This window comes from Struthio camelus, chromosome W (genome assembly GCF_040807025.1).
Source record: "Struthio camelus isolate bStrCam1 chromosome W, bStrCam1.hap1, whole genome shotgun sequence".
NCBI classification, from domain to species: domain Eukaryota; kingdom Metazoa; phylum Chordata; class Aves; order Struthioniformes; family Struthionidae; genus Struthio; species Struthio camelus.
The window spans coordinates 30,790,658-30,862,746 of NC_090981.1; the positions used below are offsets into that span (position 1 = coordinate 30,790,658).

General features: G+C 37.3%; 1 long non-coding RNA gene across 1 annotated transcript; it reads right to left on the reverse strand.

Annotated features, from left to right (window-relative positions):
* Nucleotides 1-8,939: 8,939 nt before the first annotated feature.
* LOC104140167 (uncharacterized) lies at nucleotides 8,940-26,898 on the reverse strand. The gene is made up of 4 exons (XR_693235.1): nucleotides 26,741-26,898; nucleotides 22,834-22,899; nucleotides 11,917-11,979; nucleotides 8,940-9,053 (listed from the first exon to the last, which is right to left on the reverse strand). It is a non-coding gene; the product is annotated as an uncharacterized lncRNA (long non-coding RNA).
* Between the last annotated feature and the right edge of the window lie 45,191 nt (nucleotides 26,899-72,089).

A 72,089-nucleotide genomic window follows, 5' to 3' on the forward strand; every position in this document is an offset into this window, starting at 1 on the left:
AGTGATTTCTTCTTCTTCTCTTATCTTTGTTTAATAATCTGAGGTCTGGATCCTCCTGATCTCACAATCTTGTTTCTGAGTTGTGCATGTTCTGCAACCATTCAACTACAGTCAAGCTTGTGGGTGTGATACACCTAAATAGCGCTGTGGTTCTTCATGTTTGCCTACATTTGGAGTTCCATCAGTGCAGGGGAATTTCAGAATCCTGCCCCTAAAGTCAGTATCTCACTGTGCTTTTACATGTAGCTGCAATTATATACAGCTGCTGAAGATCACCAAAGCATGTTGTAGCACCCTGGTCCCCAGGCTATCCAAATAAGGCATCTGGCCTGCCTGTCCAGGTTTTCCTAGTGGTAAAGGACATATCTTAGCCACACCAGGTGGACTTCTAGGTTTGTCTATATTAATGTTTTGGTTTGGATCAAGAGCCTGCTTTTGAAGATAATCTGATCTCCACGTACTGCATTTTGGTTCACATCACAGAGGAGTCTTGGAGCATGTGGGCTGGATTGCTTTTGAATGAAACTAGACTGAGAGACATGCCCTAAGATCACCCCTAACACACTCCAGCTGCAAATGGGCATTCAGTCCACTGGATCAGACTAAAGCTGAAGTAAAAGATTCAGAAATGCGTACGGTGTGGATGTCAGATCCTCAGCAACTCCCGTCTCTCTCTACAGATCCACTTCTACTAGTCACCACGGCTTGCAGATATCGGCATAGCATAAAAGCCTAGATGTAGCCATTGTGTTTAGGCTTTATGTAGGCATACACAGGCAAGGGACAAGGAAAGGACACACACCTTCTCCATTCTGCCTTCTTGCAGAAACTTATAAGGGCCTGTCAGAAAAGATTAAGATTTGACTGTTACTTTGCTCCATCAGGAGCAAATCAAAAGTAAAACCACTGAGATCAGTTGAGTCAAAATGATACAAAAATGATAAAACACTGGCAGTAAGACCGATAAGCAACCCTTTTCTTGAGAGGAAGTGGAGCTATCTCCCACCCAGTATATTCAGAAAGAAAGGCAAATACGTTTATGCAAGCATAGCAAGGAATGCTACTAAGATTTACCTTTGCTGGGATCTTACTATTGCCAGTTATAGTTCCACAGCTTATTTAACTGCAAAGGGAGATGGTAGTTCGTGAGTCTACTCTCAACTTTGATAAAAATGTCCTGCAAGAGCTAGTGTGAAGATATAGCTGGTCAGACACAAAAGCCCAAAATGGCATACTTCCTTTAATTCGTCAACAAATTGTGTCCAGAATTTTTCTGATATAGAGTCCCCGGACTGTGCACGTCCCACAGGCAATGTACTGAAATCCATTCCAGGTCACAAATGTAGAAGAGAACAGTAAGCCATGAACACTATTACTTGAGAATGAGCAGAGGTTAGGGTTTGGCTAGCTTAGAGAAAGGGTAACACTACAGGGTGTTTCATATTTTACTTTAACTAATTCATACTTAGCTAGTGAGAAGTTTGGCACATTAATATTACCCTACACTATGTTCAAAGTGTAAGACTGTCATTATCTCAGTGTAATAAAATCAGCCAGAGACAGAGTGAAATACATAAGAAGTATAATTGTTCTGCAGGGAATTTTGTTCATGTGATTCGGAATATGCAAGTGAAACATTTAAAGAGAAACTATGCTAATGAATAATGTGGTACATGTGATATTCTAGAGAGCAAACATTTTGGCTTCCTTTGAATCAGAATCTGCCAGACTAGTTGCAGGCCAAATCTGAGAGGTCCTGATTACCTACAATGCTCAATGTGAGTTTCAGATAATTGGCAGCTCTTAAGGATTTGGCCCATCATGAATAAGCAGATTAGGAAAAAAAAAGTCTAGATACTTTAAGATCTACAATACACTCATACCTGCCACACCTGACTAAGTTATAATCTGAGTACCCACCTCCTTAACCACATTGCAGAAAAATCACATTTCATTCCTCATACTTTTTACACATACTTTTACACATACATACTTTTTACTTTTTACATTTTAACATATGTAATAGATTACACATTTTAACCTATGTAATAGATCTGATTAGAATGTTTTCAGCAGTATGTAACACATTTTTTTAGGAAAGATTAAACACTCCACAGAGACATACCTGTTTTAAGAACATTTCCATCTACATAGTTTCTGAGAACTAGGATCCGCAGTGAGATAACCGGCAAATATTTGAACACAGTTTGAAGGAGGTGAAGAGAACTGCAAAAACCTTTACTATATTCCATTTTCATTTCCATTGTGAAATTTCAAAATCTAAAAAGTTCCAAAAAAATAGTATTTCCAACTTTTACATGTCCATAATGTTTAATACACATTTACTATGACCGTACGCAGAAGAAAAGCAGGCCTGTTAGCTAGCTAGGATACTACCACTGAGTTCTTGGGGAGCTCCATTACCACTTCTCACTTGACTTTGCAAAATACAGTTGCTTTTTAATCTGGAAGGGGTTCAAAACAAACTTCAAACTTACAAACTTCAAATCCATAAGTCTTTCCAAAATGAGATATAAATGTCTGTCCAAAAAGAAACTTCTTATTTGGCCAGTCTGTGACATTTAGGCCAAAAGCTGTCTCTCTAACCAACTTTTGTTAGCATAGGACTGCGGGTGGTTAGTTCTCAGGTGCTAATTTGCAATTATAACAAAACAGCACTTGATATTAAACAGGAACTAACTCGGTGTAAACGCAGAAGGTTTCTGTAGCTTACTTCAGTGTATCAGAAAGCAGAATTTCCTCTGTTAAATGTAACATCTGACCTATTTTTACTTACTTTGTTTAGCAGTATTAATTTTAAAATCCTTTATTTCTAACAATACAGTTCTGTATTATCTTTACCCTGAAGTATCTCTAAATAATTTTAAAAGCTTTACAGAAAAATCTCATAGGAATATTTTAATCAGAACTAAATTGCAGTCATGTCTAGTGTAGAAGATGACAGCTATTTAATCCTACAGAGCAAACAAGCAGGGATAAGCAGTGTGGAATAATGTACGATCTGAAAATTCAGATACGGTTTGGGTGGCTATACAAGCATTTATTTCTATGATACAATAAAGCTATAGTTAAACTTCAAGCAGCCAGAAAAGTTTTTGTCAGTAATGCCTCACAGCATTTTGTTACAAAAAGTATAATAGCAATACTAATAAAATAAGAAACAAAGTAGCGCTACATTAATTACTTTACCACTGTGGATTTATATTAAAATATGATGGATACTTTCATTATTAATTACGTTAGCATTATCATGTGTACACTTTCTAGCACAATGTGACCCCATCCAGACAAGCTGTTACTGTATTATGCGCGACTATTTCTATAATTTATAAGATAACTTCACACACTTTTCCATCACCAAAATCTCCTGAACGTAACCCTTACATGTGGTCGTGACCTCTTGGCACGTTCTATAGACCTTCTTCCTGAACTTATTCGAATTTTCTTTCATGACTCTTCCTATATGACGAGAAAGGCCATACAGTACATATTGCCTTATTACATGATTCGGCAGGATATCAGGGACTTCTGAGTGCAGAATCTGCTGAGGCCACACCTGTACTGCTCAACAAAACGACTATCAAGCCTCCCTGACAGGAAGTCCAGCCATGCCTCAGGAGATGGCACACATACACAAGGGACCATTCAGAAGGCAGCGTGGACAAGACTGCAGCAGCTCCAGCTCCTCCTTCCCACCGCACAGCTATCTGGCACTATATTGACAAACTTTACACTTTCCAATACCTCCATCTTCCTTCACACAATACCTCAAGGCATACAACACAAACCTTCAGTTATGCAAATAGGACGTCGATGGGCTGCCACAAAGACCCCATATTAATTTGGGCACTTTAAACTGAAAAAAATGCCCACTGGAAATAACCGTCGGAGGAGATACAGGGCAAGGGCTATGTAAAATGGCGTGACCATGCTATTATGCCTCAGGAGAAAATACTGTTTTATTTAGGAGTATAGGCACACCGTAAGCACACCTCCAGGATTCAGTACAGCAGCTGCAGCTCATCCGTGGGACACAGCTCAGTTCAGCTAGCTGAACACTAGCCACATAAGGTTGTGCAAGGGATGAAATGCTGCATCGCAGCACTGCAAATGAGTGATTTCAAAAAAGGGCTGGTGAGGAAGCTGCTGAAAACAAATCTCACACTCGGTGAGCAAGATCTGACAAAACTGATTAAATATATTTGCATCTAGTAAATTCTCAAATTCATGCATATTTCTTTAAGGAATTAAATCACAGGATATTAAAGCAGTGCAGAACACAGAAGAAGCATTAACATTTGCAATTTGATGTTTTATCATATCTTTCAGAAATATTTCAATACTTCTAAGCTTGAAAAGCTAATTAAAATAGCATCAATCAAAATAATCAGTGTATCTGTGCAACACTGATTGATAAGGATCAGCTCCTGATCTCAGATGCCAAAACCTTGGTACTCTTTAATATTTCTCCAAATTTAATTTTTTATACGAAACAACAACAAAGATGGACCCAGAGTGACAACTGGAGCACTCTTCATCTTCTGTTCCCTTTACTTTTTACCATTTATATTGCACTGGATAAAATAAGCACAAGTATCAAACCTAGACTTATCACTTCATGTGGCTGCTCAATTCTGCTGGGTGCAGAGTTCTGCTTAAAGAGAAGCGGGTAATCAGCAAACACCGACTTAGAGTAAATGGGCAACTGGGAGCAGAGCAGAGGAGCATGTTAGAGAGCTACTGAGCTGCTGAGACAAATTTGACCATAACAAGAATTTGAGCAGTGGCATTTCTTATTACTTAAAGCCTATGAAAGGCACATTTTCAGTGACTTACAAAGGCGAAATTACACTAGCTTAGACAGGACCAGAAGTGTCTATAAGGCAACCTGAGTAGACAGTCACAGCCATCCAGTCAAACCATTTAATTCTTCAAGAATAAAAAGAGGAAAGAGTTTTTTGCTCTGAAAACTGTAAGAAACAATACATGTCAGGAGAACTTACTGTAGCTGCCTTTCACAGAGAGACAAAGCACACAGCTTATTGCTGCCCCTTCAGCTGACTTTGCCTGGCCTAGCATATTAGTTCTAATATCCGTATTATTGTGCTAATCAGCAGTACATCTTTCTCATATGTGGGTGGATTTATAATGGCAGGCCCTACCATGCCATTTCAGCAGCCTGCAAAGGACTTCTGTCACAGAATGGAATTGCTGTCCTTCCACTATTACCATCTCCCAAATGGAATCAATAGACTGTCTCTTCAGTGACGGGATTCAGTGAATCAACTAATTTGTGGGTTCTAAATATTCCAGCGGGTAACACTGCTCCATGTGTATAGAGAATCATTAAGTGCTGTCTAGCCTACCTGAGCATTATTCATCGGCCCGTCTCCGTCGTCGTTCACATAAGCAGACAGTGCCGCTAACCAACAGTGGAAAGCCATTAGGGTTCAATCAATTTCCTGTAAGCCTCTTTCTATTGCACTCAGTGTTCATGTGTTTACATTTCTTTGTGCAGCATGGTACTGCACTGCTGAATACAGACTGTGTGTCACAGTTTCATAACCAATACCCTTTGTCAGTGGTGACCTAAACATTTCAGTCTTAATTCTCTGGAAATAGATTTTTGTCTCCAAACAAAATGATTATATCTGGGCCTAACCCATTTCTCCCATTTGATAAGAAGAATATCTCAAAGACTCCTCAGTCTATCTGGATTTCTCCTCAGACCCTACTCTCTCTCTCTTCTCTTGCTCTTCATTGACAGGTCCGCCCATTCCGTTTCTACACTACTTTCTTATTAATCAATACTCTGACTTATGGCATCTGTCACTGAGAATGATGCTACAGAGCGGTGCAAGTTGAGATTTCTCAGGATTAAAGTACTTGCCTGCATGTTCTTGCACTTTGCTTTTGTATTAATTGTTTATTTCATAGCGAGCATGTCTGCAGGACAGCTGGCTCCCTCACTAAGCCTCTTCATCTGGCACACACCGATTGACAATGGAAAATTCACTTAACTTTGTGAGCAGAAGTATGCCCTGAAATCTCAAACCGTCAATCGGGACCACAATTTGCAATTTTTTGCACTCCTTCATGCATCTAAACTTCTGATCAAAGAACTAGCGATAACAATGCTGACTTTTGAACTGCATATATGCTAGGTAATAAAATCTTGCCCTCTTGCCTTCTTTACAGTTATTTCTCATGCACTCAGTACGTTTCAAATGCAGTCAAACTGAATCTATTGTCACTCCTTTCACCACAGGGTTGACCCCTTTCACACAGGACCTTCACATGGGACATTGATTTCCTGGATAAAAAATATTGCTGTTAAGAAATTTGCTTCAAATCTGTGTTCATAATACTATTAACAATAAGACACAGTAGTTACAGAAGCAGTATTTATCAGTAGCTCTCACAGAACGCCTGTTGTAAACATCTTTATATTAACAGAATTTCAGATTTTTTTTCCTCTGCACACTCTGACATTAAGCTAGACGACCTTTAGCCCCCGGCAATGCTTCCACAATTTTGTCCATGGAGCGTCTGCTAGAAAGGCTAAAGGACCACTACTCGTCTGGTTTGTATGCTTGTTTTCCTATCTCCAAAACACAGAATGGGTTGTTTCATAGTGAAGATTCAGTCTTGTTCTGATTTTAGTAAAGACAAAATATAATGTTAATAATTTCAGTTTAGATCAGTGTAGAGCAATGCACAAGAAAACACCCCTCTCTGCCCCCCCAATTCTAACTTCACCTATAAAACAATGACTTGTAACTGACCATTACTGCCTAAGAATTAGAAGATAGGGGCATGAAAACATCAGCATACTGCCAGTAGCGATTTAAAAAACCTAAATTTTGGGAGAGAAATAAACAGAATTCCATTGTGTCATACAGGTCCAAACCTAGGAAAAGTTCAGTGAAGGACAACAGGGACAATCACGATTGAACAGAGCGAGCTCAATTGTTTATCACTTCTTCCACTGCAAAACCTCTAGTCATTAAATGAAGCCAGATGCAAAACCAGCGTATGGAGGTGATTTCCCATGCAACAAATAGTAGAAGAATGAAATTCATTGTCCTCAGGAACTTTTGATGCTAACTGCTCCAACTGCCTGGGTCCAAGTTTTTAAGAGCACAAAACTTTGAGAGAACATATTTTAGTAGTAAGCTCCAAATATCTGGCCCACCATTTGCTCCATTCCAAACACAATAAGGTAGCAATGATAGGAACTCATTTGACCTATTAGATATTGCTAAGCACTCACACTGCTGTGCTGATAAACACTCTGCCTATAAGAAAATTACCGAAATAATAAGGATAACTGCTGAAACAAATGTACCATGTACATCTGGTAGTGATTTGCATACAGAAACAAAAGTACCTGAAACATCAAATGCTTCAAGCCAAAACAAGTCCAGTGAACTGCTACAGAAGTTATAAATTGCATATATCCAACACTTAGCAGTGATAGGCTTATTCATAACATGTAACTAAAATAAGTCTTTTTAGTACTGCATGTTCCTTCACCAAAATTAGGTTTTGTGGCCTTTATAATAAAAAGCAGCTAGAAATTACACAAGGATTCTACTGCTGCTAAGCATCTTCCTTTTTAATGGAATCCTGTTTTGTCTTTAGATTTAAAATATAAAAATTAATCTACAGAAAAGATCCATAACAGTGATTTTTGAAAGGTAGTACTCTAGGTCCATCTACTGAAATAGTTCATGCTATGTATATATCTGAGCCAACATCCAGACAGCTGAATTTTGGGCACCTCAGCCATAGATCAGATATTTTCAGAATATGCCTGTATTTATTTTTAAGCAGGGGTCATGAGGTAGATGGAGAAGTTCAGACAATTTCAGTTCCCTGCAGAGAACATGCAGGGATGGAGCTGGTGTACAAGGCAAATACTAGCATAACAGTTAAAACAGAATGAACTAGGAAGGAAAGAAAGAAAAAGAAAAGGAGGAGAAAACTGGAGTCAGAAACGTGAGTCAGAATGTTGCATTTACATTTTCATTTACTTGCTTCTTGAAGGAGACCCACTACATGGATATTTGTCTGGTTAGGTGGAAAGAATGGGTATACATTTATTTTGAAATCAATAGAGGAGGTTTCCTCATGTTTCTTTTTCAGATTCAGGCCTAAACATATAACAAAGTAAAATGCTGTTGAAATTCTTGCATTTCATCTGTTCTGAAGACTATGCAAATTTTATTTCCATGTTTTTACCTAAAACTAAATATGTATGAACTGTCACATGTGCCTGTAGCCACTGCCATTCCATGAGCTTGGTGAAGACTAGAAATGCTCTCAATGAGGAAAGATCTGAATTTGAAGTCAGTAACGAAACTTAAAAAAAAGAAAATCTCTTGTAAATTATAACTAGATTGATAGTGCAGAGTGCCCATGACATTTTAATCTGGTGAAAGTGGATTTTATAACTGATTTAGATTTATTATGTCTAGACTAAATTTACACTTTATTTTTTTGTTAGAAAAAAAAAATCATTCAATCAAAGCAAGAATGATAGTTTAAACTTTTTTTAGACTCTCTAGGAGGCTAGAAGAGAAATTATATTCTCTTAACGTATATCGAGAGCAGGTTCACAGCTAGGAGAGCCTCAGACAGGCACAGGATGAAGCAGGAATACATCTCTGTGATTAAATTATATCAGGATACCATGATAGAGCCTCAGAAATTCTCTTTGCATCTGTAGTCATGATTACTTGTTCAAACATTGCTCTATATGCACATAACCGCTTGGTTTCACTTGCAGAATTGTGGTAAAACAACAGGAAAGAAATTCAGTTCGAAAACCGTATGTCAAATGCACTGAAATAAACGATGATTGAACATGATGGTTACACTGCTTACCTGACAAAAGTTTTATGTTGTTTGGATTTACTTCCTCAAATACCTGTTCCTCAAAGGGAATCCTGTACATAGATGCTGGCCTGAAGAGGGGTAGAATGTGTTTTCAAAGGAGGAAGTGACTGGGGCAATTACTGCAAGCTTACCTACAAAACAACAAAATGAATTTTAAATGATGTATACATTTTCTATTGTAGTTACTGCTGATGTAGTATAGCTACATTAATATACTGAGAAGTTTGGGTTTTTTAGCACTACCAAAAGACAATTTCTGTCATTGTTTAAGGACATTTGAGTTCAACTTTTACTTGGAAAATACAGCTATATGGAGGGGGAGGGAGTACATATATTCACAGAGAATCATCTAAGAGCTCTATATACAATAAAGTTAAAAAAAATAGTTAAAAGGAAAAAAAAGCCTTGTAATTCCAGTTAGGATGCATGACAAAATGTTCAGTAACCAGGAATTCAGATGTCAAAGTAATTTAATTTGATGCTTAAATATGTAGTTTAGAGTCTAACTTTAGCCTCCCAATTCCTCATAACCTTAGCCTCCAACTGCCTATTAAAATTTCTGCAAAGAATTTGCATAAGAAGCTGAGGCTGTCTCTTAAATTCAACATTTTCCTATTTTTCGTTTAGAACACATGGTCTCAGTGTGGACAGGCTGAACTTTTAAAAAAAAACAAAAAACCTAAGCTCAGCTACGTGGAGAGAGCACAAAGAGCCATCATGCCCACCTTTCCTACCCTCACTGATTTGTTACCTGGGATATGTTCTTGCAAAGGCAGAGAAAACAAATCCAAAACTTCCTGGTACCCTTTCATCTCTATTTTCATTTGTAGCCACTACTGACCTCCTTCTCCTCCCATCCCACTGTGCAGGCTTAAGTCCAAATGGCACTTTGGTCTTTGGTGTTTAGTCTTGCCGATTCACACGTACAGATTCCAAGAAGTGTTACTACCAGCACACGTCCTGCTAAAACTTGCAGCTTACATATCCAAATAGGTGTTGGTACCCAATCACATAAATCCTGATGATATTAGTTCATAAAAACAGGTTTTTTGAAGATGCAACTTACCAATTGGTTTAAGAGTCTCTAATGTCACACATAACATATAAACAGTCAGAATGCAATCTTATCTAGCGAACCCAGAAAAGTCAAATAGAATGAATTAAATTTTTTTACTTGAAAAGTTGGTTGTTACAATAAACGTGATGAAGTTGGAAAAGATATATTTGTAAAGGAAAAATAAAATACAGAATTAGAAAAATATCAGTATCATTGATCTTTAAAAAATCTTCAAGGAAAATCTTCTTTCAGATATTTGTGTCTCCTCTTCCTTATCCACTTAATTAAAACAACAAAAAAAAGAAATTAGAAATCCTTTTTTAAAATCGGTAGCACTTCAACTTTTAAAAAAAGATTTCATTTTTTTCATTTTCTTTTCCTAAGAGGCTGACCCTACTGCTATTGTGTAGTAATAAATAAAACGTATATGCAGTGTTTTGCAGTCTTTCTCATAAAAAAGTATTTTAAGAGAAAATGATTCCCCCTACACTTCATTCTTCCCCCCCCTCCTTTTTTCCTAAGTATCTGTTCAATTCCCATTGATTTTTTGGTGGGTTATTTAAGAAGTGGAAAATCAAAATAAAACATGCCACTTTCGTGAAAACAATTTCATAATATAATTCTACCTTGAAATTACTGAAAAGAAAAGAAGTCCAAAGAAGTTTCAGACAAGGACACAGTGGGAGTTCTGTTGCAAGAGAGGAAGATCAGTTTCAATGAGCTACATTAATCTGATGATCGTTCACTAAATGATGGGTTGGGTTTCAGCAAGAACTTGCCCTATGAGCATTTAGATATTTTTAAATATTTAGTATTTAAATATCTATTTTTGATTTTTAAATCAAATTCCAGAAAAACATATGGAAGGATGGAAGGAGAGCACTGGCCAACTGCTCTCTCTTCCTATGTGATATACAGCTCTTGCCAGAAATAATGACCTCTCTCTCACGCTCTGGAATTTCAAATATATATGTTGCCCTCTGGGACATAAGCATGAGAATGTTGTTCAGTGGCAAAAGATCGACTGCAGCAGGGCATAGGCAAGAGATTACTTGACTGTGTCGTCTACCTGTTGCCACAGAACACAGTCACTGAGGACATAATGCCTCCCCAGAAAAGTGCGAGATCCAAAGTTTGATGAGCAGACGGAATATGAAGTATTGAAGAAGGGGTAAGGAAAGTAGGAGGTCTGGTACAAAAGGCAGGCGGAGATTCAAGTTCATTTATGTCTCATTTTCTTACGCTAGGTTGCTCCCCTATCCTACTACTCTTTATCATGTGCAAAAGGTAGTTTTGTTTCTTCTGCAAATTCTGAATCTGAGGTTTGCAACCCTCACGCACTTTGGACATCTTACTATACAATAAAGCACTTCAGCTGAATTCTTCTTAGACTCTGTCTAGCCCTGAATAAAATCTTTTCTTGCATACATGTAACATCTTGCTCCCTTCTTTGCTTTAAAGATACTTTATATGACATCTTGCAGACTTGCTAGAACCAGTTCAAAATGATGTTTGAAGTGAACTCACTGCAGTTCTTATGCTGTCTGAATAATATAGTGTGCTTTATGGACCTGCCTGTGTGATATTTTTTCTTCTAATATGCTGGTTAGACATAGCTAGAAAATATAAACAACTCTTTCAAAACCTCTTGAATGGTATAGCATTTTCAGAGCATAATCATTCCAAAATTATTAAAGGATATGGACACTTAGCATATAAGGTTTTTTCATCCATTGGTATCTACAGGCAATTTAAAGCGAAATTCTGTTCCTTGCAGACTCAATGGGAGTTTATTCATTGATTTCAGTAGAGGCAGACTGTTCTCCCTCTGATTACTCAGTTTCCAAGAGGCAAGAGGGGAATACAGAAACACTCTGACTCGCCTGAGTTTTTCTAATCAGGTCAAGAAGATCATTAGGGAGTAATTATTCTTTTACCTGTGGAGCCTTCCTGTATCAAGCTCTTCAGTATTCAGCAGTCTCCCGCATGCTATGCCACACCTGCAAGGTAATAATTGTGGTGTAAACATGGGCTACAGTGCAATCAGAAAATGGATCATGTCCAGCCCCTATATGATTTACCAAAAATGCCAAATTCCTAAAATTCTTTCCAAAATCAGCACCGTAAAGAAGAGCAATGGCTTAAAGCTGAAACTCAGGGAATGCTGAGAAAAATGAAAACATTAACTGCCCAGATCACCTAGGAAGACCCACTGGGCACTTCTGTGTTTTGCATGTCAAAATAGCATTTGAGAAACTGTGTCATACATCCTTTTTCATGAAAATACTGTGGGGCATTTTGCATCAAAGATAAAAACAGTCAGATGACATGTCCAGAATTATATAACTTTTGCAATATTTGTTGCTTTTAAAAGTTAAACTCCCTGTCTTTAATGGAGCAGTGATTGTTGTGAAGAAGATGGCAGCCTTTATAAGAGTAGTAACTTTTCATACCTTCTTGGTACCATTTTCAGTCAAAATGGTGGTTTTCCTGGGATTGATCTTCAAATATCTTGGGGATAGTTTTTCTTTTATGTTTTTTCTTTGTATCACTTTATTAAGTAACAACAGTCTAATTCTTTCATTTGGCTCTTAAGTCAGAAGTACAAGAAACAGAGCCAGAATCAAAACACATTAGTCAGGTAGCAACCAGCTTTTCGTATTCACAGTTCACAGAATCACAGAAGCACAGTTCCCCTCCTAAGAGACAGGAACTCTTCTGAACACATCAGTAGAATCCCAAAACCTGCAGATGAGAATAATTCACCTCCTTGCATGTGTTGGGTACTATTTGAACAAGCTAGTGTTTTCTCCAGGCTGGCTTTAAAATGTATCTAAACTTCCATTTTTCTAATTTCCATTCCATTCTTTCCAGTATTTCAGATATTCTCTAAGTTCATAATTTACTTATCTATCAGCCCTAGTATGTTGTTATAACTACATTTCTGCTTCTTATGTTTGCAGTGATTTCTCCTATTTTGTTAAATTCTTCTTCTCTCTGAACAAACGCCACAATACTCTGAGCACAGTAGTTCCCCACTCAGCTGCTATTTAGCTATTATAATGGCAGGTATGGAAACAGATACCAAGATATCAGTTTGCTTAGACTGTTTAGCTCTCCTATTATTACAGTAATCAGACCCTAATCAAACTAATCAGACAATAATCCACATCCTAATCATCATGACCCAATAATGTGGTCCTTCCATAAGCCATTATGTAGACAACCAAAAGTGCATCTCAGTTCCCACTCCGTGTGCTCTTGTGCTTCAGAGTACACACCAGAGCGTCCTAATGTGGTGGAATTCTTAGACTACTTTTCTTATATTTTGGATTAATTTAAGAATGGAGGTGTCAGAGTATGTGCTTAAGAGTGCAAAGTGATCATTTTTTAACCACTGGTGGGAAAGTAGTTTGCCAGTGGGGAGAGAAGCGTTGCAATCATGCATTAATCAAGCAGAGTTTGACCAATAGATCACAGATCACTGTACAGCATATGGCTGTGAGTTTCCATGTTTAAATTGGAAAAAAAAATGGAGAGTGCTGGGAAGTGAAACAGGAGATTTTTCAAAATGTGCTCTCCACTCTGCTCTATTGACTAAAGCCAGTCACAAGGAAATTCAAAACCAATTTGGAGAATGAAATGCAACTCTATCTGCGAAGATTGCTCTTCATAACACAGGCTGATAGGGAATATTCCTGCGTGAATTATTGCCTGGCATGTATGTTTACCTTAAGGCTTCAGCAGATGGTAAATTGCACTCTGAAAGTTTGGTACTAAATTTAAGCTGAGTTGTATGTTGATACCACTAGCAATAGCAGCTCTCGTATCCCTAGACAAGTCAAAGCACAGCAGCAAAAGAATAACAACTTCAGGGACGGCAACCAGAAGCAGAAATTTCACTCAGTTGTAATGTTTAGCTGAAAAGCTTTTGTAGTGAAACTGTGGCTGTTTACAAGACTGGAAGTCCAAACGACATGATTTAGCTCATGTCTCAGAGCAAATGTAATAGCAGCTGGACCTAAACTGAATGTTCACTGCAAGGTTCCAATTTTTAGAAAAAAATTATATTTGAATAAAAGAGCCAAAGCTAATGGAGTTTCACGGTTGCAACCCAGGGAAAAAATTGACCCTGAAGTCCTACAGCAATTCTACAATCTATTTCATTTTATTTTAATGGATGACTCTAGAGGTGATTGAAACTCATACGATCCCCTAAATGTATCATTTCAGACATGATCCATAAATGTTTAAAGTGTATCTGTGCCTGTTACGATCTTCTCTTCTGCTTACTGAACCTTTACATTTTTAGCAGATTTCTGTTTTTAGAGATAGGCTACAATTTTCTTTTCAGTTCAATGCAGATTGTTACACAGGAAGTAAACAGTGCATGCTCTCCCATGAATTTTTCTTCTTTTCTGGTTTTGTTGCTCTCAGCATGTAAAATCAATGGTGAGTTTGCCTGCAAGTCAACAGTTGCTTTTTGGCCAACACAGTGAAAACATTAGCCAAATCCTTTTCAGATGGAGGAAAGTTATACCAAGTTTAGGTTTACAGATGGGAAGGAGTGCCAAAACCATTAATAGACCACAAAGAATAAGTTCTTCAGGAGAACTGTGCCTGAGCAATACACAGTGGGGGTTAAGAAAACAAATCACAGGATTGTTTGAGATGGTTTCAGGTTTTAGTCCAAAAAGAAATGTGTAAAAGCTTCCAAAAAACACAAAGAAAATTAAAGCGTGTGGTTCTGAATCTTTGGTTTAATGACCAAAACCACCAAATCCTCCTAATAATGCTGTACTCGCTCTTTTCTGATGAAATCAACCCTTTCCACTGAAAAAAATAACAATGATTGGTTTGTGCCGTTGTAAAAAAGGTCCAGTTGGTGACATTTTAAATAAATTGTCATTTTGGTATTTCCTAGAAAAGACTGACCAGTCAAAATATCACTTCAACCTTTTCCCTATTTTTTTGTGTGTTCTTCATATTCTCTGTGTTTTCCCTCACTCACATACAGCAGTTTGTCTTTCAGCTAACTGCTTCCTGGTCAACACACAGAAATGAAACATCTCCCAAGCGGAGTTCAAAATGTCAAGAAAGTCAGCAAAAGCATATTTTCTTCTCTAAGCTAAAAGATATGTTTTCCTAGAGGTTTTTGATATTCCTTGCTTATCTCTGTCAAAATAAAATACTGGTGTACATGAAATAAGCACTTGGCTGCAAAATATTTTTATAAAATTAGAACTAAAATTGGTATTGCCACAAATAGATTAATTCAATAAATAAATATTGATCTGCTATTTTCAGAATACAAAGCAAGACCCAGCTGGTAGTTTTAAAAATATATACTGGTAGTCTATTAACAACTTATATTAGCGTTCAACAGTAGAGCAATACTTTTGTTTGCATAAAGCCTTTCATCTGAAAATCTCAATGTGCTTATTAGAAACTGTATATTGAAACTGAAGCACAGAAAGGTTAAACGACAAGGTATGTCAGCAGCACAGATGAAAACAGGACACAAACTTCCTGAGTCACTGTTACTTGCTATTATTCCTGACCATGCTACCGTCTCTGAAACCATGTCACAATTCCTGGAGTCACTTAAATTTCTCCTCTGTAAACTGAACAGCATAGAATAATAGAAAGGAGGTCACATTTTCCACAATCTCTAAGAGCCAGTCCTATAAAATGCAAAAAGACATCTAGCAAGGTTTTCAAAAGTGTTAGGGTCCAAATCCCTTTGGACCTGCCTGGACACTCAAATAAAAGGTATGTATTAGCTTTATCAAATAGAATGATGGAGCCCTAGGATGGGCTAACAAAGCCCGTATGTATTCTAGTACATCCTGTGCTGAAATCTGCAGCTCACATCATCACTAAAACAACTGCTCACCCTGGCTAGATCCAAGCTAGAGTGTTTGCCTGCACACTCCAACATCACACCATCATTTGGCTGCAGAGACCTTCCTGAGGCTTATACCAAAGCTAAGTGGCATCAAGCTGATTTTACATCCTTGCACTACAGCTGGATTTTCAGACAGTGTTAACAGCAGAGGTCCTTTGACATCAACAGCTCTCTAAAAACTGAGAAGCCCAACTGCTTGAACAAAGACAGTTGCACTGATTCAAAAATTATGAGGAAAGCTATAGACAGCCAGCACCACACCATCAGAGACAAAACCCTGGCTCCACAAGACATCCCATCCTATGCCCCAGATCAGTTGCTTCTTTCCTGCACTTTGAAGCTGCCACCAGTTAAGTTCACCCAATGGTAAATTTAAAAAGACAGGAAAATAGTGGCAGGGTAAACGCCAGAAGAATGAAGAGGAAGGAAAAGACGTTTTCTTCATTCGCCCTAGAGACTGAAACACCTCCTGATGACTTCATTTCTTTAACATAGGCTTCTAAAATGCCAGTGTCCACAAACAAACCCATTCTTAATTCAAAATGTCTTTATCTGGCCACAGAGATTTTAATCCAGATAAGACTCTAATTCCCTCCCTGACTTAAAATAACAGATTTGAAGATGAAACTGTGTTGGCATCTTCTGACTCTCAACATGTATGTTACACCAATCTGGGCTTCCTCTATCATTCCCTCCCTTTTTTTAGGTGAACATTTGATCTTAGTTACATAGATTTGACTCTCAGGTTTACCGCTAACGTACGATTCATTTCCCCCCCCCCCCTTTTTTTTTTTAATCTTATGCATCATTTTCAGAGCTAATCTAAGGACATTTACCAAAAAAGTCAGCTTATACTGATTTAGATCTCACCTCTGAATTTTTGTTTTCTCATAACTTCTACTTCTAAGTAAACTAGCTTCAGCATGCATGGAAAGCAGAAAATGCCTGTAGGCTAAGACAATCAAAAGGCAGTTTTTTGGTGCAGGTAGCTCTTCCATTGGTCCACCAAGCCACTTTCATTTATTTATTGATTTTATAATATTAATCCTTCATATAATAGCAAAAGTGGCAGTGGAATTAAACTTTGTGACTGGAAAATGGTCTCCTGCTTTGAAAATGAATGCCTCAACCTCACCTCAGCATTTATTTTCTGTAACTTCACTTGTAGTGCCTTGATATTTAACTTGCTGTGGGAGACCATTATCCATTCACAGTGTTCGATTTCATTTGCCTCACTCCTCACTTACGCCAAATAAAATTGACATCAGCCAATCACCCAGCTGGAGACTGAACTTTTTCTTTGTTATTATTTGCTGCTGATCGTTTTTCTTAACATCAATAAAAAGAACTATTTTAGTTTAAAAAGTATTGCCATTATTTCTTGACTCGAACATGCTATATACTTTTGCACCCTAATAATCTAGTTTTGCAAGATAAAAAAATAAAAAAAAAGGACAATTACTACTGCATCAATATTGATAAAAAAGTGAGAGTATTTACATTAATCTTGGTAAAAGGCAAGATGAAACCATTGCAAATAAAATCAGCACACAGAAAACAATTTGCCCTAGCATTTACCCTAACATTTCCTGTGACAATGATTTCTTTCTTTGAGATTATTTCTTTTAACCCCTTCACTACTTTTCACCCAACTGCCACAGTTTTGTGCAACTAGTTTAACAGAAGATGAAATATTTTCAACCCGCAAAACCTCGGTAGTTCATTCTCCTCCACTTGTCTATTTATTAGGTGCTTAAGGTGCCCAAAACTATTTGTAATGTAACATTAACTTAGTATCTGGGATTGCAGTGATATATGAAAATGTTGTTATCTCCATTCCAGAAAAAAATATGTATTATCCAATATAATTTTAGATGTTCCAGGAATCTATATAACTGTCCAAATTGAAAAAAATTTTTCCTTTATGATAGCCAGTAAGCAATGAGTTTGAAATACAAATTATGTGATGCGTACAACAGCTATTTCTCTACATCAGGTTGACTTCCAAGTGCATTCAATGTCTCAAAATCATTCACTTTTGAAAACATAAAAAAGTTAGTTAATTTGTTATTTGCCTATGCATTATTATGTATGTATGTATATATGATGTCCCTTCCTATTTATCCCCCCTTATGATATGAAAGGCCAAATGCAAAAGAGGACTTAAGTGCCTACAATGGCAGCATTTAAACTGCCAAAGTAAGCCAAAAAAAAAAACAAAAACCCTACTCAGCTGCTGCCTTAGCCCAGTAACAGCTCAGCATCAGACCATGGAGCTCCCTGTTCTTTAAGGTTTCTCTCCCTGGACATACACAGAAGCATATCAGTTTAGACAGCGCAGAGCACCACGGTGCCTGCGTTACACCTAAGGCCAATTTGCAACCAGAAATTAGATACTGCTCTTACCAGAGTCTCCAGGGCAGCTCATTTTAATCCAGACTATGGGATCAGACTCCACAAAATTCAGTAGCCATGACACCTTCCTTTCAAAACAGTAACCAAAACATTCCTGTTTTTCTCATCTGCTGGTTATACCTTTTTCTCAGGTGGATGCTCAGTTACCAAGCTAGTGAATCTGTGTCGTCACCTTTCTGACCGAAAGAATATCAAACTATTTTGTGCACACTGGCACAGCCTTTATATTCTCTAGCGTGAGAGGGAAGACACTCTAAGCATGGAAGTTCTTCTCCGTGGCCCTTGCTTGGCCTTGCTTTAAAAGTTGTCTTTTTTATGGTGTTTTTTTACAGTCCCTCCCAGAGCCCATAAAGAGCCGAGCCTATAAAGAGCTGTAAAACTACTGGAGGTCTGGGTAATATTTGTACAGAAAAAAGTAGATATCATTCACAATGAACAGGTACTTGTAAAATTTACAGTGAGTTTGAATCAGCATGTAATATACAAGTTTTGTTAGCATCTCTGACAATTATTAAAACTTCTTTCGTAAGAACATAAAGCTTTCTGAACATACCGCATCAACACTTTCAATTATCAGCTATCAGTAGTGGCTGTACAAGCCTCAGCATATTTTGGTTGCTTGTCAAACCGAGGACGATGGGCAATGACATCTGCAGCCCAGGTACCTCACGTGTATTACAGATGCAGTTTATAGATTTGGACGCTGCTCTCTGACTGCCGCCTCATCCTGCATTACAAGCGCTGTGGAACTTCAGCATAACGAGAAGGCAGCAATTGAGCCTCCTTCACACGAAGCCTGGACTTGTATTTTAAAGCAAAGTCTGCCAACACAGCCTATGCAGGGTGTTTCTGTAATGAGGGCAGCGCTGGACAAGGAACACAGGGAAGACGTCTAGAATTATTCCACTTGCAGCCTTTTCCAGCCATCTGAATCTAATCAGAATCATTTTAAATCGATAATGATTTGTGCGAGAGTTTAAGACTACCCCAAACAAGGGAACCCCTGCTACAGCTGTATGCAATTCCTGTGTTTAATTTTATCAGACATAGGGCAGTCTATCAAAAAGGATAAAAGGTAAAAATTCTATTAAAATATTCCTCTTGGAGAAATAACATAAACTCTTTTTTTCCTGGCTTTTAATCCAGTTCTTGCACAGCTTCAATGTTTTCCCTCTCATTTGAAGTCAGAGTTTATATAATTCATTTTGCAAAACTATATTGTGACTATGGGCCAGATCTTCAGGCCAAGTAACTTGGTGCATGTTGGAAGCTTGCAACCAAGTGCTTTAAAAGCAATACTCGGGGGTTTATGACAAAGAAGAGACCGAATTAAGTCTTCTTTCAGAAACACAGTAGTTCCCTTCTGCTGGTTAGGTCCTTCTCTGACATTCAATTGAGCTATTCTTTAAATAATTCAGCTTAAAGTTAACCTGAAAAGTAGTTTGCAAGTTTGTACTTCTTCCTAAAAAAGAATATTGGAGTAACTATTGGACTCCTTCACATCTATTTTCTCTTTGGACTTGCTTTTCCCACGGACTAATTTTGAAAGTTCTGGATAAGTGAAATATGCAGAGCTGCAGTTTTGTCACCCCTTACTGAAATTATCGGAAGATTTAGAGCTAAATTGAAAAAAAAGGTTAAGTCTCCATAAATTAGGCACAGCTATGCCAAATCTTTAATCACTTGCTCCCCAGAATGGAATCCAAATACCAGAGTTCAATGTTTCAGAATAGTACTCCAAACCCTCACCTAAAAGACATGTGAAATCCCACCAATCTCAAGTTTAGTTATCTGTAACCATGCTAAGTCCAAAACATACGGCTAAAAATCAGAACTTAGAACTTCAAATTCTTCTTATTTCAAAGAACTGAGCGAAGATGACACATTTACTGATACAACTCATCTTCTGTATAATGCAATGACGAAGACAGGCAAAGACTAGCTTTGAGTGCCTCCTTAGGCATAAAGAAATTAAACGCATGTTTCCCAGTGAAGTGTGGTATCTGAAAGACTATTAAGTTTAGTGAAGAGCATTCCTTACTCGCTCTGTGTAAACTGGGTAACTGAGCACAAAAGAATGGAAAATTCATGTGGTTAATGAGTTGCTGGCTCTGCAGTCTAGCAGCCAGTTCTTCAGCAGAGAGTGCGAGGTCCTAAGTCTAGTTAAGCGAGGTTTAGGGTTTTTCAGGGTGAGATTTGGATTTAGGTATCTAAACATATTTTTGGATCCAGATCTTTCCTTTATAGTAAAATTAAACTCACATTAACAAGAACGCACTATTATTAAATAATTTTCAGAAGCCTGAATAGAAATCAATTTCCTCTATGGCTACTTATCTTTTTACTCCTTGAGGCACCTGATGTCATAGGACTACAAGTTCTCTATTCAAAATATACAAAATCTGAATTTAAATGTAAGTAACCTTTCATTGCTTTGTATATCATAAAGGAGTAAAATACAATGTGTTTAGTTTCTTAGTTAAGTATTGAAGCTGACAGCTGAAAGAACTATTCATATCACACTGAGCCTCATTTTGTGGTCTGTGGCATTGCTTTGTGCAGACACAAGTCAGTTTATTTGTGAATTTCTGGTATGATATAGATGTCAAATTGCCTTATCAACAAGAAATTCCATTTACCAATATAAAATGTCCCTCTTCAATGTTCACTAATTCTTGGAAATACATCCATTTCAAAGACTAAAGAGAGTTACGTAGAACTAAGTCCCCAGATCAGCACACATTGTTGCTCAGAGACTGCTTTAAATTTTGTATCAGAATATATTTAATCTGTAAGTCTTTTTAAAGAAAAAAATGCCATTAAAATATACAATGGTGATGGATGCATCATATTTTTATCACATGTGTATGAGACTCCCAACTTAAACAGGATTAGTGAGTCTGGCCTGATGCACAGCCTCCTAGAAGATGTACCCGAACCCCTTCCTTGGATGAAAGACTTCAAGTTTGGTTTCTTCCATCACAAATAGTGCTACAGTGCACAATGGACATCATACACTGATGTTTTGAAAGTAGGAAATTACTTTTGCTCCATTATTTGCTTATTTTTAAAGAAAAAGGACATAAGTACTTCCCTCAGGAGACAGGAGGAGACGTTTCTATACAGCTCAGATTTATTAATCTGAATCTCAAAGACTGAAAGAATTTTTGACATATTCATAGTATTTCTTAATGGTATTTCAGGTAGTGCTCTGCTGACAGTACAGGTCATTACGCATCCCATCTGGGAAGCCTTGTTTCTCCTCTCCTACAGGAAGCTAAACTCAGGTGCTTAAAAATTAAGGGTTGCATTACTCAACCTTGCAAAGGCTGCCTCTGTAAAGATTTTGTTCTACTTCCATTACGGCTCAAAACTCTTTTAGAAAATAGAGACAACAGCATAAAAGTATTCACACTTAGGAATTTATCAGGCAAACAGATACAAAAGTCTTGGCTAACAGAGGCAGGATAGGACTTGAAATGTTTATGAAGTTCCAGAAAGAGAACATTTATTTTAGATTTTATTCTATTTTAAATGGGGAATATATACCAGAAAATAGGCATTTTTACCTATTTAACTTCTCCATCTCTATACAGAAACCATTTCAAAACAAGGTACCAAGCACTGAAGGTATAAAGCGCACGCAACCCAATAACAGTCTAAAAGCTAAGGGCTTAAAACTAAAGAAACAACACCTTGTTAAATCATTAGTGGTGCCAGCTGAACCACTGTAACTAGCAAAAAGCTCTGAAGGTTTCCTAGTTGTCATCTATTAAGTCAATAATATCTGCAGAGCATAACATTTTCAAAGGATAGTGGTCTCCAGGTGAACCAAGACATTTGTTTTCATAGGAGACTTTTTTTTTTTCTGAAAGAATTATTTGCCTTAACTTTTATTATATGGAATTAGTATTACTATGGATAGGTAATACACACTGGCATCTGTTTGCTTCTTGAGCATTTTACTAAATTGCCTAATGAAGTGACTAATACTATCAATGATACCTGAAGAACATACAACATATGAACATATTTAAAATACTAGATAACTCATTCCCTGCTGCCTTACACCTTATATAGGTATTTAAACCTAAGGAAAGTAAGTGCAAAGCATACAGAAAACACTGCCAACATTTTCTGCTCACATTGGAACGTTTTTCATTGTTTTTTTAATTATATGGCACAAGGTACAACAGAGATTTGGACCTGAATTTTCAATATTTCAGTGAGACTTTATGAGATGATGGTGGCCATTAAAGAGACAGTTTTCAAGGCTTTTGAGTTTGCCTTTGTACTGTTAGCCAATATTTCCTTCAAGCTTGCTGTTTCATCTTTTTCACACCATATCATTCTGTCACAAACAAGGACATATAAGATCAGTGACTTGGATAAGGCTGGAATCAAAAAAGACAGTCAACGCAAACCAAGATCTGGAAACAGGGCTGTCAAGTGGTAAGTACTTTACTTTTTTTAAGAGGCAATGCAGGTGTATGGTCCGTTCCTTGGGCACAAGATCAAGAAGTTTACGTACCAACATTAGGGTCTGGAACAAGGGTCAGCTAAGACGAAGATTCAAAGACTCCTGGGATACCTGCAACTAAGATATAAGTTGATCAAAGTAAGTGCACACACTCTTACACCTCTGCGTTCACAGCAAACCTCCTGTCCACTTGATATCCCTGTCCAATGAGGCTCATATAGAAACTTTAGTTAGAGAAGCTTATTTAGTCCTCAGCTGCGAAGGATACAGTTCACAGCTTGCCACTGGGCTGACAGCTCGTATAAAACCTGGGAAAGAGATTTTAATCTACAGGACAGCCAGAGATCATTGCACAACTTTGCTATAGCCACTTAACCCCTCAGTGTTCACACAGAACGGAGCCGGGGGAGTGAGATAGCACTCACAGCTGTCTGTTTATGTGGCTGCCCAGAAGAACTTGAGGAAAAGCAGCCAAAAGAACAAGTACTTCGTGCTGAAGTTTCTCAAACTGTAGTGGACATCTCTTGTTGCATACGCCAAATGTTTTGGGATTTGGGGGTTTTTTTAGAGCATTAAAGATATCCAAGTTCCCCTTGCGCTCAGCAGGCTGAGCACTCCAAGGAGACAGACCTAGGGTGTTATTTGAGGCCTGGCTGCTCAGCCAAGAATATCCACACCACCAGGGTCTTCTCACTTAGCTGTGTGTTAAGGGCATAACTAAACCTATAGGCACCGATTAAATTATCCAGGCACTATGTCTGAACTACGGAAGCAATGGAGTTTTTATGGTTCATAATCTTTTCGCTCTTATTCTAGCCACTAGCAAAGTTCTTGTCCAGGAGGTTTCTGTTTTCTTCTATATTGCTTCAAATAGTCTGCTCTCATGTTCACAGATGAAGAGGCTGTCCCACAACATTCCCCAAGACAAGGGTCTTCCTCCCATCCTCCCATCAGGCAGTAAAGAGGAAAAATCTCACGCCTTTTTTTTTTTTTTTTTTTTTTTAAGAACTTACAGAGAGGTCCTCCACACAACGGGCCAGGTAAAAGGCTGGCTGAGTGCTTGTTTTAGTTGGAGATAGGACTTCTGATGGAAGAAATACATTTTCTTCACACTCTTAGAACTGATGCAAGGAAGTTGGAGCACAGAGTTTTTTCTATGATAGGAATCAGCCTTTAATGATGCCTGGAGTAGCGGTGCTCAGGAGAGTCTAGTAGCTTGCGCGCATTACAACAGTGTACAATGTTACACATGCAACTGGTTTGAAAACTGCCTTCACGTGGATAGCACAGTATGGACAAAAGAACCTTCCACAGACCTGTGGTCCTGCAATCCCAAAGTAAGTTTTACTGGAAGAGAGAATGATGTATTCCGATGATTTTAACGTTACAGCTCTTGTCTACTTCAAGGCACTTACTGCATCAATGCAGCCACAGCAATGCAAATTCCCATGCAGAGCAGGGTTCTGCCAATGAGATTTCTTGCTAGGGATAAATCACTGCAAAGTTTGTCATGCGTCCTCTCTAAGGCAGAGATTTCCTTTTTTCAGACTGGGAGTAGTGATTAACTGTTGATCTGGATAAATGTTGTAATACTGAGTTAAATTCTGCATCATCTTACAGTTATAAAATATTTTTTTGCATCTTTGATAAAAGGATAGTTTCTGTATGAAATTGTTCTTGGATTGACCTGAAGATACTTGATTTGAAAAAGTTCAAAGGGATCTGCTTTGCTTTTTACCTTTCTACTGAAGTAGAGGATACCTAATTAGGTTCTTCTCCCCTAAATTTAATAGCAAGTTTGCCCTAGTATCAGTGGGAGATTGGGCCAGAAGTGCTGTTTTGATTGGATATATTTTATTCCTTTTTTTTTTTTTTTACTTAGTAAACAAGAAAAAAAAGCCAGACATCTTACAACCTTATTGGTCCACACCAATTTTATCTAGCAAAATGGATAATAAAACAAGAGGGTTTCCATTGCTGCAACTTACAATGGGCTGACATTTGGCAGCGAACAACCTTTCTAAAGTTCAGGCACTGCATTAAAAAGAAGAATATAAAGGGCATCATTAGAATTGAGGAAGGAAACTGTTATTCAGCATTTCAATTACTGAGCTACATGAGTGGCAGTAAGAAATAATAGGCACAAATTAGTACTATTGAATGTTCCTAAATATCTATTCAGCAGCCTTGAAAAGTGATTTGGATACTGTCATAAATTTGGAAATGTTCAAATAAACTCACTTATCTGTCTCTACTTTCTCAAATCTCAGTTTCCAAAGAATTTTCTCAATGCAAAATTATGGACCTTGAATGTTCTCCTTATTAGTCTGATTGAAGCCCTATTAGCATTTTTCTCCACCTTTTCCCCTGCTGTAGGCACACATTATTTATTTAAAGCATACTCACAACTTACAGTCCAACAAAATAAACGGCAAGGCACCTCCCATAACATTTGATATTTTTAATTTGCCCACAGAGACCATGGGTACTGAATGCTGTATACACTGTAATAAATCACTTCAGTGCTATTAATGCATACAGTAGCCTTACAGTGCACAGAAAATGATTGCCATGTGTACCCTCTACAAGAAAGGCAAAGTCCATGTGTTACAAATATGGTGAGCATTAAAGATGATGATGAACTTGAATTTTTATCTAAATATTACAAATCCATATCATTTGTCCTCCTTTATTAATTACGAATGATTTCTCAAACAAAATAATATTTTCCTCTTCATTTTAAGTGTTAACTGAGAGAAAATTTGGGGATGTTGTCATCATGAAAATGTGTTTATCACTGACTACACTGTTGGGAGAAACACAAAGCTTTTTTCTTTCAGTTCAGGCTGTTTCTGTTGTTTCATATAGCCTAAGTCTTGCTTAAAATAAAGCAAAACAAACAAAACAAAAAGCCCCAACAAACCAGAGTGCACCTTTGAGGCCAAGCTGCGTTTATCACACTAACAGAGATATTGCTCCATGGATTTCAACAGTATTCAGCTGTCACATTTACTCACATGAACTGATAAATTTGTAATGGCTGAGAGACAGAAATTGATTTATGAGTTTGTTGGAATAGAATGGAACCACTGAAAATGGCCTTATTAAAAATCTGCAATTTTTCACAAGGACTTGCTTGCCTTAATAAATGTGAGAATAAGTTTGATTTCACTCAGAATTAATGTAGTTTGAAATTGAAATGAGTCTCACTTCCTGCCTCCAGGAGGTCTGCTGACATTTCTAGTGCTACATCTAAGCCTATGGAAAAAAATGAAGCTGAAAATGGAAAATAAGATAAATTTTCCATAATTTGCACAATGAATACATTTGATGAGGTCAAAATCAATTAAATTTAGAAAATGTCAATTTGGTACAGGACCAAGTTATTTGTTTTCCCTCATCAATAGCCACTAGCTTTACTGCAGCTGAAGAAATCTGAATATCATATTGACTAAGAGGTAGGTTTCTTTAAACGTATACTAATTTTGACAAACTTCCCCTTTCCTTTACCATCATTTGCCCACACTGAAACTAGATCTATTTGTGTGATATGAGGATATTATACTGAATACACATTTCAGATGATAATATCATGGAGAATTTTTTTCCGCTCTCAAGAGACCAAGAGAAATGTGTCCACCTACAGTACTGCAGGCTTCTACCTGGAAAATACATCTGGCTAATCTTGCAAAACTACCAGTATTAGGAGATGCTCGTACACCGTGTTAGAACGGTATACACCTCTAGCCAAGAATGTTTTCTGAGGAAGGAAATAGAGTGAAAACTTCATTCTTTATTCATAACACCATGCTTTTGCTAAAAGTAAGGGAAAAAAAAGGCTTTTTTTCTTATTTTTATATAAACCAGCCTTAATTGTCCGAATCTTGCTATAGCAACTTTTATTTTTAAGCCTTATGCAGTAGAAGAAAAATCTCTCCTTATGCTACATGCAACTTACTGTGACACCCATCTTGGCTTTGAGGAAGAGCCAGGAAATCCTTTCTCTTATTCACTGCTAAGTTGGTTGGAACAGTCAGGATTGAAATAGCAGGGGCTTGGTCATGTCAAGCATCTTTGTGCGTTCTGTTTCACTTCTCTGTCCAATCTTTCTCTTAACTACCGCGTGCAAGAGCTGTATGGAAAAATAAAGTGCCAAAATTAACATTGACAACAACAACATCAAAAATACAAGGGAGAGCCAGAGAAGAAAGTTGGTTTGGTTTATGAGATTAAACTCATATTATTAAACATACTAGGAAATACAAAAACAAAGCTACAATATGATAATTTTGAAAATAAATGTTATAATGTATCTTCAAAAATAGCCTCCTATAAATATTGGATATGAACCTCTGTTCACATTGCAGCACAGTGGACCTTGAAGCAAAGCAGTACAGTTCTGCTTCCAGCACACTGTAAGTACCCAAAAGGTAGTTAAAACACGAAGTTTGACCCCCATAGTTAGGGTACGCATTCTAAACTTATTTTCTTTAGCAGATGCTGTGCTGACATTTCAACTGACTTGTCACATCCACACACCACGTAATCCTTCCCCAAGGTAAGCACAGGAAACAAAAAAGCAGACATAGCACCAGTGAAAGGTATGAAATATACACAAAACAATCACCTTGCCATGTGAATCAAATCTTAAGGTAGAGCAACAAAAGAAACAGGTAGTCCATGACAAGCCAGAGGGGTATAACGTCAGTTCATACTGGCATGGGGCACAAGATGTGCTCTGGCCCAGGGTAGTAATGTGAGAACTGCAAGGAAGCAACGCAGGACAGTGCGTGGTTGCGAAGAAGGGAAACTGTATCCACTTACGGATGAACTCAGTGGAATAAAGCTTCGTTCTTTAGGAGAAAACACTTTTAAACAAATAAGTTTGGTAGTTTTCAGTCTCTATCTATTGTAAAGGTTGTTCTGTGACTGCAGAATTTACTAAGTTGGACACTCCAATTTCATTCATTAACCGTTTCTGGGTTAATGCAGACAAACCTTAAAAACATGAAATAAAACATTAAACATTAGATAGCTATAAATTTCAGTGCCTAAGCCAAAGCTAATTGTTAGCTGAAGATTCCTATTTACTTCAGTGCCTCTTATGGTAAGCCTTTAGCTGCTGTGCCAAGACCCTGTATGAAACCTTGAAATCCTGAATGACTGTTCAAGGTAAATCCCTATTCAAAATTGACTTCTGGATGGCAACTGCCATCTGGGAGGAAAAGCTTTTCGAGGCAGAGGGATATTGTCTTGGTTCACAAAAAGCAATCATCACAGCTGAAAAGTCCTCCACCGACAGAGGTATCTTCTGTCTCTATATCCTAAAGACATCCAGTAGAGTTTCTCAGCAGATTCATTTCAGCTTGAGAGCTGAATTCAATGCATATAAGCATACACAGGACAAACATAGAATCACTAAAATCTCAAAAGGATTGGCCGGAGTAACATGCAGATTAGGCAATGGGACTGCAATCCATTCCCTTCTCCGTGCTAGAAGCTGTTTTAAATATGAGGCGGATTGCAAAGCTGCAGTCGTCTTTGTCATATTTAGTAAAAAAGATTCACATGCTAAAATAGGCTCTCCCTCTCTTCATTTCTTTATTTCGTATGAAGGCTTTTTGAGATTGCTTCTTTTAGGGAGAGGAGGCATTGTTGTTTTTGTTTTTTTGCAAGTAACATTTATTTTGAAGTTCTACTCTCCAAAACATCCATTATGATTGATTAAATAATACATAGAACGTGATTCTGCTACTAAAAATTACAATGTGTTCCTTGACATTCATGCTAAAACCTCTCTCACGGGGGGTACTTATTTGTCTGGCATCTTTGCTCAGGGCAGAAACACTAGACTGCAGAAGACTTCCCAGGTCATCAGTTCAAGTCCTTTGATCTGACAGGCGATCACATTCTATATTTCAGCACAATTAGCACCTTTTAAAAGAAGTTATATTTCTAGCCCTCGCTACTTTTACCAAAAGATCACTTCAGAATCTCATTCCTCTGACAGTTACAAAAGTCTCAGTTTAAATTTATTCACAGTTTATTATCCCTCCCACCATATTCATGAACATCTGTTATATCCCTTATTAGCCTTTGTTTTGCTACCCTAAACAAGCCACACCGTTTTACTTTCCACACCTATAGCAGGCTCTCTTTCCCCTCATCAATCAAGACTGAATTCAGCTTTCTTCAATACTGTATCTCAAATCAGGTCTCACCAGTACTTTGTAGAATGGCTTTAATACTTCCATGCCCTTGCTAGAAATATGTTATCTGAGACAGCTTAGGACTGCATTTGCCATTTTCATATCAGTGTTTCAATCACGCTGCATTTGATTAATGTAGCTGTGCTTTCTTCTCTGACATTCTTAACGGATGAGCTTCCAGCTTCTGGAAGAAATTCTTATTAGTCACAAAAAATAGAACTTTGCATTTGGTACTACTTAATTTCATCTCATTTCTATTTCTGTTGTCCACAGACTCCTTCAGGTCTTCCTATAGCATCCCAGTCCTCCACAGAATTCATGCCCGAAATCTTAAAGGTTCACTAGGACATCGCCATTTAATATTTGTGAAAATAGTAAATAAAACTAGTCCCAAGGCCAGCTTCATTAATAACACAAAGAACTCTAGGCCAAAACTGCTTTTTATCACACACCAGCTTCCCATTAACCAGATACTTACTGAACAGTTCTTCTTTCACTGTATTTATTAATATTTTTCCTGTGTGGTCTCATAGCAAATGATTTCCCAACAGACAGATTAGATTCACTTCACTTTCTTCATCTAAAACACCAGTGACATGATCAACAAGTCTCACAACTTACCTATGAAAAACCCGAAATGTGCATTGTCTTATTTTTAATTTATCTATAATTAGACATTGTATTAACATTTGTACTGAAGCTTTACTTACTGCTAAGGTCAGATTAATGAGCCTGTAGTGGCCTGCAAAACAATAAAAGGATACAAGAGTTTTTTTGCTTTCGTTAGAAGTCAAAGAGACAATTTTTTCACTAACTTGAGACGAGTCAGGCCTGGATCCTAAATTGTCTCATTTTTTGAATGAGGGTCTTCAGTTTGGCTTTCACTTTTCTTCATCTCAATCCTTCTGAAGACCATTTCAACATTTGATATGAGAGCTTAAACACCAATAGAGTTCAAGGCCAGATATCAGACAGATGAACTTTCCCCTATTACGTGATTGCTAATAAGGTATTCTGACGTAACAAACTGCTTTTTCCAAGCATGTTACATCTTGGCTAACAATTATCAGGAGCTAATGATATAACACTGACACTATAGATACCGTGGAAATGCATAGAGAACCAAAATATTTAATAAAATTTTCACACAGTTTCAAGAAAACTTATCTTAGTTTCCTTAGCTAATAAATACTATTTTAGAAGTTAAATCACTATTGACATAATGGTTCTACAGTAAAAAAGTGGATTTTTTTCTTAAGTTTAAAACTAGAATGGAATAGGTCGGAGTTTCTTTTTTTTTTGTATTTGATTTTTTCGTCAATTTAGATCTCACAGAGGCATCATACTCATGTCTGAATTCAGGGGGATTTTAGGCATTTGGAGACGAGATGAAGAGCAATGCTTTGTTTAAAAGTTGAAACTGGATCCAAACAAACATATTCTACTTTTTTCCTCTTTATAATTAAAAAAGAGAAAAGCACAGCTTAAAGCTAAGGTAATAATGACAGCCTATTGTGTCGTTTTCAGCCTCTTGTAGCACGTGGAGGGTACGTTTGCTTTTTTGTTTTGGCAGGGAGTGGGAGGCATGGTTTTGTTTCATTTTTTCACTCCTCCATTCTGGACTTCACACGCTGTCGCAGAATAAATGCCATTCAACCAAGTGACGAACTGTGCTGGGAATCAAGATGAGCAACGTGCCCCACGTTATGAACATTGTTTCAACATACATCTCTGGGCAAGACAATCGTCATTTTGCAGAGAGAATTGAGGTGTCTTTTAGAATTACATCAAAGCTACTCCCTTTCCTAGCTGCCAAACAATTTTTTTTTTGTTATGTGTACAGTATAATGCAAACTTGATTTTCTTCTTAAAGTCTTTTTAATGTTGAATCAGGCGATATGACGAATTAATCTTTTCTAAAAAAAAGCTAGGAAGACATGCAGCTTCAAAAAACAAGATGTCTAACTGTATCTAATTACATTGCCTTCATAATCCTGCGCAAACTTCCCTTGCACTGCAATGTGTGGATTTGGCTAAGATTAAATTAATGCCTGTTTACACATATCACGTAATTCTATCTCCTTTCCCTCAGGGAGAGCATGGAGAGTTTCAGAAGCATGAGTAAGCATGCTAATTTTGACAGCAATGAGGCAGATCTAGTTAATAAATGCTCTGTGTAACAATAATACTGAGAGAAAGGGCTTCAAGTACCTCTCAGAGATCACCTCTTCCTCTCAGCCAGACAAGCAGTTCAGCCGAGTGTTGTCGCTTCAGACTCTCTTCTGGGATTTAAATCAATCTACATAGCCATCTATTTCACTCTATATGTACACAAGGGAAAGCAAGCCCAAGCACTCTATCTGCAATATCTTTTCCACTAACTCCAGTGAACTCTCTGCCGCCCCCTTTTAAGCTGTTGCTGCTGCTAACAGATGGCCACATCTGGGAGCACAATAAGCCCAAACACACGTTCCCTCCCACTTGCCTTGCCAAATATCTGCTAGGCTTTAAGAGAAAAGTGGCAGCACTGCTGCACATTTTATTCCTACCAACTTGGTTTATTCACCTGAACTCCAATTATTTAAATCCTTAAATCTACGTCCCTATAAAAGTAACATTCTCAGAGTATTCAGAATTGGGGGTTCAGATCCATAACGATAAGGGTAAAATACTGAAGGGATATTCTAATTATTTCCCAAAATATTACATGCCCAGGAAGTTATAAAGATACCATTTAAAAGTAAAAGAAATATAAACACATGAAGTTATGGAAACTTGTAGATAAAGGAAAACCTTAATTCTGTCCTACAGCAATGCCACGGAGTAACGAGACCACTGTCATTAGTGCCTAATAGTATTTGTGTTCTCAGACTAAATTAATCTGGACTTTAATACCAAATTAGAATGCTTTTTCTCCATGAGGGCAACAATTACAACAAAGGACTTAACCTTACGGTTCTAGCCCTGCTGGGTGTGAAGATAATTTTCGACATATGAACTATTTCAGGGCTGTCTTTTAGAGCCCATAAACAGGCTAAGACAATGTTGCTGAGATCCGCCTTTGCATGGCTAGCTGGCACGCAGAACCTGGCAGGGAGGAGATTAATATTTCATGGATGAACAGCTCTGGATGCAAAGGAACCTGCACAAAAGGGAACTATCCTGGTCTCAGCTGCGGTGAATCAGGTACCCTTTCTTCAGGGTAGAAAGAGGAGTAAGCAGAGTGGAGTGTGTTAGTTCCTCTTCGAAAGAAAAAGTCCCTTTTTAAATAAGTCAGAATTTAGCAATGTTAAACTACCTTCCTGGCAAATTTAATTTAGAAGTTAAAGTGAAGGAACCTTCTTCCTCAGCATGTAACAGGTTATGGTAAGTCTGTCTGACTGTTTTTGAGCAGGCTGTGAAAAGGTTGCCTGCACAGGTCAGTCTGACTTTATAACTTGAGGCTTGTACTACCAATAATCTCTTGTGGCAGTAAATATTTAAAGACTACTGACAACAGCTCAAACTTAGGTCTAAAGAGCTTGTATTTTGGTCTGTATCAAAAACCATCTGTTGAAAGTCATTCAGCATATTCCTGACAAATTCCTTTTAACAGCATATAGTGTAACACAGAACACAACAGTACTAAGTATTTTTAAAAGACTTAACGAAAGTGATATGAAAATAAAATTTTAAAATGTGCTTGCTCCCCAACGAGACAATGTGCCAACCCCAGACTACATATGTCAGGATAACGTTCAAAAACTGTACAAAATACTTTTTCAAGATGGCTGCTAATATTTTAGGACTCTCAGCAGACAGTGACTGAAGTTGAAGAACGCTTAGGTCAAAGAACTTATTTATAGGGCATAATGAAACACATATAGATCAGAGTTTTGTGTTTATGGGGAAAACTATTACCTCTAGGACTGAAAAAGTGACCTCTGGTGGGCAATAACATTCACAGATTTAGGCAATATATTCTCTTTGTTGGTGACTCTTTCATTTTCCCTATGATACTCTCTACTACACATAAATAAAGCTGCATTTGGTACTGCATACTATAGATCACAGTAGAGATTATGAGATTGACAAGGGCAGAGGAATAACGAAGGAGAACAATCTACACAATTTCAATATCATTTTACTAATACATTTAAGAGACTCAACACATCACAACTCCCCACATGGACCTAGCAAAGGCACTGCAGCATTCTGCATCTAAATTCTTCCAAGGAGGGCACTCTTTCTGAGTTATTTGGCTGCAGCGGACTCAAATCTTCTAAATGCTCTTTCCTTCTGACATGCTTATAGTTTCCTGCCAGTACTTGTTCCCTAGTTCATCTTCGTTTTTATACTGTATTGTGCAGCCTGTCTGTGCAAGTGTGATTTAGGTCCTTTCCTTTAAAGGAGGGAGCTGGAGAAGGCAGGAAAGTGAAGAGCAGAGAGCCTTTTGATATTGAAGGGATTGGAGTTCCCGATATCTATATCACATGCTTAGTCCCTTACTTCCTAAACCTCTATTACGTAGACATGTTATTAATATCAGTAAGAAGATACAGGTTAAAACAGATATTCCCATATTTGGCTATTTGGTCTTTTACGAATAATTCCCTCAGAAATTTCAACAATTTTAAATTTCATTGCAGTCTTGGTCATATTCCCCTACCAGTTCTACTAAAAATTCCGTTAAAAAAGTTTTGCCCAGGTACTCTTCAGGCTGGACAAAAGGCCTACCTCCGGGCTGACACATGACGCTGCTTTCTAGATTCAGGGGTACTCCAGAGTTGAAAGTGGCCTTTACTTGCTCTAACTAATAGAGGATTGTCTCAGATTCACCAGCGGACAGTGTAACTCTTTCCTGCATCTTCCTACCCTTTGACAGAAATCCCACAGGAGGAAAAAAATGTCACTGCTTCTTTGTCATTTAGAATATGTACAATCATCCGCTCCTGAATCACCTTCCTTTAATGTCCTGCTCCATAACAACTCTCAAAGATGAAGTCCTCTCCTAGGCAGATCAGCTCCTAAGGACTCGTTTAAGACTCGGAAATTTGCTTATAAAATTATGCAATGCTGATAAAAATAAATCCTTAGTGAGAACTGAGAGTTCTACGTACCGTGATACTTAGCATCCCACAGGAAATAAATTTGGGACATAGCAGTTTTCACAAAGCTTTAAGCGAATAAAATACTGTACTAACAAACCCACCAGCAGGAATGGTCAATAGAGGTAATTATTTTCTGCCATCTTAAAATAATGTATTTTTAAGATGACAATCTTAATCTACCGCTGCCTTGTTAGACATGTTTTAATGTGTTTATAAATGCTTGCACCTGAAACCAAAATAGCACAGCTACTATTGCTATTGGTAAGAAATAACTTGGACTATTCCCCATCCAGTTGCACAGTTTCTGTGGACTGGAGAAATCCTGTGCTAAAAATCAGATGTTAAACTCTAAATAGGTTTCATGTACTGTAAGTTCAATCAGAAGAAGAAAGCTACACTCTGATTAGACTACATCCTAGTTAATAAAACACCACTTGTGCAAAACCAAAGCATTTAAACTAAATTAAAACAATTTTTTTTTTCACTTTTACAAAATGAAAATATTTTGCTTCTTTATAGTTGCCATTTTTGCTGTGTCCTGTCTGATGCTGACAGGAAAACATCCATAAACTGTGTTGGGCTCGGATTATTTATGTACCATTTCACAGAAAGCTGTGTTATACCATGATGCATGCCTAATCCACAACTAGCCTTTTGGACTGAGCATGGTTCCCTCTGCAGAGTCAAAGTAATAGCTTTAATTTAAAATAAAGTTACTGACTCTAATAATGCAAACAACAGAACCCCTCCGAATCAGCCAATAATGAATTGGAAATATTGTCCAATTTTTGTATAAGGTGCTTCCTATTCCATGGAGGGGGGGCAGGGAGGGGAGAGAGAAAGAGAGGGAGGGGAGAGAAAGTGGGGGTAGAGGGGGTAAATGAGGGGGAGGAGAGAGAGGGGAGAGGGGAAGAGAGAGACGGATTTCTTTCTGAAACATTATAATTAACCTATTCCTTAAGCCAAACTGAGACATCTTCTACCTGAGAAGCCCAGGGATGAATGTCCTGATCTTAATCTCACCTATTAATTGGCACTAGCAGTCCAACAAAAGAAATGGCCCAATTTGTATCCATACAATAATAAGTTCCTTAACAAACAAATGCTACAATAGCAAGGTTTCTTCTGAGTATATGGAAGTGAGAGAACTGAATAAATTAGGAGCGCACCAAAAAGGATTTTGCCTTTTTGATATTAAGAATTAGGATGATTTTTTTTCCCCTGATCAGGAGGACCTACATTTACTCAGGAGCCCCATGGACTATGTGTCACCAGTGGAGCAGGTCCACTCCAGGAAAAATTATCAAGACTGGGGACTTTTCTGGAGCATCCCCTGCTCTTACTGCAGAGAGGAGGCAGGGAACAGATGACCTGTGCGCCTCGACCTCCGACCAGGACGCACCCTGGCTCTGCAGGTGAGACATAGCCCATTGAACCACCACCAGCCTGTGCTTTGCAACAGCTGATCCGAATCTGCTGTCATAGAGAAAACAAGGGCATAACATGAAAAAGATCATATGCACAGTGCACAGTATTTTGACTTAGCATTCATTCTTCTAAACAAGGATGCAAGCGTAGGCTTTTTCTGCTGGCTTCAAATATCCATAAACCAGACATTTTATTAAGCTGTACGCTGTGTATATGTGATTCCACCTCATTATTTGAGTTTTTCTATTGCCCCTACCAGCACTACTGCTTAATGTTTACACGGAGATTGTGTGGAACATTTCTATCTCTAGATGCAGCAGATGCAATTTGCTAAGCTTTCAGATACTTTCTGAAATGAAATTAACACACATGCAGTTTACTCATAGCCGAGCCTGCCTTCATTAGCTCCTCTGTTCCTAAGAGGAAGGTGCTGACAATAGCAAACGAAGGCAACAGCCGCTGTCTGGCAACAAGACTCATGTCCCAAGAAATGAGAGGCTGACTATTTAGCTCACTGCTATCTTGGTGACAACATTATATCTGAGAGTTCTTAATATGGTCTTGATTAACTAACTTGTTATTTAACTCATGAAAGAGAAAATATCAATACTAAGAGCCACTGTCTAGGCTGCAGACAAATTCACATCTACAGATTGAAGTTCAATAAAGCCAGCCTTGAATTAATGTTAATCTTTTAAATAAAGACAGCTACTTACTTTATGGACTTATTTGGAAGCAGATTCTCTTGCTTATAGAAAAATGAATCCATGGATTGTTACAACACTCAACTATACACAACCCTCCACATATAAGAACACGTATTTTGTTGTAGTCTCATCTTGGACATCTGTAGAAGTTAGTTAGAATCTTTTTAATGTAAGCTTTTAAGGGATAGAGAAGGAAGAGAAGGGTTTTAAGTCCCAATGGCTGGAGTTTGAGAAGTCCGTGCCTCATGATGGTGTTTGTTTCCATTGAGGTTTGAACTATGAAATAATATACAAAAATGACAAGAGAAATATCTGATGTTTTAAGCATTGTTTTTTGTCTCTACAGTTTGTAGCAGAATGATTAGCTAAGCATTCGCAATACCATAGTCTTCAAAAGACTGTAACGATGAACCTTTTCACCCAAAAAAGAACATCAAATCCGTGGACAGACAGAAAAAGGTGGTGAGGTAAAGTGCAGAGTTATTTCCACCACTGCCTGCTAGACATCAGATACCTCAGTTCCACACCCATAACGATTAGATAGAATGGCAAAACAAAATATTAAAACACATATATTGGAATTTACTAGATACATGAGTTTCTGTTTTATTTGCCCATTTAAAGCCTAACCCATTTTATTTTGCCAAACTAAAGCAGTTGTACCTAGGACCATAGAGAACTGTGAAATAGTGTTGTAGGGTACTCTGGTCACTCCACAATAAATCACACTATCTTCTGCACTCATATACTACCACCATTGAGAGAGCAATGACTGTTATGCATCAAATCTATAGCCTCACCTACTCTCAGAGCTCTGCAAAGGCTTATATTCTATGTTTTGTACAGAGAAAGGTAGTAAAAGTTGTGTAAATTGTCTGGAGGTGCTCAGACCAGCCCAACACACACGTTGTTTTTGCCAGAATCACAGAAATTTCTTTGTAAGGCAAATAGTGGCATCACCACTGCTGAGTCGATTCTCCTTAATGGATCAACTCAGTAGCCTGTCCAATTTAAAATGGTAAAACATATCTACCTTTTTGCACTTCACGTACGCCTAAGAATTAGTGCAGAAATAAATAGATCATCCAAAATAAAATAGGTGATCATTTTCCTGTTTTCAGATCAGCTAGGTACTTGTTTTTTGAGGTTCAGTTTACATTTGAAAATTTAACCTCATTCACTAGCTAAACCTAAATTTACACCTGACAGTAACTCCTCAGAAGCAACTTCCAGAGTAACAGGATGTTCTCGAGCATACAGCACCCCAAACCACAGGTACTACAGGGCTTCTCTTCAGTCTGGAGCATCACTGTCAGAGAAACTCAAGAACATGCCAAAATCAAAAGGAGCTCCACTACAAGGTACTGATGAAAGACAATCCCTGAATGGAAAAACTACTGTGCTGTGCAAAAATGAACAATCAAAGAATTGCAGTAGTATCTGTACCAAGCACAGTTTCAAGATAAATCACAAAAAAGACAGCTTTTGCTTTGACAAGTTAAATTTGACTTGCTAAGTAAGATTAATGCATAGAGTCTAACCAAATAATTCCTGTGTCAGTCATGGACCTGCATTTTCCCATGTAACAGCAATATTGGTACTGGCAGGTACACAAGCACATTCTCAAACACAAAGGAAATGGATTCAGTTAGAAAACTAAGTCCAGATTAGAACCCGCGCGATGTGTGAACAGTAAATTTTTTTGTTTTGGTTCCCTAATTAAGATTAATGAAGTTTCACGGAACTGATATAGACAGAGTAATATTAACGCAGATTTTATTTCTTTGCAAGTTTCCCTATGAAATTCCAGGTGCTACTTTGAGATACTCTCTATATACAAACACATGTGCACATGCATGGCTCCAAAAGAATATGCTGAAAGCCAGAAGGTAGGGGTACCTGCTTTGTAGAAGTGAGCTTACAGGAGCCTGAAAAAAGGACAGTGTTTGCTGATGCATACGCATTTTTAAATCTAATAGCTTCAGGATAGCTCAAAAAAAAAAAGATATTGGCAAATTCCCATCACACCAGTTCCGATTTATTCTGTGAACAGGGTCTAATAAATGGTTGTAAATAACTATGATCGGAAAAAAAAAGTAGAATGCTCTTGGATGTACATTGGTCCTGACTGAGATGATTTACACATAGCACACCACCTCAGCACAGACATACCATCTGGAATCATTAGCCATGAAACTATAAAATCATCCATGTATTACATGACTTACTGTCAGGCCTCTATAGAATAGATACCATCATATTCCAAAGCTTTATATTTAGGTCACTTCGATTCTCATTTACTACAAAACACATCTCATGAAAAAATGACAATTATAATTGTTTTGTATATTGCTAAAAGGAATTCTTCTGAAGCAATAAAAGAAACAAAAACTTAAAAATAAAATAATGCTAGACTTTTTTTCTCCTCACTGGAGCAGCACTGTCAGTTTAAGACAACTTGCAAGTTTGTGGTAAGTTCTGTTCCATGCTTAGCAACATGTTACAATCAAATTGTTTTCCAGGGGAAATGGGAAAGGCATATTTTCCTTTTTTTAACAATCTCATGAGCACAGGAGAGCCTTTATATTCTAACATATCCATGCTCCTCATGCTAACAGAAACGAAAAAGTTAGTGCAGTGAGTGCTAAATGAAAATTGAATTGAATTTACCAAAGACTTGTATTTGTGAACATCATTATTTATACAGCTGTGAATTATATTAAAGCATCAATATGATTATAGAAATAAAATTACAGAATAACCCAACTGAGTTTACTTTTGTTTGAACAGCAAGACTCAGTGATGCTGATGCTTAGCCCTGTTTTGGTAATGAATTGCTTCAAAAATAGTACTGACAATAAATACCTGTTGTTCTATATTGCTACTTTTCATAATTTATAAATAATAAGCTATGATCTGCTGAAACAAAATTTTAGAAAAAAAAAGTGTTTCATTTATCTGCTAATGCTTTCTCTGTTAAAGACATGGAAGTTCAAGATTTAAGACCCAGAATGTTTCTCTTCATAGAAATCATAATTTGAAAAAAATATATCCTGGATACCAGCTAAATAGTACTTTACCTATAGAACTAACATTTCCAAATACATATTAGATCTATATACGTAGATTCATTACAGTTACTTTTGTGCCTGAGATAACAAAATATTACTTGAAAATTACTGTAATTTTTTCCTAGGGTGTAATAAGAGATTTAACTATTTACACAGAATGAAATTCAGCATATTTTATTAGCTCACTCAACCACATCAGTTTAATAAGATAACCAAGAAATTAAGATTCTGCTCCTAGAGTATAAGTTTTGCTATTCTGCTTTCGATATTTTTTATTTCAGTTGGGAAGCAGGGATGTTGACCTTAGCTAGGATTTAAAAACCTCCGACTTGAAATTTGCAACAACTACCAAAAAAGACATTTTGTTCACTAGCCAACAAAACATGGTATGAGTAACTGTGGTGTTTCATGACTCCCATCTGGCCACCTATACATTTTCAGGTTTGTGTATCAAAGTTTCAAGAACTGGCAGCTGGGTATGGATGCAATATGGCATGTTCTGCATAAAAGTTCAAATGGAGCCTGATCACATGAAACATCTGTAACAAGATTTTGCTTGAAATTGCACATCAAAACAAAGCAAAGCAATATGCAAGTCTCCTCTTGCTACATAACACCTCAAGTTGTCATTAGATCACTGTTCTTGCTCTTTTTGATCCACGCAAAATCATCAGCCAAGAACTTCTTACCAGACTACTCACAGACACTTGTGGGAGCCAATGAATATGTGACGTTTCTAAAAGCTAGGCCACTTCAGGAAGTGTCTAAACAGGCATCCCAAGTGCCTAGCCTAACACATCCAATTTTTAACAGTTCAGCCATCTTATTTCAATGGAAGGATCAACTGACTGCGTAGGCTGTCAGTAACAAGGAAACCACCATTGAGAAGAATGAACTTCTGACAGAATACCTGGAGGGCTGGATAGTCAGTGAAGCACTACCAAAAAGAGAGGGCTCTAGTTTAACAGCAAAAACAAAGAAGAAAATAAGCAGATGGCAAAAATGGTGATATATTAAAAAGGCAGTAGCAGAGATGAAAAAGTTGAAACTTTGAAGTCAAAGTATAAAAGCTATAGTGCTGTGTCTATGCCAGTAATTGCAGTAGTAAGGAATAATCCATTTTCCTAGTTCTATTCACAAGAGAGACATTTGCTGTCATGAAAGACTTATAGTTCCCTCAAGAACCAGGTAACATAAACTACGGAGACTCAGCTAAAATGTGAATAGACTTCCCAATGGAGACAGGTAAGTTTAACAGGAGGAAAAAAAAGGAGGAATGTTATGTGATTTTTTTTTCCCTAGCTATCTAGAACTTTTAATTTTGAAGAAAGCCCTTTGAAAAATTTCTTTGAGATCACTTTCCCATCATGAGCAGAATTTCAAAATCAAGGATAAAACCCATAACCCTCTGAAGTCAAGGAAAAATGGTTTATTCTTTCAGATGACAAGGTTAGAACACAAATATTTCCATTCTGCAATATGCACATATTTCATCTAATATTATTTCCTATAATGACTGTCACTAGATGCTTTTGCTGAAGGTATGAAATACCTATCTCAGGCTATAACTTGCCCCTAAAGAAAACTCCACCTCAATGCCTAGGAAACAAAGGTTAACTTAATTCCTTAACTGCAGAAATTTATTCCACCTAGAACTTTTTTCTTTCTTTCTTTTAAGATCACTATAAATCTGCAAATTCTTTTTGTCTATATAAAAAGCTGGTATAATTACTTGCAGAATTAAATAACATTAATTAAATAATAGCATTGATTTTTTTAAAAAGTATAGATTTCATTAATGTAACTGAAAGGAAGTAGTTTCAAAAAGAATGATTATCTTCGCTCCCTTACCATGACATAGACGGAAAGAAGGTTCTGATTTTCCTCCTCTGTATTATTTTACTGGCTTTTATACTGTCCTGTAGGTTTGGGGTTTTTTCCCCATCAAGAGGTAAGCAATCTCTTTTTTCACTCAGTTTTCACTGAAGGGCAGAAGGAGAGAACCTATCTTCTTTTGGGTTAATCTACAATTTTATAATGTACTCTATTTTCCTGGTAGAAATCTTCTGGCTCTGTATTTTTACCTTTATTTCTTCTCATTTTCCATCTCCCACTACAAATCTTATTTTATAATAGACCTCTATTAGGTCAATCAGAGAGGGAGAGAGCAAATTCATGCTAGTGAACTCATTAGACTGTTAAGAATCTGTTACACTTCAGGTTTTTATGATGGTTCTTAACCTGCATTTCTGTCAAGCATATCATTCTGATAATTTCACTTTTTGAACTTTTTTTCCTGATTTCTGTCCTCTTAAAGGTAATTTTAGTAGGACTTACGGAAACCTATCCTGTCATTTCTGACTATAAAACAGTAGGACAAATTAATTTGTAAAAATGTAAAATACAGTAATTACAGTTAGCTCTTTCAATAGCCTTATTGGTGAGAATCTGAAATGCTAAATACTTGATAGACAAAAGACTACTAGATAGTACATTCCTAGAGCAGTATTTTTCAGCAGCTTTTGTGCACCTACAGAGTAGTGTTTGTGTGATAGAAGGGTTTCATTAAACGTGCTTTTCATCTCAGAAATAAAATCATAAAAATGAAAATTATGAAATAACATTTTTGTAATATATTATCAATCTATACAAATATACCAGCCTATAATAGATGGATACATCAATCCACAATACACAGATATATTTACTGATATATCTACTGATGAATCAGTTCAAACCCACCAATTTAATCTATAGTACCTAACATTGCTTCAAATTTTTCAGAGACCGTGTTTTCTGTTAATCAAAAGTTTTCCAAATTAAAATAATTTGGCAAAAATCTAAAATGCTTAACTCAGGTCTAAGATGAGGGCAGATGAAAATATTCTTTTCTATTAAAAAGGAAAAAATAAAACTGTTACCAAGACTGAGATTAGGGAACACACATTATTTTGCCAATGTTGTAGAAAGCTTGAGAAATGATTTTCCATCCTCTGATATGATTAATGGCTTGATATATGATGGAGATAAGTAGTAGTATAGTTACCACAGTTTTATGAAAGTGCATTTTGTTTTTCACAGGAATAACAGCCATTTTTGGCCAAACTGTCATAACACTAGGAGGTGGGGATATGTCTTACTGCCTTTAAAATATCTAGAGCCATGGCAGAAAGATTTAAGGCCCAAATCTTTCAAACTTCTGCGTATAGTGTCTTGGCTTATAGTTAATATAATTAATGCTGAACTATCCTTTTTCAAAAAGATTGTAATGGCAGGAATGGTTCTTCAGTTGAAGCAGCTAACTACAGTTGTTATGGATTAGATTTTGGTCTCGTTTGCTCAGTAAGTGTTTTTAGAAGAATTATTTCAAGTTTCTTTAGAAAAAAGTTGTCCAGATCTTGCCCAAAGACCTTGCAAAGCTGAATCTGTTGCTAATTTTTCTATGGCATTCAAAAGAATACCATTTATAAGCACTTTGCTTAGAATTACAGCGTGGTATCTACATGCTCTAAAGATTCAGCCTGTGTTGGGCCTGCTCCCTGCTCTCGTAGTTCCAGGATGCTGCAAGGACCCCTCAAAATTACTGTGACTGTTGCCTTTAAGAGATGGCACTGAGCCAACTTTCTGGGATCTTACTATACTTATCTACCACAGCCAGCATGTCCTTATATATTGGAACTAAAAGTAGGAAGACTGCAGGGAAGAACTGTATCTTTAACAGAGCCTAGCATGAGCAAAACAGGAGAAATTCTCTCCCTCATTTCTCAGCTCTTAATGATCATTGAACATTGCTTGGACCAAAAAGAAAATAAACTGGAGGGAAAAAAAAAAAAAACATGAGAGGAATTATGCAATTAAGAGGTCCCTTTGAGTTAAACTTCAGAAATGTGAACATGGAGGGCACATGGAGAAAACTGGAACAACACTTAGGGAGCACTGCAGTCTGAAGAAAAATGAAACATTCGGCAGAACACAGAAGACTGTGAATGATCTGAAGGCAAAGAGCCCGCCCTGCAATTTTATACGGAACTGCGCCCCATACAAGAACTATATTATGAATATAGTTTGCATCTGTGACAAAATAATCAAAGTGTGGCTATGAGAAGACCCATAATTTAATCTTGTCAAAGTATCCAGAATTAACCATGCAACAGAGTAATCTTTTCCAGGCTGTAGCTGAGGGAGAACCACCACCTTAGGAAATCCAAATACTACAATAAAAGATAGGAGAGGCAGAAAGGCATGCTGTGCTCAGAATCAGAGTTCACAAAATGACAGTACATGTATCCACCCACAAATCACCAGCCAAGACAATATATACATTTTGGAAAAAGCTGAAAGAACTAGGGTGAATCATATCATTTTGCAAACCCCTGCAGAGCATGCACAGCACGGACAAATCAGATGACAAGAGTGCTATTAGTTCAGACGAACTCTTCAAAAAAGCAGTATGCAGTGCTTAAGCAGAACAAGGCATCTGGTAAGTTTGGTGCAGATGAATATAGTTGCATCCATAACCATGAACTAGTACCAAAAGAAAACCACTGGGCAATAGGAAGGAAATAGGTGAAAATCTGGGCTCACAGGCTTATCTTTCCAAAAGGAGTTCTGTGTTAAATGCTTGAGTAAGAGCATGTATTCAATTTATAACAGCAGTGAGGAAAAAGTACCAATTACTGGATTCAAAACATGTCATGTCCATGGTCTTAGCAAGGGGTTGTTCTCACTGATAGGCAGAACCGATTCCGCAATTGTGGACAAGTTCAAAGAGTAATTGCTTTCAGGAAAAGGCAAACTGTCAATAAAGTACAGAATAAAGTTAACAGGGCCCAGATTTCTGCCCCTGTGAAAATTCTTCTGACCTTAAGGAAGAGAATAAAAGACGAATTGGATTCATTTGTTTCTCTGGGAATTATAGAGCAAGTGGGGGGAAAAAAAAGCTGTTATACTCTTCAGTCACTCTAGCTAACACAAAGCAAGGAGAAAAATGACTGAAGCCTTGGCTTCTAAATGCACTAAAGATAACTAAATAAATATATGAAAGAAAAGAGCACTACCTGTGAGGTAAAAAATTCTGGAAGAGATTACCCATGCCAAATATTTTTCTAGGCTTTATGTATCAGCAGGGTTCTGCACAATGCTACAGAAAAACAAAGTCTGCATTGGTGTACTTTCAATATCTCTTTTGGGAAACAGTTTCTTCAGACAGCAGCCAAGGTAATTCACACGAAAATATAGCTATTTTTGAATTGTATAGAAGGCAGTAAAGTTCACTGAAATTCCATTTTAATTGGGAAGGAAAAACAGTAGATGTCCATGAGCAGGCACACTGAGAACTTCTGGAAAAAGCTGGAGCTCTTGAACTAAAGTTGAAGAAAAAACAGCACAAACACAAATTCCATATATACCAGAGATGTCTTGTAACACAGCAAGGTGTTAACACAAGCCAGTACAGCAAAGGTGCTGAGGAAGATCCAACACAACATGGCCCTTACCAGCATGCTGCCACTAACAGACAAGGAAGGGTTAATAGAGCCCCTTGGGAGGATAAATCTCGGGCCCAGCCCGGCTGCCCAGACTAGTCACCTAAGAATGCCACAACACCGATGGTCCAACGAACATGCTGTGCAAAATCTCAGTTACAAAACTGAACCAGTAAACTAAAGAGATCCTCAGCCTCAGAGGGGAAAACAAGATGACAATAAGAAAAAGATTAAATTTTCCACAGTGCCATTGAGGACCTAGCCTCAAAGTCCTGATGCAAGGGTATACGAATGTGACAACTAGTGACCAGACGCCTACACGTTACAGACCTTTTGAAGGAAAACAACAACAATGTGAATTTAGTATGTGCAAGCAGAAAAGAAAACTTTAGCCTTCCCTGAAGATTTGTAAACAATTTTAAAATTTTACTTGTGGGAGATAAATGTTAAACCACAACTACTACTTTTTGCCATTGCCAGACATGGGAAACTTGACATGGCAAACCTGATAACGGATTGGTAGCCAGCACTTTAAGCGGTCTTCACTGCTGTAGTAATTGAAAAATCGCATGATAAATTCCAGCTGCTGTGACTTCTAGGAGTTAGGGGTAAGCTGTGTCAAAATATTAAATTGGTAAAACTGCAAAATATTAAATTGCCTCTTGACAGAAAAGGTTCCAGACACAGTCAATATTTTGCATCGGCAAATTACAGACTAGCTCCAGGAAGCCACTGAAGTCACCTGGCAACAACTGATTCAGAGAACTGCAAGGAAGAATCTAATACCTGGCCAGATACCTGAGATAAATGAGGACACATAATGAGATGCAAAGACAAATCAAAAATCTCAGTATGAGATAAGATCTCAGGAGCTACTAGCATTCTTAAAAAGGATCTGTCTACCTGACAGGAAAGTTTCATCACAGACAGCAGTGATGTTGCAAGAGATTGCCTTAGGAAATGTGGAGGCACTGCAGGAAAAGAAAAGCAGCCACACAGGCTGCCTAACTCCCTTTCCTACACTGCGGCACAGTTTGGAGCGAGAAGTGTGTGTTTCTCTCCTTTTTCAGCCCACACTGTACACAGGGGCTCCCTTCATACCCAGCGATGCTGGGGTAGGGCCCCCTCGTGGGATGATACAGTGGGTAGCGGGCTCTGTTCCTGCGCTGACATCAGTGACCCTGCCGCACAGTGGCAAATCTTCACTACGTTAGCACCTTCAGGGATACAAAGTGTACACAATAAATAGCACATTTTCAGGTTGTCAGCAGGGGAGTAACTGTACCAAAAGGTGATAGCTTGAGCTTCAGGACAGCCACAGTAAGTTGACAAAGTCCCATTCAATAATAAAGGTACAGACAGAGAAGGAGACGGTGCTGTGGGTGAGGCCGCGGTTAAGACAACAGCAAGAAGGGAATCGGGATCAAGAGCAAATGGAAGACGAAGGAGAAAGTACAAATAGATAAAAAGGAAGAAAATACTGACAGGAAGCCCTAAGAGAAAAAGATAGGAGCAAAAGTAAATAGAAACATAGTCAGGATCAAAGGGAACAGAGGCAGAAACAGTCAGAAGGGAGAGGAAGGAGAAGCAAAGGGAAGCAGAAGGAATAAAGGCAGAAGCAGCAGAAGGGTCTGGACCTTGCAGAAGGCCTGTCTCTCCAGAGGCTGCAGCCAAACTGATGGTCAGCGCACATCTGCATGCTTGGGCAGCACAGAGGACATCTCTCTCCTTCTAATGGCACACAAATACCTGAATGCCAGAAGTTTCCTATTTCGTAATTCTTAACTACAAACTGTGCCATAATGCATTCATTCACACGAGAAGCTCTCTTAGGGTTTCACAGGGATTCTTATTCAGGAGTTATCCAGCTCTTGAGTGTTTGACCTTGAAACCTTAACATTCTTGTGTGTAATCCATTTTGGATGTTATATATACACAACAAGAGAGACAGACAAAGATGTAATTATTTGACTCTCCATTAAAATGCAACCACTTCTGGGGTGAACTTGGCTTTAACCTTTGTATCACATTTGCCAGATGCATTCTATAGTGATTCATCATTTTCGCACATCAAGTGCACCTTAATTCCTTTGTTTTAACACTCTGAAACGCAGCGCAGAGCAGCTGGCCAGACTGTTCACTCTGTTTATCCAGAGGTCAGAGGAAATGTGAACATGTGAAATCTTGTTAATATGTCTAAAAGGTAAGACAATCTCAGCCCTACTTCAGTGTGCAGTCTCCTTTTGTAGTAAAACACTTTTCATCTTGCTATGAGAGACTTTCTTCTTTTATTGTGACTAGGGAATCAGAATGGATAAAGTTTCAGTTCATTTAAAAGTTAGTTTGATTCATGCTCAGCATTCATGCTTGCCTTTCTGAAGGCAAAAGATGGTGCTTTATACCTTTTCTCTACCCACTCTCAGAAAGACTTGATCAACCTCTGTAAATAATACATCGGCATTAATTTCTGTACTCATGGCCAGAGGCAAGATTGCATGGTGTCTGCTAATGAAAATAATTGGGAAGAAACAGAGGACAAAATAAAGAGACAGTGAGAAATAACATCAAACTTTGAAAAACCCTTCAAATTACAGATCACTTTGTCTACTGTTCTCTCTTCATTTGTAATAGAAAAAGACAGCTGACTCTTAATTAGAATGGAATAAGTTACTCAGAACAAATAATCTATTGACCAAATTTCACTTTTTCTGTTTGTGAACTGCGATCAAACTTCTCAAGTATATTTGATATTCAAAATCTGTTCATGTATTTCTTCATTAAACTTTTTTTCCTATACAGAGCGGACATAAACCGTATGGTACAAATATGAAGATGGAAAAGATTTTATAAGTTGGGCTTGATTTTGGAAGCTGGACCAATGCCTTCACTCTGTCCAAAAATCCACACCTTCATGTTTCCCATGCTATATTTCTAGTCCACAGCTGGGTGGTTTCTGTCATTTAAAAAAAAGAAATTTGCAAGAAATCTGAATTTTTACTACCTCACTCAAAGGTAGTATTGAGAGGGCTATAATGTCAACAAGACAAACACCTCCACTTAAAAGTTGCTATTCAACTCTAGCCACAAAAGTGGAACACTTAAAAGCACAGCCATGCCTGAATCAAAGTTTGTTATTTCATGGACAGTACATGCTTGTGGAAAACTTATTTTCTTTCTTGCATGATTCATCTCATAAATATTTTGGGAGCTAAAGCACATATAGACCTTAGCATCTACCATCTCTGTCTGGACTGTCTTTTCTTTGTGTTCTTTCCTCTTTTCAAACTTCCATTCTAATAAAATTGCTTTCTTCAACATTAACAAGCTCCTAACTAAATTACAGAGAATTTATGTGGCCTAGAGTAAGGTAAACAAAAGCTGGGATCCCTGTGTACTATTTTCACTCCTTCCCTATCCTCTTCTCTCCCCCAGAGTTCAATAGCAGAGACAATACCTTGTGGCTTTGCTCTCTGTTGACTTCTCCTCCTGCTTTTTCCAGTGTCCCTTTTTGTCTTCCGTGCCTGACATCAAGGAGCAGGGACTGGAGGAGAGCTGCTGCACAGGAAAGGACCAGAGGGCTAAAAGATCTTTCTTCACTCTCACCTTCCTGCCCATGCTTCCCCAATGCCCTCTCCTCCCACTCCTTCTAGATTGTTGTAGATGCTTGCAGCTGGGGCTGCCACCCACTTTCTGCTCCCACACTAAGCACAAAGAAATAAGAAAGAGCAGGTGCAGCATGCCACTAGGGAAGAAAAGGACAGTGTTGGCAAATACAGATACTGTTTGCCCAAGGGCCCACAGGAGCTCCCAGCCCTCTTGCCATCATTCCACTTGCTATCCAAATCATTTTCAAGAGCTGGGAGATCCAGCAATTCAAGAGTCTAATCTCCTTTGATCTACCTTCGCCTTTCCCCTTCAGCATCTCTCTGTCCTTCCTTCAGTTAATGGGCCGGCAATTCCTCCTCTACTTTCTCCCAGGCTTACCAATCAATTTTCTGGTACCTAAACAATTTTCTTCCTCTATCCATCTTCTGTATCTCTGGCCCCTAAATAAATTCTCTCCACAGCACCCCTAATCAATCCTTTAGTCTATTACCTACTCAGGCTCCAGCGCACCCTATATCTTAACCACATCCGCAGTCCAATATCTTCTCTATTAAATACACACCCAAATATAATAATTCTTGCTATCTTTATCATTATTATCACTAATAATAAAGACAAAAACATTTGGCAAAATTCTCCAGACTGTTAAATAAAATTCATTCCTTTAGAACTAGCAAAAATGCACTGCAACACAACACTGTTTTAAATTCATTTGGCACCTATCGGGGGAATGGATTACATGCCCTGGGACTAAATAAATACAGGAAGCATTCAATATATTCTCACATGCTTTGGCATTTGGGCATTACATCAACTGGCCTCAGGTATATGCAGACAAAGACTTGTGCATCCTGCAGCCATGGGAATCATTTGCTGAGCCGTAGGCCAATAAAACAAGAATTATCTGATGCCATGGACAGTGACAAAAAGTCACTTGCTGTTATCAATTTTTGGCTAAGGAATTATCATCCATTTAGCAGCCCTGTTTATCCTTTTATAATCCTCTGTCAAGGACTGAAAAGAAGCCTGAATAACAGCAATAGAAGATGGTCCTTTTAAAGAGATCTTCCTCAAAAGGAATGTGTGTGGCAGAATTAACAGCTTGAGCATTTGTATGTCATTCAGTAAAAATCAGCTTTGTATGAATGACAGAGAAAACTTGTAGAGGGCACCGTTAAAAGCTATACTTTTTATCCTGCAATTCCCACTAGAGTAGTGCGTGCCTTATTATTTGGTTTTATATATTGCGCTTATGAAGAAATGAGGGAGCAGTTCTCAAACCAATGGGAGCTTGGCTGATGAAATATTACTGGCTCTTCTCCTTGCTTCCACCTTTAAAAAACTTATAAAATGGCATTCTTGATATTATTTTTCATATAACCAATTATTGCAAACCCTGCAGAGGTGCCATTAATCAGAAAGAGGGTGGTCTACACAACTGTGAATGGAACAAAAGGAGGTCTAATGCAACCTCTCCATTACACTAGCTTTTTAAAGTGTTTGAGAACTTCTGACCTGAAGGGAACTTGGCAAGTACTAGGTAACATTAGCTAGTGATAAAGAGAGTGAAACGCTGTAAAGAGCAAGTGAAGTTAAAATATATACACTCACTTTCTATTTTTGCAGTTTACTGTATTTTTAGACCTGAACTATATAAAGTTGAGAAGGATTAAAAATATATAAATAGACTCGTACACATGTATTTGGCTAAATCTCATCCACACTTAACATCCTTTTCAGGTCAGGGGAAGTAACCTAAATACTTGATCGTATTTCCTCTTAAGACCTTCATGTCACAATCCCTTTGACAAGACTCTGAGTTCATTCCAGCTATATACTTCAGATCTGGCTGGCAGTATCCACCTTCAACTTTATCTTCTTCTGAAATAACAGCACTCAATATTTTAGTCTGTTGAATGACTGGCAAGCACCACGGATTTGCTGGATATTCAGGATCCTGCAACTGATTTTTAAATGTAAGGAGATCTGGGAGCTGCCAGTCCAGAGGAAAATTGCTCCTATATTAAAGAAAATGTTACAGGTGAGGAACGCCTTGGCTGGAATAAATTTACACATTTTCAGACAAATTCAGATAAAGATAACCGTGTTCTAGTTTACTATATCTCGCCTTAAAGTGCTCACACCAGACACTGAAGGAATTACAAGTTTTACTGAACAGATTGCACATTATATTATTGCTTTATCAATATGTTTATATTCTTCTATAAAACATGCAACGATTTTTTGGGTGGAGGTATTGAGTTCCTTACTAGTACAGTCATAGCCAGATGGAACGCATCATGGAAATATAGACTAGAAGAAGGGAACCAACATGTTTAACTAGACTTAACCTTTATAGCCTTGGAAATTTTCAACACTATTTCTTATTTATAGGTTGACTTTCATTAGGTTTATGACTGCAGTCATTGGGAAGGTGCTCTGTATTAATTATATTCTCACTGAGAATAGGGGAATTGCGTAATCCAACTGTTCTCGCACTAACTGCAAGAACTTTTTAATTTCAGATAATCAAGATCTTCAGTTAATATAAATTTGGTAACGTTCCATTAAAATCAATGTATTACATTGCCATCATGTAGTCAGTTATAGTAACTGAGTGTTGCTCTCTGGAAAGCATAAGCACATATTGTGAACAAGAACTTCCTTACTTAGCGCTTTGAGATCCACAAACAAACAGACAGGTTATTATTATCTATATTATTAGTGCATAAGATGCATAAAGGTGTTATGGAGATATAAACAGTCTAAAACCCTGCAGCCTAACTGCAATAGTAAGCTGAAAACCTAATGTCTCTTTACATCATCAAGAATATTTGAAAAAAGAATAAGCCTCTCCTGAAGCTGTTTTTCCAGTGAACCAAGCTCTTAGCGACTTTTGCATTCATCTGCAGTTTAAACAGAGCCAGTCAATCAAAAGAACTCCAGAAAAAAAAGTAATTTTGTTTTAATTATGTTTAAAACTATCGATCCAGACAAAATTATACACACTGGAATACAGTTTTCTGGTTTATGCTTCTTGTAGACACAACCGCTTCTTAAAGTGCTTACACAAGTATTCACAAAATAATGATAAACCATAAGATGTCAATCATTTTGAGTGTTATTTAGCTATAGGAGCCCCAAGACAGAAGTAAAGGTCAATTCTGGCACACCATTTGGAAGCCATGCAAGTACTAAATTCAGTTTTGGCACTCAAGTCTTTAATTACCATCAATATTAAAGCATGAAAGTTCAATCTATTTCTTCACAAAAGCTGGAAAATTATGCCAGTCAAAAGTAAAGCTGTTAAATTTCTCGTTATGCTACGATATGCATACACTCAAAGCCTAATTTTCTAAGGCTACCAAATGTTCCTCTTTGGTAAAAAGATTTTTAATACTGACCCAAAACCCATCTGGAAGCCAGTGTTAATTCTCAGCATATCGTATCACCAGAATTATGTGTCTGAGGCTGCTCCCATTTTTTTCTCCACTCCTTTCTTATAGACACTCCCCAGTATTTCTAACTTCTCTTTTACAGTAGAAATCCTGATGAATAAATCTCTGAATCAGAGAGTTTGAAGGCTCTCTGGAAAGGTATACCACTGGCATTTTACATTTTTTCCTACTTGAGTACATATCTCTATATGTTTCCTGCTTTCTTTATCAGAAAGAAACCTGCAGATACGATTCATCTTGATTTCTGGTCATAATTCTAGAATTACACGCAAATACGGCAGGACCTAATTCTATTATGAGACCAAAATCAAACACATTGTGTAAGGAGTGTTCCCTGATGTAGTAGTTGTAATTGTAACACAAGTGGTGCCTCTTGGGTTTCGCTACCTAGAATCTCCAACAGGAAGTAGTGTGATTAGTAGCAGCTCAACCCAAGGTCTCTGCCGTCTCTTACAAAAAATGATTCCTTCATGTGTATGATATACTGCACTTGCAGCAACCCTCCTCTGCATCCCAATTTGCTCCTTTTCGACACATCAAACTTGCTGCTGTCAAAAGCATATTATTTTCTTGCCACACTTACTGAGTTAGTTCCTCTTTTACAGCCAAATCCTGGTTTCTCTTAGCAAAAAAGTTCTAACTTTTTGTCCTCACTTTTAAAGCTTGTCACAACTATGCTTCTTCCCACCTACAGTTCAGTTCTCATGTCCTCCTACACTCCTAATGAGATGACTGTACCTATTACAAGTTCCCTCATTTATTGAGCCCCTTCCTTTTTCTCTCTTCCCACATTGTGAGAACATAACACTGGATCAGAAAAAGGTCCATCTAGCCGAATACCTGATTCTTGATACAGCCAATATAGGGCTGCCTCAGGAAGAGTGAAACCAGCACACTGATATATGATTCCCTTTTCAAGCACTCTCCTCATTTTTAGCTATTGTCACTTTGGGGTTTCCTGATGCAGGCAAGGTTTCTATTTCGTATCCTATATGTATTTTTCTTGAAATATTTGTCCAGTCTCCTTGAGGAGCCATATAAATGTCTAGCAGCCACAACTTTCTTTCATCTGTAAGTTCCAGTCAGTTACTATCTGCCGTGCAAGGAACCATCTCTTCTGTTTTTACACCTGATTCCTACTACCTTCCTTTGGTTCATGCACTTATTCTTGGAAGACAAAGTAAACAAGTACTTTTTAACTATCCTGTCCACGTTACTCATGATTTTGTAGACGTCTATGATATCTCTCTTAAGCCATCTTCTTCCCAGGCTGAAGTATTAGTTCCTCTTACAAGAAACATTCTTTTCTTTTGATTGTCCTTCTTGTCCTTCTCAGAAGCTTTTCCAGTTCTACTATAGCTATTGCAAGATGAGAAAACTATGAGAGAACTGTGCACAGGTATGTGCTGTTCACAACCCTTTCTCCACACCAGCAGTGAATAATCAGGGCCAGGTACAGCATAGTGACAGGTTATGAATGACACACAACCATCTGGTGCAGGGCCAGAAGCTGGAGGCAAACCTCCTTGAAAGTGGCAAAATACGCTATTACTGTATCCCATGAATTCTTGCTTCCTTCAGCTTCCTTTAAGTTCCTACGTCTCACTTCTAGTCTCAGAGAAAGAAAAAACAGACTGTACTAAACTTAAAAGGCTGCCAAGGCTCGCTCTACGCTTTTTTTCCTGCAAACCTGCACTTTTTCTCCTGTTCGTACAAGCTAGTCTCCTCCATCTCCTTTTTCATCCAGGCTCCTCAGTTTCCACTGAAATCAGAGGTCTACCCGCATGGCCTTTAGGTGAAGAATGTGTCTTCAGCATTTCCGACACTGTGCACTCTGGATTTAATTATTATCAGTAACATAGGTGTGTATACTTTTTGATGTATACTGCACACAGCACACCTTTGGGGATAGTAACTGTACATTCAGCTGTTAAAACCATTTCACTGAAAGTAATGCTTCCACACTGAGCATTACAACTCTAAGGAAAACTGCAGAACAGCTCTTTAATAGTTTGGTCCAACAGTCAGTGTAATACCTGAAATGAATTTACCCATTGGGAACACTGAACTTCATTGCTCTGATGATTAAAGCTTAATTTACATGTTAGAAGCATTTAGAACATTTATTTTTAAAACATTTTAACAGTGACATTTTAAGTTGATTGTCCTGCTCTGATAGCTTAACTTCAGTAAGAATGGAATTTTTCTGCTGGGTTTGCAAATGATTATGTAGACAAAGGAATTACTAAAATACTTTCTGGTTTGCTAAAATTGACTGAGAAAGCACACAGTTTCCATGTCCCCAGTTAAGCTCTGAAACTCTTTCTTCATTCTTCCTGAACCCAAAGGGAATTCCCTTTGAAATGAACACACGTGTCACATGGTTAAAAATTCATAAAAATGAGCAAGAGGGAGAAAGTACTGACCTCAGTACAGAGAGGAAAAATATAGAGCTAGAAGAGATAAAGAGAAAAGGGTTTTCTTCACTTTTGGTGGCCTGGACAAATAGTCACCTGCCTTTTAGTTTGTGTGTTTTGTTTCGTAATGAAATTTCTTGTAATTTACACAAAAATTGCTCTTTAAAATAAAAAAAAAGTTAAAAAGTAACGTGGGAAAAAGCAACATAGAGAACCACTGATATGGAAATTAGTCACGCTAGCATTTCTATACGTAATTTTGGATTAAAGCTCAAGAATATTCTTTCATGTAAAGCATGCTCAGAGATTAAGATTTTTTTTTCCCCTCAAGTCAAAATATATAACCCAAATTCACCCGAATTACATACCCCACAAAACCTACTGTCTGCAAAACACACCATTCCCATCTCCCAAGGAGACTTGGCATTGATCTCTGTAGCTGAAAGATTAGGACCAAGTGATCCTGCCTGCACTCACCAATGTATTGAGGAGCACTTTCCAGATTAGTTACTAAGGATCTTTCCCATCAGGCAGGTTAAAATTAAAATTTCAACAAAAGCAACAAAATCTGAACTATTTCTTCAGGGAAGAGTTTTGCCTTTTGCATAAGAATTCAGTGTAGTTTTACACTTCATTCTCCGTTAGCTGGATATTTACAAAGAAATAAAGATATTCTATAAATACAATTAACCGTGTTTTCTCTTGTGTTCTTGCATATGTAGGAAAACTTACAACTGACAGGGGTTACCAAACAGTAGTTTTTAAGGGCCTAATTCTCAAAGGCAGTACTAGACGCAATCTTAGAGAAAGCATGTTATTGATGCAGTATATTCATATGCTGCACTGATAATTACAGTTAAAGGTAGAGGCTGCCATACTGCCACGAGCAGTGACACGTTTTGATTATTTCAGTAGTCAAAGTCAAAAAGGATCTAAGCCTGATAAGCCTGGTGATATGTCTTGTGCCACAAGAGAAGGAAGGGCAACGTTCAGAAGAATCTTCTCTTTCCTTTATAATCCTCAGAATTCCGCACACCCTATGTTATTTTTCCACATTAAAGACATTTTAAAAGACTCTGACTTACTACGTTTGCCTGTGCTGAAAGAAACCACTGCAAGAACTCTGTGGATATATCTGACATGAAGGAATTATCACATTTTACAGGTCGATGCACTTTGCTGTACCCCAGCAACAGGCTGCACCCCAGTGCAAAAATTAAAAAAGGAGAGCGAGAGAACCAATTCCACACCTACTAAACGAATGTCATTGAAGCAGCTGGTGCGAGGCTGGCAACAGTTGCCTCTCTATGCAGAATATATTTCTGTATCCTTGAATCCTCCACGCACAGAGGCTGCTCTAACGTCTCATACACCTACACTGTAAAGGCGCAACAGTCTCTGTTCTCCGAACTCTCTCAGCTTAAAACTACTTTTCATGATATTTGCGTTTTCATTTTATTGCTATTTTCTTCTCTTCCTTTCCCAAATTGGTTCCCACGTGCCCAGCTGGTTTGCAGGAAGAGACAGCTGTAAGACACTAACCCTTTCAAACTCAAAGAGCAGCTGTTTGAAAGTGAAGAACTTACTCCTGGGTGTTGGAATAGCAGTGCACGGTGGGAAAAGGGAAGCAAATAATAGCAGCTGTGTCCCACAAAGCAAAACAACTGTTAAACATTTGCGTCTTAACACCTGCTGAAGGCTGGCAGACTCATGTCTACTCTGCTCTCTTTATCACGTACTGCAGAGAAGAGAAAGCAACTGATGATGGCAAAGAAGGAAAAAGAACATGACTCCCCAGAGAAGGAAAGCTCCTACAGTAAACCTATGTATTCTTTACATTCTTCATTTCCTATAAAGATCTGCTTTTTCTCAGTTTAAACCATCAGTTATCAGTTCATTATGGCAAGATAGAATACTGTATCGCCTTAAGACTTGTATGCTTTGATTTTCACTTTGAATTAGATAAAACAGCAGTTCCTCTCTTACCCTTTTTACCGTCCATAAACAAACTCATGATAGCAGAGGCTATAGCTGCCAAGGAGTTTGGATTACTGTGAATACTTGGATTTAATATGTGTTTATGATGTGCAGTCTCTCAGCTCATAATGTATCCGGGCAGGTCCCCTGTTTGTAATTAACAGCCTCAGTAGAAATTTATGGTGAATTTTGGAATTTCATGAATTTGCCCAAGAATGAAGTTAGACTGGGGGTGGTCTCTGATGTGCAGGTTTTCTTTTTTAAAAGGAAAACATTAGAATTAAGTCATGATTAAAAAAAAAAGAAGCTACTTATCAGAAATATGATGCTTTTCATTTTCTTAAGAATAGCTTCTACTCTGTCCCTCAAATTTTTTTTGAAGTGATAGTAAATGGTTCAGCTACCAGAAGCTTCTTGGTAACACCTCCACTAGAATCTGACAGCTGTTCTGTAAGGATACAGCTCTATTCTTCACATAGTTCCCCCAGAAATGAAGAGAAATTCATGAAACAAAGAACGTAAGGAAGACAACTTACAGTATCCTGTGAAAAAAATAGTGGTAAGAAAGAAAAAAAGTAATAATAGAAGGAACTTTTCCAGTTCAATCCAAACATTGCACATGAAGCACATCCTTCAGCACATTCTCAAAAGCATCTTTTGTATCTCAGGATATAACTTTTACTCCTGCTTTTTCTAGGTATTGTAGGTATTGAACCAGCAAATATAGTGTTTAGTCATCAGATTTTTCAGTAAGCTCCATAATAAAGTATAGCTAAGATATCCCTTAGTGTCACCAATAGATCAGCTGATAAAATAATGAAATGCTTAATAGCAAGAAAGGGCCTCGATTTTATTGTTATGCTTGTGATTACATGTCTTAGACACAGTTCTCAGTTTTTAGTACAGATTGATGGTGAAATATAGAGAAATTAACCTTTTTCATGTTTGTGAAGTGGGTCATAAACAAGCTGTTAATATATTTTATAACACATAAAATTAATATATGCCATAAGGACTACACACAAATGTTAATGACACTGAGCAGGATTATTATTGTGTCATTCATCATGACACTGTTACTACTACAACAGTAACTATCCCTCTTGCGCTTCACGCTCAGGAGAAAGCAGTCAAAGACCGCTTCCTAACAAACAGTACACTCTACTATGACGAAATAAAATTTATGATTTTAAAAATTCTTTTATTTTGCCTTAATGATCATAGTCTAGTACGTGGGTTCTTTGCTCATAAGTGAAAGACAATTGCTACTGAATTAAGGTGCAATTAGAATAACCCAAAGGCTCTCACTTAGCCTTGATCATGCATGTAAATAAGAACATAACTACATCATAGTTTTTCCCAGCTTAATATATGAAGATTATCTTCTTGCCTCTGGCTGTCACTTCTATGTGCATTTCAGATTTTCCCTCAGGCTATCTCTGTACGTACCTAGTTTACACCGATCAGCAAAAACAGACATCCTAATAAGACACATAAGGACACTGAAACTGAAACAAGAAAGCAATAGGCCTCTTGGGAATACAATCTCAGGGTAACACTCTATTATTTTTTTTATCAGTCTTACAATCTGAAAGTCACATTCAGAACATTATTTATTACCTCTTCCTATAGATTTTAACAGCATATGCAAAAGGTGAACTGAAAGGATTTCAACCTACCAAATCCCTGGTTCAAAGTCTTTTTGCCCTTTAACAGCTGAAAAGAATTTCTGAAATAGAAACCTCCAAAATTTGGAAGTTTGAAAAAAAAAAAAAGATATATCACTAACAAGGGCTCTCTATAACCCTCAGTCTGCATTTCAGAGGAATTCCATTGCTATTTGGGGGCAATCTTCTTTCTTCTTTCTTTCTGCTTCTCCCACACACACAGAGCTGTGCAGAGAGGGAAGGAGAGTGCAAGAAAGAATGATGTTTTTTCGATAGCGTAATTACCTGATAGATGTCAACCATTATAACAGCTGTTTAAAATTCATTTTCCTGCTAAAGTAGACGGACTAATACAATATCCCACAGAGAAACCAAGTTCCACTCTGCTGTGCTTTCTGTAATAGTGTCGAAAATAAGCTGCAGACAAATCATAAAGACTCATAAAGATGCTTACAGTGGGAACTGAAATACCTGCAAATCAATGATCCTCCTGGCTAACTATAAAGGCCTTGTAAACACCATAGGCAGCTGCATTTTTTAACTTATCTTTCCCAAATGCTGACAGTATCACCTCTTCACATACCCAGAAGTGCCTCTGGGCAAGATAGTTCCCTCCTGCTGAAGCTCTTCTACTGAGCATATATGTCTGCTTCACACTTCAAGGAAGTGGAATTGGCACCTCTCTTCAAGGATGGATTACTTAGAAAGGATGTAGATAGTGGCAGTCATTAACATATACTCAGTATTTCTTATTTGCGATGTCTAGACAGCTCCCTGCTCAGAATGCTAAATTGTTTTAAAACAGTATGCTAAAGCTCCCAGTTCTCCCCACGCATTGGCTGTGAAGGTATTTCACTTAGGTAAATTTCTCTCTGAGTTTTGGATGCCACTATGAGAAGGAAGCTTCTAATGAGCTAAGCATCAAAGGGATCTAGGCCACAATGCTTAAGACATTTTCTGAATCTAGCTCATACTCCCACCTCTTCTGTTAACCAAACCAATTTCATCACTTAAGGAGATTTGGGTTATGAGAGTGGTTTCTAACAAGCATTTCCAGCAGCTGACTATTTTCCAATTGCATGCAGCACTTTCAGACCAAAACTGTATTTCTGCACGCTTCCAGTGCACATGAAAGTGAAGGGAAAAGAGTGGATGGGCTGCAGAAAAATGAGAGTTGAATATTAACCCTTGTCTTTTCTTTATTAATTTATTGGACCAAAGAAATGGACAGAAAATCCATGGGATGACTTTAAGACTTGTTGAGATTAATCCATATGGGTTGGTACAGTTGTAGATTTTGAGCATGTACTAGCAACTTTTGTTTTGGATGGCAGCTACAGAACTTCACTGTGCATACTTGAAGAACACAGAATACAGCAGTATTTACAATTACACAGCATTATGCCATGCCAGCCTGTGCACTACTGGTGTATATCATTACATTTTACAAGCATTTGAAGGCAGTCAGGCTTCAATCTTGTTTCTTACAATGCATTTGAGACAAGCACCAATAACCTATTACTGCATCATCTGTCATGGCTTATTTCTATTGAAGAATGCTTCATTACTTTGCATTAAAACAAACAAAAAGCTTCTTGATGATGGTTTGGGGCTGCTGTACTACGTATCCTTCCATTGTGAAATGTAGTTCCTCCTGTTACATACTCTTAGAATTAACCCTTAGTGTTTATTTCCAGGTTTGGTTGCTCTTCCTGTCTCCAAGATATCTTGTTTTACTCTCAGTAGAAATTAAAAGCATAGCAGATATTTTCAATTTAAAAGTCAATAGATTTGGCTTTTATATTAAAACCTGAGACAAAGTGAAAAAAGGGCCTAGACTGCCCTGGTAAGGGCAAGCTCGCACTTAGAGGAAATAGCAGTCCACAATGTCTTTTTGTTACCATAGTTATACTGTCTTCAGTCTATCAAAGAACAAGTCATAAGTTATTTGGGTTTCTCTAACAACATTTTTTTTTTTTACAAAAACATTTGTAAATTCGAATGACAGCTTTTAATTGAATAAAAAAAGCTTTTAAGAACATCACCCAGCTCTTAAAAAAGGAACATATTTTATAGTATGCTTAGATAATATGTTAAAATGGTATACTACAACACAACTGACATATTTACAAAATGTCATTTCAATTAAATAATATCAATGTCTGATTCCCCTTTCTCTCCTTGCAGTTAACTAAAAGTGAACAATTTCAATCTCTATCACGTATTATCTTAAACAACAGATGGTTCAATATTTCCACATATCTCAAGCTCCCCACTTTGTTTCCAGTGGAGGCAATTTACTGAAGAAAAGCAAAGCTCAATTTAAGATAGAAGTTTTGAAGCACTCTGTTTAATTAGATACAGATGAACTTAATGTAACCTTAATCTAGCAGATATGTGGTTCTCACAAGTACAGTATGGCCCAGCTGTTATATATATTTATTGCTTTTTCATTCTCACAAATTCATAATGATTTCCTTGCAGAAGTCTGAATGACAGAATAGAAGTCTTGGACAGATTATATATCTAGGTACTCTTAGCTTTGAAAGACTAATTCTAAGAACAGATTTTTTATCATTTTGGAGAAAATATAGTTCCTAATCAACAAAACCTACTTCCATAAGTATTTATTTCATACTCTTGTTAGAGGTCATTGGCGCAAGACGACTTCTGTATTTTATGTTTTCTTTAGTTATGGCTGAAATTGACACACAAAACTAACTTGTCTTTACTTTTCCTCTTATCTGGAGTTGTTTAAATGATAGTTTAACTTGCTCTTTGGAGCATTTAAAGTCAAATGAAATATTCTTCTAGAATATGTTTGACAAAAACAGAAGCAGCTGAATTAATCCTGAATGAGGTTTATTTTTAAACCGTGACTTTTTCATTTGCAAATCAGTCTGATTTTTCAAATATTTCACGATAAGTAAATATACAGTTCATGCAATTAAATGGATAGAAAACCTGTAAATGGATCATTTCAGCTACACCCAGACAGTTGTTTGTGGTACTGTAGTCTCAGCTTCTCGCTACTATAGCTAAAACTATAGCTAAAACTTTTTAAGACAAACAAAAACAAAATAAGTAGCTGATGCCCAGTATGAAAGCTGAAAAGAATGATAATTCCTACTACAAGTTATGAAACTTCAGGAAGAGGTAACCATTTCTGAAAATACCTAGTAAGGGTATTTTCCTTGTCCTTGTCCAAGGACTTTTGAACAAGAAATAATAAGAACGGACAAACTAGAATGAACTAAACCCATTGCTTTTCTTCTGATCTTTTTTGATTCTAGAAAAAAGGTGTGATTTAGTAAAAGTAAATAGATATAAGATTCATTCATAATGTTTAGTTAACTGCTCCCTGGATTTGGTTTTGTATTAAATATAATTTAGAGGAAGCCATAAAAATGCAGGGCAATGAAAACACCGAGGTACTCTAAAGGACATGAACAGAGAGTTAAGCAAGTCCATACTATCCAAACATTTTCCATTTAAACTGTTGAAACAAACACTGCATGATGTATCATGACACACTTTTAATAATAAAAAATAAATGACTGCTTACAGTAAATATGATCTCACTATGCTCAGCAAGAGTACTATTCTGGTTTGATTCATTCTAGGACCTACTCTTTGAATATCCTACTCTGTCTGTTAAAGCTGCCTTGACACTATGCAGGCTTCCTCTTAAAAATCTGGAAATTATTTTACACAAAGAAACAAAACTGGATGTCTGACGTGAATAGGCAATCGGCTTGAATATTCTGTAGCCTGTTTCCAGCATTTATTGATTACCTTCTATTCAAATGTTTCCAAATTAATTGTTCCTTTCTTAGCCCTGTAATAGGTTTAGATTTGTACATATGTTAATACATGTCTAGAAAGACAAACATTGATAGGGTTGGGAACATAGTGGGTGCTACCTAAGTACAAGGATAAAAGAGTGATATACCAAAAAAATGGGGAAGGTCACCACCAGAGAAAACCAGAGAAATTGATAAAAAATTAGAAAGGAAAGATATACTGATCAATAATTTCAGAAAGGAAGGCAAAACCACAAAAGTCTTGTTGACTTCCATCGTAACTATAGTAGAAATGGAATTATCCATCCATTGCCTAGAAATAGGATTTGCATGCAAGTAATGAGTGGGGTACTCATAATATCCCTGCTGCCATCCATTTGCAGGAAACTCCTCTTTATATTCATCTGAACTGAATTCCCAGCAAGAGCCAAGAAGAGTAAACATTGAGGGGACAGTTTCAGTCTATCTATTCTTGATCTATCTCCATTTACCATATTATCAATAAACAAAACAAGTGAAACTTACCTCTTGTTCTGAATTTCATCTGCTTTCAAAAAGCTCTTGATAGCAGCAGATAGTGATAATCTGGTTTCCTTTATGAAAATACCCCAGTTTTCTGGAATCTTCAAGAAGATACCAAATGCACTGCGGATTCATCAGTTTTGTCTGGTGGGCACCACTGCAGTTAAGCAAAGATGTTTCTTCTCATCATTGTCCTTGTTGCCACTTTTCATTTCCTGAGACTTCTGGTCTGGAAATAAGGAATTGTAGGGGTGAAAGAGCTGTTGGAATGCCGGGAGATTTTGACTAAATGTTCTCATAACATAAGATTTTGGCTCAAAATCTCATAAGATTTTGACTAATGGCACCACCTCTTGCATTTAACGATCAGTGGAATGTAGTAAGAGACCCACAACTTAAAATTGCTCAAGAATTCTGACTTTATGACCAACAAGTCAAACGTGTAAGCTAAGCGACATAAAATGACCTCAGATAACCACATTTCTAGAAGGAAAAGCATTGCAGAGCTATTGCATTTACTTCCTTAGGCAACCACAAATCTGATGGCTGCATCTCTAAATGCATGAGGCAAGTTCCATTTTTGGTAGTTCACACTAACACACAAGTATCAGTATTAAATAACACACTCAGCCTGAATCTATCTATGCAAATCAGAATCATAGAAAGGCAACAAATCCTTTCAACAGTTAAATTGTTTTCAGTATGGATGATGACAACATACATTCAGAGCAAAGTGGCCAGATAGAATAAGTGCTATTGAGAGATTACTTACGATTGCACACACAGCAGACAGACTTGGATATTTACCAAAACAAGTCCTGTCTGGGGAAAACAAATGCAGGTTGACTATAGGGACCCTCTGAGCCACTTAAACTTTTTGAAGTAACTTCGTAGATTAACAGTTTGATTGAATTAAAGGAATCGATCCAAGATTACTTTGATTAGTGAAGATAGAAATTTGCCACCTGCAGTTAATGACAGATTTTATGGGAATTGTTGTGTTGGTACCACAGAGCTCCCTCACTTCTTGGAAGCATTGAGTTAGAACAGGTAAAATATTTGCATTTCATTCCTACACATGTAGGATTGATGCTCTTTCTATTTACAAAATTTAAAATATCTGCAGTACCTGTGGTTGAATTCTCAGCTCTATAACTTAAGCATCCATTTCTTCTTCTGGTTCTTCGTACCAGCCAGAAAACAGTATTTACTTGCAGCTAGATAACCGATGCCTTTAACTGCAGTTCTAGTGCAGAGGTGATAAGTCATTCTGCTGTAAAAAATGTATGTGTATATATACACCACTAGTCCTACAATCCATAATTTCTGCTAATGACAAACTTACCATCAGCATTGATGCTCCCCATCATTTGCTTAGGGTGTTAATTCGAAGCAGAGCTGTGCTATACTTCTCCCATCCTTATCCCCACTGAGATGGACAAAATTCTAATAAAACTGTCCACGACTCATTCAACAAAATTGCACTTCAGTTCAACCAAATACAGCAGAGTGATACAGGTCAGCAAGTACTAATTTAAGGTAAGGACTTTGACCTAACACTGAAAATTATAAGAATCCATGGCTCGAACAGGACACATGAATGTAAATTAGAATTTAAAACACAATCATTTATTTAAATTGTGTAATTAACTACTGGGAAATGGTGTATTTTCCATCTTTTGTCATTAAATTCCATCATTTTTTCCAACTTCGTTGTTGAATCAAGATGTGATGCCTTTTGTCTGCATATAAACTAGGCTGTAAGCAATGTAGTCAGAAGAGCGTGAAATTCAAGGCCTATGACATACAGTAATCAAGGCAGATTTCTCTGAATCTTATTTGAAATGTAGGTTTCACATTATATCCATAAATTTATATTTTCATATCTAGCCACTAAGTCAGTTCCGTAGCCAAAGTCTATTTGTGCTTTCATATTTTGACTGTTTTTCCCCCAGGAAATCTAGTATTTTCAGTCAACCAAGTCATTCTGTGCTGTTTAGTTTATGTATTTCAAAATGCATGCCTTGATTCCTGGTTAGTCACGCTTTCCTCTGTGCTATGGAATGAGTGGTGTCACTATGTTTTATAAACCAAGCTCAGAAAAAATAAGAGAGTTTTACCATATTGGCAAAACTAAGCCACCCTCCTTATGAAGAGAACTACTTAAAGAAGGACAGAAGCTTGGGTTATTAAAATATGTGTAAGGAAATCGACTTTATCATGCTTATTCCAAATTTTCTCCTCCCAAACCATGCGTGCAAGCTGAGGATCTAGCTTGATTTCTTTTGCTTTTGCTCAAGACACCAATAAAATCTTAGTGTGCTTACAGGGAAAGCTATTAAACTCTATTTCAGAAAAGCTAGCTCATATATAAAATTCTGAAAAACTTCTTCCAAGTATAAAATATTAAATTGCATCAATATTCCAAATATGTCCGTTAATTAGTTGCAACTTACATTAAAATAAAACAATTTTTTGCTTTAAATGTATTCTAGATTTGCACCACAGGTGCACTTGCCTCCTCTAAGAGATAGCTTTGTATTTGTCATTCAGCTGAGACAACAGCAATATCCTTAAAATTGGATTCAAAGGATTGCTTCAATGCTTTCTGCTGTTTTTCAGGACTTCCAACAGGATATTAGCCAATGGAGAATGTCTCTGTCAGGTTGATGCAGCTGATTTGATGATTACACTTGCCATGCACTGCTCAATAAATTTGTCTCTGTCTTTTAAGTTTTACACACTTTCTATTTAGCCTTTCGTTTCCACGTCTTTAACATTTATGCCCAAACGTCTGGAAAAATCTTAGGTTCTAAACTATGTACACACACACATCTGAAATTTGGAATCAATTAGCAGCGTTTTTCAAAGTTTAATTCTATTTTAGAGTTGCTGTTTATGGAATGCTCTTTTTAGGTCAGCGTTGAATCATCTAAAGAGAACATTCAGAGTAAAAGCATAATACCTCTTCTTGAGGTTTTCTCCCTTCCCCATGCCAGGTAATTTCAGCCTCTGATTTCATCAGCGCAAATACCAAAGTCCTACTGAACATGGCAATGCCATTAGCTAACATTGATTGAATTAAAGGAATCGACCCTGGCAGGTCAATGTTTGCTGCTGTGGCCGGAGGACGTTCAGCGAGTGACACTCTGCCTTCCTAACCTCGCTCAGGAAACTCTGTAGTGGTTTTAGGTGCAGCAAGCTTCTCCCCAATTCAAATCTGTTATCCCCTTTTTCTAAACCAGATTAAAGGATGCATTTCTCAATTTCTGTGGCCTACCACAACCTCAGTTCTCAAGCAAGTTGAAACTATCCAATGAAACTAGTTTCTTGATTGTCTAACAATGTCCCCTTATTTGACTCATGCTTATGTTTTGGTGTTCGGAAACGTGCTAGAACAGTGTAGTTTTTATCTCTGTAACACTGGCAACTGAACTGACAGAACGGAGCTGAGACTGATAATTAAGTGTACCTATCCAAATATATAGAGATTCCTACCACTTCCATGCTAACCCTGGTATAAAATCCAACTCCGTACAAAACAAAGGAGCAGTGAAGAATTTGTCCTTTTATAACAGACCTTGTACCTAACAGTAGGATAATGATTCAGGCAAACTCCTGTTCACTTTCTGGAGATTAATTAAATCAATTTCATGAGTTCTTTTTTGTGGCCTACATTTAGTAAAGCAGCATCTGGACAAAAGACATACTATATGGACAGATATTAGTATGTGTCACCTCAGAAATCTTCAACTTGTTCAGCAGAATAGAATAATACCTACTGATGCGAGGGGAGAATATTTTGGTTTTTTAACTTCCTTCTGTCCCATTTTTCATGTATATATATATATATATATCCTCCTTAGTCAGAAATCCGAAAGTTCTTGATCTCCTTGGTTTTATCCTTTCTTCCACTAATGCCCTCATATGGTGTTCTCTAATAACTACATATCCATCCAAGACTTTTCATGCGCGCGGATTGCATAGACCTACAATTTTAAGAAGACAAAAAATATAAATAGAAGAAAATCTTGGGCATCCTCACTCAAACAGGCCTCCTTGGACTCACATGAAATTGAAATGAGAGGCAAAGCCTTTCTGAGACTCTTTTTCATTGAAAGTACCAGATGGGATTCATCCACAAGAATTTGAATTTAGTTTTGGTAACTCCTCGCTTCAACTAATGGGTTGCAATGAAACTCTTAAAGTCAAGCAATAAATTATCTTTACATAAACTACGTATACCAAATATAATCTGGATTTTTCCCTCGCGGAAAAATCTTTAGTTACTGTACGTTTACCTTATTCTGCATAGATGATCTAGGAGAAGAATACTACCAATACGGAAAACTGGATAACAACTAGAAGTTAAAGTCGGACTATAAGTGTCATGATGGAACCAGCTATATAGTCTTCCTATTTTATTTTCATTTGCCAGATCAACACCTTAAACCCATTTTACTATTTTTTAAGATTCTCAGTGACCTACTCTGCTGTAGATAATCAAAGCAAAACAACCAGAGACTTTAGCTTTAAGAGTCAAAATGCTTTTGGGATAGATTTTTGAAATGTTAACCTTTTGTTTATATTCTAATAGTCCTAGATTTCTAAGTTCCATTTCAAATGGTTAAGTTTACCATTTCAGCCTAAACCTCATTTGCTTTGTAAAGTGCATAAACAAAGCATACAGCTAACAGGAAAGTTAAGTACTGGGTGGAGCCGGAGGTTGTACTCCTCAACCTGTCAAAGAAAAAATAATTGAAGAAAAGAACACATTTTTCCATGAAAAAGTGATGTAAATTTAAAGTGAAACAGTAAATTAAGCTTCCCTTCTTTTACTGAGTACTAACATTTCTTTGTTGTCCTTTTCATGGGGAAGGTTAAAGGCTCAACCTAATTCCTCACACAGAAGGCTCTTTATAGCTGTTGGTTTGGTTGAAGTCTAATGGGCCATTAGGGACTTAATAACTGAATGACTGAGTATTGGAGAAAGCTGCTCACAGTGGAGCTGAAAAGGAGTGTTTGACTAGGGAGAAAGGTGATCCGCCTTTCCACCTGCAAAAACAGATCTTATGAGAACAAGCAGTCATGCAACTCATGTATTCTTTTTCACCAAACTCTTTCTGCTAAAATCTCCTATCATTGGTGCAATTTCACTAATTATTGCAATACTAGAATGTCTTTTAGAGACAAAAAGTTATCAATCTCCAGTGTTTTTATCTGTGACCATGAAGGATCTGTGTCTTTTTAAACATAAAGCATACACCTACATGCTTAGGAACACCCAAAACCACATAAAAACAAACCTAGCTCTAATGGGCTTAATATATGCCTACTATGGAAATGTTACAGACAAGGAAAGCACACAGGATATTGAGTCATCAGAATATATATTGGGTTAGTTATTATTTACTTCAAATAAAAACAGCATGGTCATATAAAATTATGATGATTTCCAGTAACATCTCAGAGCCCAGAATAGTGTGCTAAAAAATGCAAACGTCTATATTACTTAGAGCATGTGATAACTGTGACTGTGCAAGTTACTTGCATTCTTTAATCTTTACTGTATTAACTTTGATAATACCCTTCCAAGATGCAGCAATGCCATCGTTCCCATATTAGAAATGCTGTATTCAGGCACAGAGAAGCTAAACAACTGACTCAAGGTCTCAAAGGCACCTTGTCTCAAGCAAGGAAGTGAGACCACTTCTAAAACTCCAGCTAAAGCGTTACCTTATTGGTCCATTCTTTTTCTAATGGTCTAAGGAACATAAATGCCCTTTTTGTTGCAGTTTCCCTGATCTGTGTGCTGGGAAACGAGCAAGGGCAGAACACAAACACAGAGGTCACTCTCCAGTAATCAGGAGCTGCAGCTGTAGAAAAGTGTATTCAACATTCCTTCACCCACAAGAAATCAGCTGAGGCATGGAGAAATTTGGACATTAAATTAATGATAAGAAACAACGTCCTCTTTCTTGTAAGGATAAAAATATGGGAAGAAGATCAACCTTCATGCTTCAGGCATAACTCTCCTTGGAAGATATACTTCCTCTAAAGCATTTTGTATCAGTTGTTGTGAGAGATAAGAAACTACACTAATTGAAGTACCTGATCTGCAGCCGCAGTTCCTAGGTTTCTACAACTGTACATTCCTAGCAATGTAATGTTTGATTTTTCAGAGATGCTGAGTACCTGGTCCTCACTAATTTGAGTTTGAACATTTAGCCAAAGAGATATGTTTTGGCTTATAAAAGGATGTGGTTTCCTGATTTCCAGGCCTTTACACTTAGATGAAAACCTTCTCTCTTCCACACTGCAGTTTGAAACACAGCTTTTATTCACTGTGGTATATTATAACAACCTGTCAAACAAAAGTATCATCTCTTTTGATCCCTTGAGTCAAACAGAAGCACTTAAATACCAAGTCCTGTCTACAGACCAAACTAATGACTAAAGGTTATACTATGCTCCTAAGCCTATAAGTAAAATGAAATTGCAGTAGTACTCAGAAAATCAAGTTCTGTGTTCCAAAGTAGTTTATCTTCCTTTTTACAGCATATTAATGTTAATCCTTGCAAGGACCATTCACATCAAAAAGCATCACAGACGTAATCACCAAAGGCAGGGGGGACGAGAGTTCTTTTAACTACATAGAACAGAAAAGTCTAGTTCCAAAATTCAGTACTTACCATCAGTTTCAGCATTGTCTTAACTAGGTTAATATTTCAGCATTAGCCAACAGTTAAAATTATAGCCTTCTGGACACAATAGAACTGGATCTTCAGCTAATAATTATAGTTAATAATTATTTTTAACTATACACTTGATGTATGTTTGCGTACACACATACATGACTATACCTTCTATTGTCTTCACTACAATACCTACCTCATAATTACAATATATAGAAATGTTCTTTGTAATGAAGCTTTTGTGTTTGTTTTTACTACTCTTACCACTATGTACCTTTAAGCATATACTCCTAAAAATAATTAACCTTGTAGACTTAAGTTTTCTAATCTTTCACACTTAACTTTCCTCAACATCGCAGAAAAATGTCCACATTCTTCTTCTAGAGAATGAATTATTTTTTTGCACAAGGCATGAAAAGACTTATGGTTTAGATATTTCTAATAGAAGTGTTCTTAAAACAGTCCTAGGGCTTTAAATATTAGTTTCATAGTTTTTTTTTCCTCTGGAGCTTTTAAGCTGAATTCAGACTTTGCTTGACAGAGTAAGCTAAGAAAAAGAATCCTTTCCATAGGCATGGAATATAACAGGTCAAAATGGGAAGGGGAAAAAGTATGGGGTAAAATCAAACACTGATACCACATCCCAGGCACCCAGAGAGACAGACACAGAGACTAGCTTTTAAATGCTGTGCAGAAAATGATACTTATCAACAGTTTCAGCTGCTTAATAGTAGGGATGAAAAGCAAGCTCACTGGGCAAAAAGCAGTGAGATTGAACATAGTCTAGATGCAAAGTTTGGAATCGTACTCCATCCAGCTCCAAGGGTGCTTGGAGACAGGCTTGTGGGTTGGGAGCGAGAAAATTTTCAGTTCCATCCTAAAGCCAGTAAATTTCAGGGTATATGTATTTTTCCTTGCAGTTTACTGTTCTACGGAACAGTTGGTCACAGTTACAAGAATCAATATTCACTACTGTGCTTATTAGGTGATAGTTGTCCTTAAACCTATAAATATATTTTACCAACTGTTTGTCAAACAGTAGATTGAAATAACTACCTTTAATTGCCCAAATACAGCCATAATGACACGTAGCTTCGGGGTTTCTCACATAACAGGTTGCATACAAACTCATACAAAGCTGCATTCTCTTCATCTGAATAAAGTATCTAGTATATGTTTCTGCACTTTTCACTTTCTTTCTTTGATTTGTTTTTGAAGTATGCTTTTGACAGCTTAGAAAGCCTTATGTTTGGAAAGGGATTTGGGGAAGGGATTTCTCCCCCTAGAAGGTGAGGCCAAGACATGCATCAGTCACTCTTGTTGCCTTCTGACAGTTCAAGTCACCAACGGCATTTGACAAACTTTAATCGCTGTCACAATTGTAAAGGTTACCCATGGGACTAGAGCACAAATCCACTACAGCACAGGAACCTGAGTGAATGACAGAAAGTGCGTGTGAGTGTGTGTGCGCGTAAAATGATGTGCTTCACAAAAACACCATCAAAAAGTAACAGGCTATTTTTACTTTAAGAGTAGTTGGAACATATGAAACTTCTAAATTAAATGCTCTCATATTTTCTAAAGATAGAGGTTGGTAATTTACCTTAAACTATACCATGTATGTCTTTAAAATGCCATTTGAAAGTATGGTAGTTATGTCAAGGATAGTAGAGTTAGTACTTTTCACACACCTCTTAATTTATGAATAAAACATATCACACAGCTGTTTGTTCATCCTGTCACATTTGAGAATTACAGACTTGAACAGATAACCTGGCATTTGAATCTGTGCCTGTTGTTTAATAATTTTAAATAGTTTATAAAAAGATCACAATTTTTTTCTGAAATGTTCAAAGCATTTCGGGCTATTAAAAAGCTAAGCTACTTTAGATTACAAGTCTCTGAAAGTTTCACAAATCCAAAGCCTATAATATCTTTCTTTGCAAAAACTGTGAAATACCTGAACAGCTATTGCACCAAGGCTATTTTGCAAACAGAAAGCTCAGGAAAGATAATCTGTACCAACGAATCCATGCGTAGTAGTTGCATTATTGTAAGGCTGAAAACAGCTTAATCATAAATTTACTACTCTTCATGGAGACTGAGCCAATGAGATACATATAGCAAGTAGAATGAACCTCTTTATCTATTTCTTTAGGATGCTATAATGCTACTTTAACACACAGACACACACAAGCTGCCAGATTCAGACCTACAGCCCTTGCATATATCACTGTGCATGTACATGGTAGCTTCCCTGCCACTAGAACACACCTACACAAATCCATCCAGGTGGCATTTTTCTTGGAATGTGAAGCACAAAAGAAGAGCACCATAGCTGTACTGGTAAATAATCCTTCAAAACACAGGCTCCATATGTCTCCCAGTCCTGCTCTGAGTAGAAGGGTGGACTGGATGACCTCTTAAGGTCCCTTCCAACCTGCATCCTAAGATCTTAGGAGCCTAGGATATTGATAATCTTACCTTCTTTTTCATCTCTAAGATGAAATTTTATCCATTATGATTTACTGCTATTATTATTAGAATAGTTGTAATACCATATCACCTCAGCATCCTAATCCTGGAGCAGAATTCTTGTGTACCAAGCACTGTACAAGCAGTACAGTAACTTATCGACAAGTAACAAGATGGCAACAGTCAGACTCAGAAATGACAAGGGATCAATAAGACAGTCACAGCCAGTGTGATAGGTAACATGCTGAAGCTAACCCATAGTAAACTGGTGTCAGATTCATGTAAAGGACAGCAGTAAGGAAATTTCCAAAGCAGAGCAAATATTGAACATTTGCGAGAACTTGTCATACAAAATTACGCGCTCTTCCGCTTAAACAAATCAGTTTCTACCGATCAGTTTAGACTTCCCTCACAAAATTGTTTCATTCCATTTCTCTAGGAATGATTTAAAGACATAAGTACTAAATCTCAGCCATTTCTTACACCAAAGACTTCATAAAATCTTGGATGCCAAGCAAGTGAGAGTCAAATAGAGCTAACACATTTTTCATTGTGACTGCTAGGTTAGATGGTATCTGAGAGCTATGATGGACTGAAGCCAGTCCTTTGTCTATATTTGATTCAGTTTCTTAATATGAAAATGCTCTTTATTCTGTTTCAGTAGCTCATTATGAACTGACATATTTGTTCTTATTATTA